Source organism: Leptosomus discolor, chromosome 17 (genome assembly GCF_034619465.1).
Source record: "Leptosomus discolor isolate bLepDis1 chromosome 17, bLepDis1.hap2, whole genome shotgun sequence".
Lineage (NCBI taxonomy): Eukaryota > Metazoa > Chordata > Aves > Leptosomiformes > Leptosomidae > Leptosomus > Leptosomus discolor.
The window spans coordinates 12,797,648-12,853,521 of record NC_141407.1 but is presented as its reverse complement, the minus strand read 5'-3'; the positions used below and the strand labels follow the sequence as shown (position 1 = coordinate 12,853,521).

At 39.3% G+C, this 55,874-nt stretch overlaps 2 protein-coding genes across 2 annotated transcripts; one reads left to right on the top strand and one right to left on the bottom strand.

Moving 5' to 3' along the window:
* Positions 1–10,741: 10,741 nt before the first annotated feature.
* Positions 10,742–25,721, bottom strand: RAB22A (RAB22A, member RAS oncogene family). Its single transcript, XM_009961952.2, has 7 exons — positions 25,686–25,721; positions 23,721–23,800; positions 18,839–18,920; positions 14,660–14,731; positions 14,433–14,539; positions 12,499–12,608; positions 10,742–11,122 (listed from the first exon to the last, which is right to left on the bottom strand). The coding sequence occupies exons 1-7, from the start codon at positions 25,719–25,721 to the stop codon at positions 11,025–11,027; spliced, it is 585 nt and encodes a 194-aa protein (XP_009960254.1). The 3' UTR covers positions 10,742–11,024.
* Positions 25,722–26,116: 395 nt separating this feature from the next.
* Positions 26,117–51,792, top strand: LOC104339984 (serine/threonine-protein phosphatase 4 regulatory subunit 1). The gene is made up of 20 exons (XM_086474639.1): positions 26,117–26,133; positions 26,258–26,302; positions 32,911–33,043; positions 33,406–33,512; positions 34,109–34,251; positions 34,758–34,904; positions 37,324–37,431; positions 38,536–38,601; positions 39,173–39,331; positions 39,845–40,038; positions 40,394–40,830; positions 44,118–44,350; positions 45,410–45,502; positions 46,006–46,191; positions 46,479–46,640; positions 47,250–47,350; positions 48,562–48,682; positions 49,400–49,534; positions 50,275–50,416; positions 51,372–51,792. The coding sequence occupies exons 1-20, from the start codon at positions 26,127–26,129 to the stop codon at positions 51,524–51,526; spliced, it is 2,874 nt and encodes a 957-aa protein (XP_086330765.1). The 5' UTR covers positions 26,117–26,126; the 3' UTR covers positions 51,527–51,792.
* Positions 51,793–55,874: the final 4,082 nt, after the last annotated feature.

Below are 55,874 nucleotides of genomic sequence, written 5' to 3'. Positions count from 1 at the left end.
GGCCCGGCCCCACCGCCCCTCGGCCGCGGCGCGGCGCGGCCCGCCCTGGCCGCCGGCAGAGGCAGGGCCGGGGGCTGAGCGGGTGGCGGCTCCTCAGCTCTGCTGGGTGCTCGTTTGGCGCCAGCTGCCTCCCTACACCTGCAACCTTACTGCGGGCGAGAGAAGCCTAATCGATAACATTAATGAAGTTTAATCATCAACGAAAATCACGATTTGCAATAAATGCGTGTCTATCTAGTAGCACTGAGGCCTCGATTCCGTAAACCGAGGCCGGCACCGCCTTAGGGCTGCCCGGAGCGGGGAAGGGCGGTCCAGTCCCGCCGTGCAGCCCGTGACTCCCCCGCCGCGACCGGCAGCCCCTGCCCCTGCCCGGACCCCTCGGCTAGAAACGGGGAAGGGACACGCACCCAGGGCGAGGGGGGTTCCTGGGGCATCAGAGAGCCCAGTGACGCCCTAGGGCAGTTACGGCAGCACTGCGGGGCTGAACAACGGAGCGTCACAGGACCAGGAACCCCTGGGAACTGCCATCAAGCGACGGGAAACGCCAACTCTTTAATAGATAAAACCAGACTTTCAGGACATCGCAGTGATTGTAAGACATCCTCCCTTCCTTAAGTAAACTGTATCCAAAGTTTTGGGTTGTTTGGTTGCGGGTTTTTTTTGTTTGTTTCAGGGTGCCTTTTGCCCTTGTTTGGTTTGGGTTTTGGTTGGTTGGTGGGTTTTTTGTTGTGGGTTTTTTTTTGTTTGTTTGTTTGTTTTTTTTAACTCCAAATAGCAGGATTTAAAATATTTTTAAAATTTACAGGTTGATCTAATATAAAGTTTATCAGTACCCTTAGGCCACTGTGTAGTTACAACAGCAGTACATTTTTCTTTCTACCCTCCTCATGTTGTTTTAAACATTCTAAAAGTTCTTAGGAATTTATAAAGCATTTCTGTATACCTGTCCCATTCAGCAGGGGGTAACAATGAAGCGGGGAGTTTGGGACACCCATGTTACCAGCAGAAACATGCTGGACTTAAAACCTGGTAATTTATATACACCAAGATGTATTCACTAGGCAACTCTACTCTAGGTGTACAGGACTTGGGGAGGAGATGCCATTTGCAGACATAAAAAGCAAATGTATCGACATCAATCAACTTCCAAAGAATAGCAACTCAAAGCATGCAGTTAACCTATCAAGTCCTCTTCAGGGCTGATAAGCCAACAGGTAAGAAGTGAATGAAAATATGGTAAAACAATGTGAAAATTCATTTTAGCACATCCATGTCATACAGTGTACCTCACCCTCACACGAGTTCTTTGTATCATGAATGTTGTTTTACTTCATAATTACCAAAACCATGTAAGGTTGCTAAAAAGATCTGGAATTGGCAAGCACAGGGCTCTCATTTCTGGCAGAAAACGCAATGGCAAATGACTGACGTGCATGTTAATTTTAACACTAGATGGGATGATGACATCCAATGCTCTAAGCACATCTGCGGTATTTATACCACATCTCGACACTTCAGATGCTCTTGTCCATGATAATCCCTGTTTTTCAGCACATCTGCTTAACCACCTCCAATCTTGTTTTCATCTTTTGTTTCTGTTCTGAGAGGTCTTTCATTCCATGCCAAAACAAACCAAACCCATGCATGTGTTCAGTACAACTCTCGGCTTTGCCTAACTCACTCCTCCTAGCCGATACATCAGGGCTAATTTTAGAAGCATTGGCAATCTATGGCAACACGCTCAAAGAATGGACTGCTGTTCTTCCTTAAGTTCCTTTTCTGTTAGAGAAAAGATAGTCACATAATGTCATAAAGGGGGGCTTTTTTTTTTTTCCCCCAGGTGCCTGCTGTTCTGCTAAATCTAATCTAAATTAGATTTAGAGCCTAGGATGTTCTTGGATTATTATTTTTTCTACTTGTGGGGGTTTAATTTACAGCATCAACTACAGATTATGTCATAACATTTTACTAGATCTCAAATCAGAAGAGAACTGAGTTCACTTACGCTTTGGAGTAGAGCTTTCTTTGGCTAATATTCTGGAAAGGTTATTTTCACGTATTCTCTTAGGTTTTATTTTTATGAACAGATTCTCTCACTGAGCTAGGTGTTCTCAGTCCAGGCATTAGTAGAAAAGACAAGCTTTACACATATCTGTAAGTTAATTGGACACTAACAGTCAGGAATAAGACAGAGGAAACTTTATACAACATATAGTCATACATAACAAAAAACCCTAAAAGAACCAACTTCTCAGTGTTGCTGCCCAGACCTTTCAAAGTTCTACTTTTCCTGAAAGAAGTACAAACACCCTTAAGCATCTGATGATCCACTTCTTAAAGGGTTTGCCGAGTCATATCATTATACTGCAACTGGCAGGCCTGAACTTACCTGCTCGGATTTGAAGGGCTTGCCCACACTGTCATCCAGGCTGAGGTTTTATAAAGCATAGCATTAAGCTGAAAATTTATGGAGTGTAATGAACACAGGTTGTCAGGTTTTTGTGGTATGTAAGTAACGTGTGTACACTGTCAGATTCATTGAAACGGGCACCTGCAACACTACGTCCTTATCAACTACACCAAACAACCCTCACTTTGTTAACAATTCAGCCATGACAAGGCTAGAAGGCAACTTGTTGCCCAGGTGTGTTTTTCATTAACAGGAAGAAATAAGGATGAGCACCGCAGGGGAACTCTGAAAAGCACTGAAAGCTTTGTATGGGAAGAATTTTAAAGAACAGTTTCATCTGTTGCAAAACTTTTACCTGAAAAGCTATGGAAGACTTGATCCAAGTAAAACATTCGCTCATATTGTGCGTGCGCAAATTAGGCGGTTTGCGTTTAGTTATACAGATTCCCTATGCAAATCCACGTAAATGTGCTTTTCTCTATCCTAACACATTTCTTGTGTTTACCCTTCTTACGCTCTCTCTGATGCATGTTCATACCTCCTCATATAAACGTCTGTGACACTCTTCAAAAGCAGTTTACACACATCTAAGAGGACAAAAGTAGCAGGTACTGAATGACAAGTTGAGTTATGCCAGGTCTCTGCTAAAGAGATGACAGCACGTGCTTCCTGCAGGGGAACTGCAGCCAGCTGCTTTGTAGGAACTCATATCCGATGTTTTCAGGTGAAATAGCGGTATCAGAAACAGGACTTTTTTGTTTATGCTTTTGAAGGCTTCTATTAACTGAACATGCTAGACTTGCATCACACCTTGAAACAAGAAAACAACATCTTTTAAGCATCGCATAAGACAAGCGAGGTAACTGCAGCCAACTGTATTTGTGTTCTACATAAAACTCCTGCTGTGGTGGTTAAAACAAGCAAGCTACCAACCAGCTGGCTGTACTAACAAATAAGGATCCTTTCCCCGCCTGACGGGCCCCCACAACACTATGCAGATATTAAAAGCACTTTACAGTTCTGATTGACACAAACCTGGCCTAAGCAGTCAAGAATTTTACATTTCGTGCAGTCTAAGCTAAAAGCAATGTATTAAATAACTTGACCCTGGTAGAATGTGTCAGGCCTTGCACTGGTTGACAAGGCTGTGTGTGGCCTGCAGTTTCTCAGACATTATGCTGCAAAGAAAGGAAGCGTTACACAAAAGCTGCATTCTCTGCGCTGTTTTTCCCCATCCCTTCTTCGCACAAGTTCATCTTCTGCCTTTGTCTGTGTATACATAAACCAGGGAAAAGCTCCAGTTTCTGAACGATCAGTAGACAGCACTTTTAGAAAACAGCTATTTGAATAATCACTTAGATTCACGCCTGCCCTGGTATTGCTTACATTCCTCTTCTATAATTCCACTGCTAGAGAGACTACTCTTCAAAGATGTTGAGAATTTTGGAAGCACTTATAAACAAAGCCAGCACATTTATAAACAAAGCTTTTTATTAATAAAATGTTTACACCTTTTATTTTTTTGCACAATACATCAGACTGGTAGCGATTTAGCATGTTATTACACTATAAAAGTTTATTATGAATGCTTAGGCTGAAAAGGCTGTTTACATTACGCCAAATCAACATGTCTTTATTTGCATTCTTCGCGCTATATGGGAATGTAACAGTTCAAACAAGAAGGAGAGAACAAAAGCCTGGTTTTCCTCATTAGCATCTACAAACCAACAATACAGACAAACCTGTACACACTCTCAGGACCAGCCCAAGAGAAGACTAAAAAAGTCTCAAAACATTCATAAGCTTGGGAATTCATCACTACACTATTTCATCACTAGTAATCTGACTACATTTCATGCAGTGAAGCAATGGTTGTAAATTTGTGCAGTTTACAGTGCTGCAAATGCTCTGTAACTTTGAGCGGCTTAAGTCTGTTTTAATAAGAGATACTACAATAAGAAGGCACAGACCTTTCAACCTTTGTAACAGGTTAACCCAGTCCTATAATGAAAAGGTAGAACGTTCTTAAGAGGGACAAGAATTGTTGATACAAAGGTTAACCTTCACGCTGAATTTTACAGGCAAACATTTATTATACTGCAAGACCTATATGCATATATCAGGTTATTTTTGTGTCCCGAATACACAAATGCAAAGGTTTTTTTGTTTAGAAGAAACCTTCAGAATGATTTCTTTTTTTCTTCATTGTACTGGGGGAGGGGGTACAAGCAGGAAGATTGCCAGGAACTCTTAACTGTCTTACAGCTACAGAAATGCGATCCATTTCTGTGTCTCGGATCAATTCACTGTGCCACAATTTCAGTGTTGGATGCACCAACAGAAACAGGAAGTACAAAAAAAAAAAAGAAGTTAAAATATAGAAGAGTTTACATTGTGTCACTAGAGCCTTACAGTAATTTGCTCCCCCAGGTGAATGTGCTTTGAGCCCTCGTTATGTGGTGTGATACAGCAGTGGCACATGTCTCAGCTGCTATGTTTTTGTAACAGTTTCATAAGGCTGTACTAATGAATTAACATTTTGTTTACAAGTATTTGCCACTGTGACAGATACTCCTAGAACCTTGAGAAGAAAGAGACGCTTGCCACCTATTCTTAGCTAAATCCCATAAGGAAACAAAGAACAAATTGTCAAGAAAACATTATGGATTTAATAGAAATACATACTGTAACACGAGTAAAGTGAGGCAAGATAGTAGCAGTGACTATAGCTAGGTGTCAGTTACAGCATATCCAAGTGCAACAACTGGATGGAGTATCACACTCACACAGATGAAGAGCATGACAGAGTGGTCTGTATCCTTCAACATTTGAAAAAGAAGTAGCAGTCGATTTGTTCAATGATCCATATGTGGAAACATTAATAGAAACAATGCAAAGGAAAACCCAACCTTCTTAAAAGAAGAGTATCTTTACAAAGGTAATTATCTCCTTGAATAAAATTTGTTGTTAGTGTTTATACGTAAAAATTGAAGAACTTCAACTTGCAGGATAATACAATGGGAAAAGCAAAATTGTTTCTTCTACGAAGTCTTTATTCTCTCTAGAATGAGAGCAGTTTCAGCAAATGCTGTCCCAATTTTCAGGGGGACAAACCATCCTACCGCCTTGATTTTCCATGCAAAATAGGAAGCACCAAATAACTCTAAGCCACTAGAACTTTTCTAAGTATTTCTCAATAGCTGTTTATAGCACGCACACTCTGACAACACTATGTTAAAAATTCAGGGTTGGGTGGCGTGGGGCGAAATGGGAGGGGGAAGGAGGAAAAAGCTGACCCTAGGATCATTTTGACTTGTCAGAGACTAAGCCCATCAGTACTCTTCGGTTTCAGGAGTGTCTCATAACCCTTGAAAGATTTGTTATCTGTGGCTTTGTGGATAAAGTTTGGTAATGCTTGTTTAGTTTTTCCAAGTCACACATTTTTGATTCTAGCTGACCAAGAGAGGGTTTGCGTTCAAACTGCTGAGACCCCTCAAATATCAGAAGGGATTTTTCAGAAACAAACATTGGTGTCAGAAGGCCTAATAATTTCAGAGAAATACGTTTTGGCACCTGAATTCTTGTATGAGAAACAAAGACGTGGTTTCAAGCATATTTCTTTTGACAAGCTGGAGCCATATGAATCTGAAAAGGACAGCTGACATGCCTTTTCTTATACTAGAACCTGTACTTCTATCTTAGATTGGTAATTCACAACATCTTATTTCTACAAGTCTTCTGTCACCTACCATTACTAGAGCTGTGATCTATTCCGAGAATGTGATCTGAACGTAAAATTTTAACAGGTTTTAGAGAAATCTGTGCGGATTTTTTAAGAGTTTAATTCCAAGCACACCATTCTCCTGCTTCAAGTGACTGACTTCTGGCATACAGTCTCAGGTCACCTATAAAATGACTTCCTGCTAAAAGAAGTTAAGAAAGTTTGTCCTGCTCTCTTGTCCATGAATGGAAAAGCCTCTTTTTTTAGAGGTTTAAAGTGTTTAAGAGAGATACATGAAGCTTCTTATAAAATGAATAGGCAGTGTAGAAGTTTAAGTCAGTGAATTATTCAGGTTCTCCTCATGTCTGAGACTATTTTTTCTACTTCTACGTAGCTATTGGTGCTCATAGTGAGGCTTGCTACAGGGTGACTAGCTACACAGTTCAGACAGCTTCTGTCCTGTAGATCATCAATTCCCAAGATAGTCTTTGCAGACTGCTGACATAGCACACCACAAATAGACTACACCATGCTTAATAAACACTAAAGACTGTTTCACAAGAAAGTCATTCAAACATCACTGCTAAAGCTTCCTTTTTGAACTAATACTCGATATGTTATTCTGGAAGTTAACACTAACGTTAACAAATAATTTAGGATTAACATTGTAACAAAAATCTTGCTGAGGCCAACTTTTAAACGAGTCATGATTTTCAGCCTGAATTATTTTTTGATAATTAAAATGAAGCTTTAACCATGAATGTAGACAGTTCCCAACAAATCCCACATCTCTCAACCAGGTTAAAGGATTAGACCTCCAAACAAGTAAGTAGGCATTGTCTCTTCTCCTCTCACTCTCTCCCCAAGCATGTAAATAATCTTTCTCAGGCAGGCTGGTAGCATTAAATTGCTATTATGTACTCCAACACATCAAAGACTCAAGTCTGCATAAAACACCCCTCTAAACTATTAACTGTCTGATCCTGTAGCACTTAAAGGGTCTTCACAGACGTCAGTGGGATTTGAAGTGCAATGATTTGGTTTGTTTCAACATGGATCTAGTAACATAAACAAAGCCTTTACCTTCTTGGCAACAGCAAAAGTTGTTAGAATTGTTTCAGAACTTTTCAAAGCACCTGTTAACAATATTCAGTAGTTTGACCACTAGATGCTTCTGTTATTAAACATAAGGTTCCAGATTTCACCTACTTAAGGCATTTAGCATGCCAGTTTTCAGCATGTATATACAATACACTACAAAACTACCTACAGCACAGATCAAGAGCCTGGCAAGTCAGTTAAGTTGTAATTTAGAGGGTCGGATGAAGACAACCTCCAAAATTTGGGAGCACATTTAAGTTCCTCCAAAGCTTAAGAATTAAACATTTATCAAATTATATTTTTGTAGAAACCTCTAACTTCTGTGGGAAATAATTGGTGTTGTTTAAGAGTTGAAATAGTCATATTTTGTCAGTTAAAAAATGCTCTGGATCAATGATACGATGTGCACCTTGTTACATTTTTACATTCATGACGCTTTACCCTTCCAAACTTGTTTTGCAGCAATTCTCTTTGACAGTATCTGAAAGTCTAGTCTCTATGATGAGCTCCATTCATTAAACAGAAGGCATAGTGGAATAAAACTTTAGCCATGAGCTTTTTCAACAACTTCTTAACAGAAAAAAAAAGTGATTAAAAATTTAGCTGGAATGGTTGATAATAAGCACTCCAAACACTCAAAGGCTAATGGATCTCCAAATAGAGAAGCTATGTCAGAACAAAATATAATCAATTTCAGCAAGCCTAGCGCAAGATGAAAGCAGATGGCCTAACAAATTATTAATACAGAGAAACCATTTTTCTCCAACAAAAATGAAACAATGAACATGTGCATCTCATCCAGGGAAGACTGCATTCCAGCTTTCAGCTAGGGCCAACTGATCAATAAACAGTTATCTTGGCTCAAAAGAACTTCCATCAACAGTCTGTCATTTTAAATAGGCATGTGTTAAACAGCAGCCTCACTTCAGTGTTTGTAGTTTGGACCATCTGAAACACTGGCTATTTCCATGTTTTCATTAACTGCAGTAATTCAAGATCAGAACTGCAAAAAGGATATGAAATATGCCATATTCCAGTCAGATTGGTAACAAAACAAAAGAAGCCCGAGGCATTAAGACTTAGCTACATTTGAGAAGGGCCAGATTGTGGCTGCTGCTTTGGTGCTTTGGGGTGGTGGGGTTTTATTTGTTGGTTTGTTTTTAAAGTCTAGTTTTGGTGTCTAGGAAATAAGTGAGGATAGATCAGAAAGGAGTTCATAAAGATTTGCTAAGACATATGGATCTCTCCCCTCACTGGAGAGAACTACAATAATCTCAATACTACCCCAGCTCTCAGTCTTGCCTAGAATCCAGTATTTTCTTCTCAAGTCAATGTATCTTGGATAAATACTATTAAACCATTTTTATTATCTCACTGAAAACCAGATTTAAACTCCATTTTTACCACATGCTAACAAATAACAGCAACAATTTAGAAAGTCTGAAATTCCTTTTTCAACTAATCTACATGAAAGATGTTCCCAATATCTGAGACTTTCCTTTTCCTACCATCTTTCCAAGCTCAAGAATTTCCAGATTTATTACCAACTTTAATAAAAGCAGTATTTTCTGTTCCACAGTTAAGATACCAAAGCACCTGCTACCTTGGTACAGAACAGACTTCTGAAGCACCGTGAACACAAAATGTTTTAAACCTCCAGCTGAATTAGATAACCACATAATTTATTTTTTAAAAAATTGCTGGAAGTAAGAATTGAGATATTTCAAAAGAAATTAGGAATTTCCATGACTGCCACTGTGAAAGTTCTACATTTAATTGCTAACCTGCTTTTTTGTAATTAAAAATATGCCCAAGAGCAAGCTTATTCTGTTTGTTATTTACTAATTATATTTCCATCAAGCATTTTGCAGTACTGAAGTTTTTCCGTTCGTAATTTACTTGCTTTGAGTGGCATAAAAATGTATCGTACATCAGGCTGAACAAACGAATCCTTTGGTCTTTGCTAAGAACCAACGCTTCAAAGGGGCCTCAAACAGCCTTTGTTGGATGAAATATACTTCTTGGGCTCTCTGTAAGCATGTAGCCTGTACAGCTGTGGCAAAGAAGGCATAATTGACAATGCACTGTAAGTAAAAGGTGTGAAAAAATGTAGATACCAAATTGCATTAAAAACTTACTGACACATCCAAAATCTCACTGTAATAGTTCACCTGTTTTACTCCAGAATAGCTCTACAAGAATTTTCACCAATACAAACTAATCTGAAGTACAAGTCCTTTTATTTCCTACAAATTTTTCCCTGTTTCCTTCAAATACTTGAGATGATAGAAAGCCAGATTACAAACAAAGAATAAGCATCATCAACATGACCTCATTTTGATACTAAAGCCAAACAGCGTATTTTAGTATACGCTCAAGCCTATTAAGCTCTTTTTCTTCAGAAGTATAACGTTTCTCACTAGTGCTAGTAGGAAACAAAAAGTAAAAATAAATAAAATAGCACAAATGGGTATAAGTCAACCTATAGTTTAATTGAAAGCACACTAAAACTAATACAGAATAAGCTAAACACTGATTTGCTAAAAACCCTCACAGATGAAAAAGCCCAGGAACCAAGAGGTAACGATCTACATTACCACATCTTAAGGTAACTTCCTATTTGTATTTTTGTGCCCAAAACAGGAAAGACTGGGTGCACCACAGATGAAAACTTGTTCAACAGACAGACCTCATGCTGCACCAACAGCGTTCCCTATTGGCCCTTTCAGAAGTGATTGAAAGAGAAAGAATTTCAGTCTGCCTCTGGATGAACTCACAGTGACAATAGCTACAATGCAGGAAAAGAAACCTGATCGAGATTCCCCAGGAGTTTATCCATAGGTGTGGAATGGAATGAGTGTATAACATTGCGTTATTTTCTACTGGTTTTACATAATTTATAATACTTTAAACACTGGTCTCATAAATACAGTATGAACACTTTACACATGCCAAGCAATTAAAAGCTTTCTCCCAAAACTCTTACGTCTTACCAGAACCACTGGCAGCATCTGTTTACAGCATCTGGTTTTAGTCAGTAACCACTTAATTTAGTCAGAACAGTTTTCTTCAACCAACATCTTCGTATTAAAAAACTTGTAGGAACAAAAAGATGTGTATAAGTGTATCAGTTTGCCTTAAAGTGATTAAAGTCAGCATGAAAAGAAGATTGTCTGTGGTTTAAGATCCGCTGCTTGTGTCCCCAGCCCCGGCGCATATCATCTTTAAATAAAAAGTGCAAATGGGATTTGGGGACTGGATGGATTGATTTGCTTATTACTTGTCTTCAGTTGCTTATTCAGTAGCCACCTCACATCAACTGTCCCATCATACTTTGGATTAGCTACAATTAAATTTAAAATAAGGCTCACTGAAGAAAAGGAAGAAATGACATCTAACTTCCAGTCTCCTCTCACCCCTAAGTCCCGCAAAAGTGCTCATTTCCCTTTTTTTACAAAAAAACCCCTAAAATCTTGATTACAAAACTATTAAACATTTCAGTTCTACCATCCATATAGTCACCTTCCTTTCAAGCAAGGCCAAAAAAGTGATGATGGATTCCCTTTGAATGCAAGAGATACTACACTTTTTGTAAGTAAACAGGCTGACATTATGATTGCAGTCTTTTCTGCGAGTGTACAGATGTCAGATGAACTGGTCCATTTTTGTGGGACCTCGGGTGTATGAACACCAGCAGATAAAGATCTAAGACTGATAATATAAACCCAATGTGAACTATTAACTTCCAAGACCACCTACTGTATAAACAAGTCTGATTTTCTAAGGGATCAGTCAACAGCAGCTGCGCTTTGTCACTGATGGCTGTCTTCTAAGTTTGAAGCCCTTACCACTAGACGGAGGGTTGGTGTCAGTTGATGGAATTCTGCGACCTACAAGAAGGCAGAAAAAAAAAAGTTAGAACAAACATTATACTTGAAACTAATTGTAAGCATTCAGTGTATGCTTTACACACACAAAAATGTCTTCAGTCAGTATATGTCATTAGTGATGACATTCCTGCATAACAGAAGGATGGCAGTTAACAGTCTACACTGTAGGAGGTATGGTTCCACAGCAGAAGAGTGGAGCCAGTTTCCAGCTAATTTTGCAGCTTTTACACTGCAGGCTAATCTAGACTTGGAGAGGTAAGCTATAAAAGCACCCAGAGAATATACTCTGCAGGATGCAGTATCATCTGGAATATCTGCAGTGAGAACTACCATCTTGACCTGTATTTCCACAGTAGATCGCCTGCATCAGGCTTAGCACAGAAATGCTTGTAAAGATAGCTGCTTTACTCAACCAGGAACAGTCAACTCTAAAGACTGAGTAGATGACTATTCTTTTCTGAGGAGGATTTATGATTTGTTTTTCCATAGTTTATTCAAGATTAATTTTAGAGAGCAACTACTAAGTCAGTAAATAAGCAAGCTAAGCTACAGCACATTTTACATCAGCTTCAACATATTAAACTCCTTATAAGGACCCTGTCTATTTTCCTCAGTCTAACGTTTCTGTAGTTATTCAAAGCTGAACTGCTGTGCACACACACACAATGGATTGCTGTTTGTCTTCTTTTCACAAACAGGCTGACATACATGCACATTGGTGCTGCTGCCTGAAACATACGCTGCAAGTAACACTGCATGGAATTCACTTTGGAAGACTGTCTGCTTTTCATTCACACAAACCCCATTGTCATTGTTACCTCCACCATGAATGAAACAAAAAATATTTGCAATTTAATTAAAAAAATCCCAAAGTATCACAAAAATACTTGTTGAAAATCTACACACAATAGTTGCTATTTCTCATGCACTAATCTGGCACTTAGGAATTCTCGTATTTTTGAAAATGCACTGGTTTAGACTAAGTACAAACACTAAGAATGAAAACTTAATTCCTTTTCTCAGCTGTATACAGTTTGGATCTTCCTCATGCCATTTCCTTTCCCTTCCAGAACCTTGGATGTACTAATTGAAACATTCGTTAACGGATACAGTAAGGTATCACTGACTTCTGACACAGATGCCCTGCTTGCTATTTATCCGGCAGCATCACAGTAGGCTTAAAATCTCTAGAAGGAATATTTAGAGGTCGTTAGATGACCAAATATTTATACAGCTCATTTTGCAGTTTGTATTCATGTCTGACTGTAACAAACTCAAGTCAGTATACTCTCACCTAAATAGCAGAAAAATACATTAATCAAATTTCTACTTGAACTTCTTTCAGAAGAAAGTACATTAACTGTTTAAATACTTACTAATTTCTATAAAGAGTTCATTAATGTTTATTGCATTTTTCGCACTTGTCTCTACAAATATTGCATGAATGGAATCTGCATAGTCTTTAGCATCTTTTTCCATGACTTCTCTGGAAAAACAAAGCAAAGAAAAAAAACTTGTGAATGCAAACCCCCCCATTATTCAAAATCTTAAGGGATAGATTAAGCTTTTAAGATTCTCATTAAATGAGTATTTCGTATTTTACCTGTTTGGCATCACAGTGCTCCCTTGCCCTGAAGCTGAGGCTCATTCTTTACTCTATGCTGTCTCCCTGCCTTGAGGTACGAGCATCACTGAAGCACAGTCATAAACTAAACAAGGCCTTAATCCATCTGACAACATTACAGTGGAGTTTCTTAAGTGCTCAAAATGTAGGTCTGCAATCAATCATTAGGGAGTACTTTATTCTTCACACACACAACAGTTTTAGATGTACTGAAAAGATCCTAAAGCATTAGTTCCAGTAATCCAGTGGACTTCCTACAGGTGTTTACAAAACCAAGCATCTCAACACTGCACAGATCACTAGTATAGCATTTACTTTACGTGAAGCATGAAGACGTAGCTATAAACAGGAACACATTTAGAGTGAGCTAATAACAACAGAGACAAGAAGTGAAAAAGTTTTTCTGCACCTCTAAGTAGGCAAGTTGATAATGAAGTGTTTCCTTAAAGAAACCAAACCCCAATAGGTGGAGAGAGGACTGGACTATATGTTGTATCACTTCACATACGATTTCTAGAAAACATAGGCTACTTTCAGCAACGAACTTAGGATATCAAAACCACAGACTTTGGATCAGTGACTCAAATACTGCCTCTAACTGAAGTACAAGGAATCTTGCTCATTAGTTTGAACAGCAATGTTTACACGATTTATGATGCCACCTAAGCACCAAGAAATAAGTGTGTGAGACTTAACATCACATGCCTTGTATTTGTCTTCCAAGTAATTTTATGCCGTGTTTCCTTTAAGAGACATGCTACTTCTAGCAACAGTTACTGGAGATCACTAGATAACTGCTATATATTACCAATTTGTAAAACTATACTGAGAACCAACTTTGCAGAGGTTCTTTAAACACACATGACCATCTGCCTCCTTCGGGACACCAGCTGTGGTACCTTTTCCAATGAAATCTAAACCCAAGAAGTTTGCACACACCTCCTTTCTGAATTTTGGCTTATTTAAACAGGACATCAATAAAAAGGGGCTTCTTTTGTTTTTAGTACATGCCTTCTTGATAGTTTAGCTGTTCATAAAGTTTCTCAAGAACTTTTCCCACTCCTTGCAACTATTTCAGCCACAGCCAATTCCACCCCGGTATTTAAGGAGGGAAGAAAGGCACCTGAACAAGCAAGTCGGAAAAACCTACACAATGCTTTCCAACAGGCTTGATGTTTTTCCTAACAAAATGAGGTGCTACAGACTGACAGGGGTACTTCTTATAAAGTGAGGTAAACAGCTTGTATTACACTGTAGTTTCACAGGCAGTTTAGGCTTGTGTAACTTGGCACTGCCACCAGAAAAGGTAATCCTGTCTCCCTGTAAACCGCTCATTCCTAACCCTGCTACCCCACCTCTGTTATGCCAGCTAGTCTCATGATGTGAGACAGATAAATACACTTGCATGAGTTTTCCTTTTTCTAAATGGTTAATTTTAATCTGGATCCATTTACTGCCCAATCACACACATATGCACACCAACACAGGGGAGGAATTGGGCAAGGCTGTCCAAGAGCAGACTAACCAAACCTTCTGACAGAAGAAACAGCTCAAACCCCTTGTGAAACTATAATGCTAGTGCAAAGCAGCTTAAATTGCTCTATACCTTTCACCTGCTCTGAAATCTTAAAATATTTAGCACTATGAGCTTAAGTGAAAACCTGCAAACTGTCAACGGTTATTTACCTTACGTCATTAAGATCACACTTATTTCCTGCAATAGCTACAACAATGTTTGGAGGTCCGTGCTGTCGAAGCTCTTTAACCCAGTTCTTTAATGTTGAGAAAGTTTCCTGATGTGGAAGGAAAAAAAAAGAAACAACAACAAGAAGAGAAGGAATTCAGTTAGAACTGGCCCATGACACAAAAAAACCCCAAAAGTTATAATGCTGGGTCAAGATCAAATTTCTTACCTCTTTTGTGATGTCATACACTATAATGGCTGCTGCTGACCCTCTGTAATACATTGGGGCTAAAGCACGAAACTGAAAGAAAAACACCGTTCGTTACGAATCTGATTTTTCACTGACCTTCATCATTTCCTTACTATTACTGAAGAAAGTGAAACTAGCTTTGAAGTTCACATTACTGGAAAACTTCTCTTTACAATTACAGAGAGGCTGTGCAGTAGAGTACATAAACTTCCATGAAAGTATTGTTTCACAAAGGCCAACCAATAAATAGTTCAGGGATCAGCAGCACCTACTGAAAAAGCATGAAGCCAAAGCTGACCTTATTTTGACTTGATTAGAATCTCTCATTTAAAAGACTGTAGATTATACACAGACACAAACCCACAGGATATATGCTCACCTTTAAACACTGAGCAAGGGGGAAACAGTCAAAATTGAACTCACTTCTTCCTCTAAGACACTCACACTTTTGGACAAACAGTAATTTCAAGAAAACTAGCACATATTACCACTGATCGGAAATGTTCAGAAGTTGGCGTCTACCTCTGCCCCACGGATCAGTCACAGCACTCTTAAATACTGTAATGTTGGTTTCTTCATAATCTAACTCACAGCATCAGGGATTTCACTTAAGTTTTTCCTCAAAAGTTAGAGCCACACTTAAAACTAAAACCTGCAAAAGCCACAACTATGTGACCTCTCGCAAACAGGGCTTTAAGGGACACGCTAGACAGTAAATGGCTACAGTAATTTTATTGTCATTTCCAGAATTAAATCTACAGCAGGCATATTTGGTTGGTAGTACTTTTGCAGGGTATAAACCAGGCCTGTACTTCTCCATGGGCAGAGTGTTAGGAATCCAGGACTGAAAAACGTGATAGAGCACACAATTAACTTGCATCAAAAATATCAAGCATTCTTAAAAACAGTGTGCAGTTCCGCCAATTCAAAAAGAACCACGCAACTAATCTAACAACCAAAACACTCAGTCAAAGCACAGAGCAAACTGCATGTACTGCTTTGATGTAAGCATGTGTGATTTATAGCTTTTGTGCATCTTATTACTCTGGGTGAACATCATGAACAGAATACAGCTTTTCACAAAGGCTTATTTTGTTCTAATAAAATATCAATTTCCTTTAGCTTAGTACAGTTCAACTGAGAGCAGTATTATAAATCATAAAAATCTTGCTATAAAGCAGAATTCCAGACCATTTACATTTGGCTCTCAAATTCTATTTTGAAAACAGGATTTTGAACACAAAGTTCAGAATATAAAAATATTTAATAGTGGGGAAAGGGAAACATGGGCAGACATTCAGTTCATTTTGGGACATAATCCCTCTCTTCCTCCTAAATACTAAAATGTAAAGGGAAACATATTTGGTAAACCACCACTTGGACTGGTTGCAACCTGGCTTTTTGATTATTTGACTATTTACACTGGGAATAAACCAATTTTCACTTGATGATTTTGTATTACTCTCATTTCCTCCCTGCTAACACTTAGACACTTTTTTCCACCTAAGAGTAGTCGGCAGATAAAATACATTAACAAAACAGATGTTACCAGAAACACTGAATTTTCCTTTTGCTATTTTTCCAAAGACTTCAGCTTGCCCTCCAGCCTCCAGTTTTGACGTTACTATTAAGATGGTACAACATACTTATCCAGAGAAACTGTCAACATTGTTAGGTAAGAAGGCAAAAATCCTAACTGCTGTAAGTAATCCCCTACCAACTTTACTCAGTGTAGAAGAAATGAGAGAAGAAATAAGGCCTATGTGTAGGGAGGAAAGCTGTGTGAAGTGAATTAGTGCACGTTTCCACCTCTGGAGTGAAGCTAGCCAGCCACTCCCTGAAGCCATTTAGAACACGGGGTTGCCCAGTGTAGCGTAGAGCTATTTGCTGCAGGGCTTTTGAAGTGGAAGATAGTAAATGCTCCTCAAGAAGCCAGGACTATGAATTCTGCACATTACACATCATAGCTCAGCAGAGATGTTTTAGTTCCAACAATAGCATGGATATTTGTGGTATTCCAGATTGCCATGGGGGAGATCCTTTCCCTAATTCATTGTCAGACGTGTTGCACCACCAGAAAACTGTGCTACAGGTTTCAGGGCAAAGTAGGTATATAGACCATTTTTGACTAGCAGTAAGTGACAGTGCTGTTCTGTTTTGGAGAAAGAAACATCTAGGAAGATACTAGCATCATTTCCAAGTAAATATCCTTGCTCCCATTTCAGTGGTCTCCTTGGGTGTGTTGAGGCCTCACAGTGACTTCTCTCAGGTGTGGAACATAAGCTTCACAGATATCACAGCTCTTGGCTCAGAGCCCAGGTAAGACATCTTTCCCTTTTTTATTTCAATAAAGATACCATGCAACTTACATGGAAGAAAATTAAAGAGGTATAACTCAGTCTAAAACCAGAAAGACAAGGACCATGCTAGTCATGTACAGAGATGCTTCTTCAAATTGTAGTGTGCTGAATCCAAATTACAGCGTTCTCCCATTGCTTGTAAACACAGTTCATGTGAACAGGATGGAATGCTAATATGTAATGGATGTTTCCTGCCAAGTTGTGGCAGGCATGTTTATAAAGCTTTCCATTTAAGAATACCAGCCTCTCAAAATTCATACTCTACCCCCCACAGAAGACTCGCATTCCAGCATTAACATTTCAGCATGGGCTAGGATGTTCACTTAAGACAAACTATTTACAGCAAATGCTGACTGCTAGTAATGGAAGGAATCTGATATTTCTGATAACATGAATACTATTGGACATATCCCTAGGACACATCCCCGACAACATAAGTTTGCTTTATATGGTGCTGCTGGAAGGAAATAAATTGTCATTCAAAATCTAGAGCATTGAAATGCAATACAAAGATAGTTGAGTTGCTTTCTAGCCATCAAGTCTGTTACCAAGCTAAAAAGCTAACCACCAGGACTCCAAAAGGTTAAGTGACTCTGGACACGGATCCCTGAGCCTTTACAAGGTTTGGTGGTTGTTTTGGTTTTGGGTTTTGTTTGTTTTGCTTTTTTCATTTTGGTGGCGATGCTGTGGCATGTGTGTTCTGTTTGTTTGTTTTTGCTTGGGCTCTCTGTTTCTTGAGCCAATCTTGAAAAATAGTACAGCTACATTTAGCCAGTTGTTATCGTAAAGCAGTAACCCAGCCTGATCTAACTGACTCTTACTGGGGACAGCCCCAGTGTCCACCTTTGTTACAATTAGCTCACATCCTAAATAAACTCATGAGTAATTGTCAGTTGCCAGCCGTTAACAGTCAAGAAACTGCAAGAATAAGCACTGTTAATACAGCTACTGTAATTTCTACCACTGTTACTAGTACTCCATAAACAAGCAAGTTAACTAGCTAAGTCTTCCTTTTAAATTCCAAGTAAAAATCATGCGAATTAACTAAACACGATTTCATTTGACTAGCCATTTTCTTGAAGGCTTTTGCTGCCTCCCCTCAGAACTATGCACGCTGCAGAGATCGACAATCCAAACCACCAAATGAAAATTTAAATTTCAAAGTAGATTTCTCAACATAGCTTCTAACACTTAACAGATTTGAGAAGCAAAACTTTACAAAATAATAAAAGATCCATTATCACCCATAACATGGCCTGAAACACTGCTTTTGAAAGCCTAACCTCACATCTCACGTTAATAACCCTAACACTGAAGCCAACAGAATGTGTTAGCAGTTGTTTGTTTTTCCAGAATCGGGGCCTTACTTGTACTACGAAACATGATCATCTATTTCACTTTGATTCTCATGTTGCCCGTTGCACTGGCTGCAAATACTGCAGTTGAACCTTTAAAACTCCACTAGAAACAGTACTAGAGACAGCTGCTGGCTTCTCCCCAACACTCCCCAGCCTTGTTTTCTTTTGAAACGGCACTGCCTTTCAGTGAATCTAAATCCAGTCTTTTGTTTTATAAGTTACTCTTCTTAGGCAATCATCCTTTACTTTGTATTCTAACCACGGTAACAATGAAAAATAAAAACATTTACAGCACCCATATCTTGACAGAAACCTGCAGAGAAACAAATGTTGTAATACATGTTCATAAAACCAGATCACGCTGTGACTTTCAGGGACAGGGCTGAAAAGCAACCCAAACTCTAGCCAGAACTATCACCACAGATATTGATTCTACTTACCCGCTCCTGTCCAGCTGTATCCCAAATTAGGAATTTATGCAGCTCATTTTGATACTGTACAGTCTTGGTCATAAATGAGGCTCTGGAAAAAAAGTTGCAGCTAATGCTTTTCAGAAGATAGATACATTCTTAAAACATTACCACCATGAACTTTTTAAAAGGTTTACATTCCAATAAAAGTGCTTTCCCCCCCCAAACTCCTGAAGATTTTATACATAAAGGCTGAAATTAATGAGGCAAAGGGCCTCAGAGGATGAAATTACACTAACAAAACAGAAGGAACATAATGAAAATTATAAACTTTTATTGTTCGTAAGCTTTTGATAAAAATAAAGGATGTATGTCCAAAAACTCAGAAAGGTCAGCCTTTTTAACAACGTTCTTCCTAAATAGAGGCATCCTCACATCAAATCACCCAGGTGTAAACCAGAAACTTCCAGAGGGAGAGATCAAATCCTTCCCCTTTGGATCAGCTTTATCTCTGTACTAACATTCAGATAAATGCTGCTAAGTCCATACTCAGGAATAAAATACAGCAGATTCGTATCACTGTTAGTAGGTGTTAAGAGGACAGAGAAATCAGTAACAAGTACCTTTCTTGTTGTCTGCACTCTGTACAGCTCAAATCCTGTCTGTCACTATATACTTCAGTCTGCAAAGGCTCTTGCACTTTCAGAATCCAAACAAAAAAATCTCTTCCTATGCTCCAGCTGCCCCGCCACCTCAACTTCTAGGTGTTTTATGGTAAAATATTGCAAGATATTGTCAAGTACTTCTGTGCTTTACACAAATCAATGTGTTTCCCACAAGAACAGGAATTCAGAGACTAATCTTTTACAAGAGGGAGTCCTTTGCTATACCTATTACCTGTAGGTACATTTTTTACTAGAAAAACCACACACTGAATTCAAACCCCTGTAGAATAGGAACTATAGATGCTGTAATTATTTTAAGCATATGAGATCCTACTTCTACACCTTTCGTATGCTTAATTCCTGTCACTTGACGATACCGCAGACTTCCAAACTTGTTCTACTGCCAGTTTTGGACAGGATGGAGGACAGGATCCTGGAAGCGGCCTGTACTGGAGCTTCTTACAGTACACCAAGCTTGCTGTAGATTCAGAGTCAGAAAGCAAGAGTCTTTCAGCATGATCAACAGCATTAATACCTGAGTCCAAGACTCTGAACTTCAGTTTATCTTGGATCTTAAGTACCACCACGGCATAGATTTTTAATGATGTCCATGACACTTTTGTAGTTAACAAAACTGGAGTCTTTGGACATGTTTCAGTGTTATTGGAGGACAAAACAGCTATCTACATTTAAAAAAGGGAAAGGGAGAAATTACGCAATGCTTTCAACTTAAGAGGTAACCTTCTACTCACTCCTTAAGCTCAGATGGTTTGACAATTAACACATCCATCTCCAAAGCTGGTTACCCTCTTGAGAAGCCAAATGCAAGGTTGCAGCATCCCTAGAAAGAAAGGGTCTAACTGCAATGCATTTCAACATAGTTCACTAAATGACATATTTTAGCAATGAGCAACGGAAAATAAAGTGATAGGAGTATCTGTTGTAAAGCCCAGCAAAGACTTCCATTTCTTTAAGACTGCTGCAAATTAAGCATTAATTCCAAATTCTCTGGCCAATATGGAAAAAAATTACTAAATTGTAAATTCTCACCAAAAATTTATCTTACTTGGTTCTATAAACCAAAACATTCCTGTACAGTCAATTTGACCTGAACAACTGTGGTGCCCTAATCCACATCACAACTAAACATCCCAAATGGTAGCTGACAATAGAGGTTAAATGTTTCTTGAAGTTCTTTGACAAGTGAAAGCTTTCATTGTGACAGATGTCAATTAATAAAAAAAAAAAAAAACCAACAAAGAGCTCAAAGACAAACCTCTTTTGGGTCAACAAAAGCCTCCAAGCTAGAGCTATGCACCACAACTTCTAGTAAGAAAACAGGCATGATCCCTACTACATTTCCTATCCGTTTCTCCCTGCCAAGCAAGCACTGTAACTACGTGAACAAGACGCACCTGCAAGTAGTTTTATACTCATTTGTAATTCCTTTTCAATGCTATAATAGAAGACTAGATATTCTGCAGTACCTAGAGATATATGCTGGTCAGGCAAAGCAGAATGTGTCCTCAGCATCCCAAAAGGTCAAAAGCTGCAGAATTCTGACAGGGTTTCTACAGCTGCCCATATTTGTACCCGAATGATGAACATTCATGACAACAAAGTGTGATTGCTCAGACAATTCTAAGAGGAATGGAAACAGGACAGGAAACATAAGATTGTATCTCATGAACTCAAAAACTCAGGAGCAAACATAGAAATGTTCTCAGCATTAGTTTTGTAAGATGCTCAAAACTCCTCTAATCCTTACTTTGTTCTATCCACCTCTTAGTCTCAATTAGGAAATAAAAACAAGGTCTAGAAAAAGTTTCAAAATCAATTTGCTCAAAACTTTGGGACTGTATCTTATTGGAGCTTCGCACAATTCCCGCATCTGGGCGAATTTTGATTCATTTATACTACTATAGCAAACTACCAAGATACCAAGTCCTCAGACCAATGAAGGATTTTGCTAAGACTGCTAGAAAGCAGATTTTGAGCCTACCACTTCAAGAAAGTATAGTAATCCCAGTGCTGTCACTAAACCTGTCATGAACACAAACGCTATTCTACCATTAGCCTCATTACCACAATGGCTAGCATCTTCTAACAGCACCTTAAGTTACTACATAGTGTCTGTTACAGACATCCCCCTGGGAAGACATGTGAGGGTGATCCCTTTGCATTCCTGCCTTCAGACAGATAGGTGCTACATTGGAGGGAAGAGAAAAAAAGAAAAAAAAATCGACCCACACACCACGCAGTCAGAAAACTACCAGACAAAAAGAAATTGACTTTGGAGTGAAGACAACAAGATTTAAGGAAGTTCGTTCCAGTTTCGGGCCTTCCCTGGGAGGAAAGAAAAAAGGAAAAAGCCTCTCCTGAGTTTTCTCTAGCTTACAGAAAATTCTCCTTTGCCAGGACAGAGGCATCACAGATCGCGACCTTTGCTCTGCAGCTTCAGAGAGTCTTGCAGACAGGCAGAGCCTAAATCCATCAAGCACAGTATTTTAGAATTTAGATCCGAAAGCAGACTTGCAGTTCACATGTAACTGGAGACATAATGTAAATTCCATGCTGGGTTTACTCAAACGTTTAACCCATGTAGTCTAGATATGCGGTGACATATGTCTAACCACAGAACAGAGCATCCCAGCACCTCTCATGTTTGCAAAACCTAAGTCTGTGTTACCATACCGGGTCACTTGCTAGTTAAGCAAATTTTATTCTCCCACTCCCCTCCCCAGGGACTACATGCACGAACACAATAGCTAAATTTGGGCCACTGTGGATACCACCCATACTAGACAACTATTTGACAGACTGTTTTTAAAAGTCTGTGGATGATTAGGAATGAAGATGGATAACCGATTTCTCAAACATCTCAGACAATAAGAAAAACAACTGGATCTTTCAATAGTGTCCACCTGAAGAAGTTGTTTTGCCTGCAGTTGGAATCACTACGGGCAGTAGGTCTGAACTTCCTACACAACCTGAACTCAAATGGCAGAGACAGCCTGCTCCCGTACTCAAGCCAACAGCAATATGACTACTATGCACATATTAGTTTCATGGTCCTCCAACAAAGAACCTCTACTGTAGCTAATTTGACAGTAACTAAGAACATTCAGCCCTTGAAGATCTAAAAAAAACTACTTAGCAATCTATCTCAAAGGCTACCTTCATTAACAGGGAAATTTAAACAAAAGCATAGTTCCTACAGAATTATCTTGCAATTCCAGACCAGTATTTACAGCAAAAAAAAAAAAAAAAGAGGTAGGGGTTTAGAGGAGAAGGGAAAAAGACATCATAGGAAGCATATTTGCTTTTTTTAGAAGGACAGGATGAGACACAGCTGATCTTTATCAGCAGGATCTTTTCTGGTCAAAGCTGTCATACAGCCTGTGTGACACCTGAGACAGGAAGCTGCATTGACATCATCACCCCTCCCATCCCAACACACACTTCTCAGCATCAAGTGAAGTTGTGTCCTCCTGTAAATAAAGAATTGCTTCTGAGCAAAGCAGCCCAGAAGACGCTTCCAAAGCAGAAATGACAGTGAAAGGAATAAAAAGATCCAACCGCTCCAAGAATTCCCGATGCTCACCCTTCCTTCTATCCATTTGAAGATTCAAGCACAGTAATATTATTACTTTGAGGCTCAACATTCAAATACCCTTACCTGTGAGACCAATTGCATTAACAGTTTCACCAGTTACTTATGTGTGTGTATTGCATATAGATGCATAACATTAGAATAATTAATGAAGAGAACTACAACTGAATTAGTATGCTAACTACCTTCAAAAATGTAGGAGACTCGTTATTGTACTTGACTTTTAAAAAAAGCCCAAACTTTAAAAAAATAATCATGTAGTTGCATAACAATTAGACTTTGAAATGCAAGGGTAATGCATGAGAAAACCATGTCGTTCCTTCAACAGAAGCTTCTATACTACAATTTATTTATAACCCAAGACTCCTAGCAGGATTTTGTTAGTTTAAGATTAACAATACAAAATGGGTCCAGATCTTACATGTGAAAACGGAAGCTGCAGGAGTGCCGAATACACTCCTACATTTTCTAAAGTAGCTCATGAGCTAATTAAGGCTGAAGTCATGTTTATTACCACATTTAGCTGCCACACATGGAGAATCCTCAAGTGATCTACTCAGGAGGTACAAATATGTATTAATGCAATTTGGTTTTATTCTTAAATAGGTCACATTTACTTTATTTAGTTTCTTACCCTATTGTTGGGTTGATGTTGGGATCAAAGCTATCTTCTACAAACCTCCACACGATACTTGATTTGCCCACACCAGTGTCCTAAAACAAACAAACAAATGCCATAAACAGTTGAAAGAGACATTATTCATTACAGATGATTCTTTTTGTCCTCAAATCTTGCAATATACTGTGCATGAGTAACATGTTCCTTCAGAGACTCTCAGGGAAGTTAAGATTCTTAAATACTTCAGGTATTATATTAATTTAATAGAAAAATGAATGGTCTCTGACAAGTTACAATTTTGTAAACAAAACTGTTAAGATGTTTTTATGAGGGACTACGAAAGTTTACATTCATGCTAATTACAAGTTATGCAAACTTTTCTTTTTTTCACAGCTATACACAAATTGCATCTGAACAGGAGTAGGAAGAGACCTTCTACCACTTCTAGTAAAATATACAGCAACTGAGTATGGCACTCCATCTCTGCAAGCCAACGGAGTACGTGAAATTATACAAGTGTGACACACGCATTTCAACCTCTGACTAATGCTGTCCCACCCTGCTTAATGAAAGACTTGAAATTTCTGCTGTGACACACCTGAAACATGTTTTAATGAAACTCTACAGAACTATAAATGGTAAAAGAGGAAACGTAACATGAAAATTCTGGGTCGTGCATGTATTTACACCACCCAATCCACAGTTAAAAAAAAAAATATATAGAATGCATATTTAGGAGTGAAATAACAAACTATTAGCAGTAAAATTGTTCTCAATAGTAGCTGGACTTTTTAAGTGGTCATTTAATTAAGAAAGGTGCAGATAAACTTTTTGCTTTACATCTCCAGAGCCATTACAACATTAACGAAAAAACCTGAGAAACTACTTCATTCAAAACGAAATTTTATGCCATTCATTTTCTTAAATCTTCTGAATACTGTAGTAAATTTGGGTCCAGCATGTAAGTTTTTGTTTATCTTTTCAAGCTGTTTTCCTCTCAAGCATATTACCTCAGCTCTGTATTTTATAATGTTTGCAGTCTCAATAAGCAGAGCAAATCTTAAAAAAAAGAAACATAGACATAGTCCTCGTTCAGAGAGTTCAAGGACCAGTTTTCCTGGGTGCGTATTCTCCTCTTCTTACACGAGGAAAGGTTTCTCAGGTTGGGTGAACGCGAACAGTAGCTAGTAGTTACCCCAAATGCCTTCATAACACAAAGGGCACAGAAACACATAATTTTTTCCCTCTGAAGGGCAATGTGGCCATTTAGAAGCAGAAAACAATTCTGCCAGTCATACTCTGTACAACAGAGGAATTGGATACAGGTGGAGACAACTCCACCTATTCAACCTGAGGCTCACCAGCAAAGCCCTCAGACCAAACCAAGCCAACGCACAACTTTATAGCATTGATTTTTCTAAGCTTCTATTTCAGTTTGCTTGATGTCTCCTTCTTCCACCACCTGCAACACTTCGAGCACTTTCAAAGCCTACATACGTTGTTAAAACCCCAGGAGTTCAGGCCCCTCCCCCCCGAGCTTGATTTCAGGTGCTTTTATTTATTTATTTTGTGAACTCCAAGCCCGATACAGCTTACGAGGAAACCGTCTTCCAGCATACACTGGATTTTCGTGTTTCCTCGCTTTTATTTTTTAAGAGAAAATATCGAGAGAAAAACCCAAACAGCGACATTTACCCCTAGAAAAGCCTCCCTCCACTGAGGGGAAGGCCTTTCGGGCCGCCCGGTCTCCTCAGGGGGGACGGGGCCGGGCAGCCGGGGCGCGCCGGCAGCTCTGGCGGTGGCAAGGCCCACCCTTCACCCAGGGAAAAGCCCCCCAGGCTCGGAGCCCCTCCGGGACTCACACACAGGCTCTCCGCCACTAGAGCGAGCCTTTCAAGCCAGTCCCTCAGAGGCTCCCTCCCTCCCACCGCCCCCGGCCCGCACCGGGGCCCCGCGAAGAGCCGGCCACGGAGCACTTACCCCCAGAAGGCAAACTTTCAGCTCCCTCAGAGCCATGGCCGGGCAGGCTGCGCCTTTACCGAGCGCCTGAGACGCAGCCCAGCACGATCATAGCCCTTCCTGAGGCACGCGTATACCCGAGGCCTGCGGGGGCAGCCCCCCGCCTCCCCCACGCCGTGGTTACCAGTAAACCTTCCTCCTCAGGCTCCGCGGACGCGACGCCATCTTGGGCGGCCCGCTGGAGTCACCTGACTACACCCCCCGCCCGCCGCCGCCGCGGTTTTCTTCCCTCTCAGAAGACGACGGTGGGTGCTGAGGGGCAACTTGTCCCCCGGCAGCGGCTGTTTATTAAACCGGCCGTATTTCGGCTGTGCGGGGGCCGACCCGGGGGCAGGAAGTGCCGGCGGCTCCTCCCTTTGCCCTCCCGCTCCCCTCCTCCTCCTCGCCCATGTCCATTCCAAGATGGCCGGTAAGTGGGGCTGGCGGGCGGGCCGGAGGGGGGCTCTGGGGCGGCTCACTCGGGGCTGCCGCCGTCTTCGCCGTAGCCCTCCGAAACCAACCCCCCGGTGTCTCTCTTTTGTTTTTGTTTGTAGGGATCCCTTTGTATTTTGTGGATTTGCAGGATGACTTAGATGATTGTGAGTAACTGTTTTTTATTTTTCTGCTCCCTATTTAGGCCCTCCCCCGTTCTCCTACCCTGGGGTCCTTCTGTCGCCCTCTTTCCCTCTCTGCGTTTTTATCCAGGCTAGGGTGAGGGCAGGATTTTGAGGCTGTTCGTTCTGGTAGGTGAAGGCTTATAGGGCTCACGAGTTACGAGCGTATTTGTGTGTCCGCAGGAGCGCGGCGCTGACAGGGGGAGCGGGCTCGCTCCCTCCCTCAGCTGCGGGCCCTTGGCTCACCTGGTGTCTTTTCACAAGCCTTTGAGTGCTGGCTGACGGGTCGAGCCGCCGCGGGACGGGCAGCCTCTCGAAGCGGTGTTTTGGGGGCAGCCGCCGTCCCGCCGGGGCAGGAGGACCCGCGGATGGGAGGCAGGCCTGGGGCGGCGTCTGGAAACCGGCCTTCGAGGGACCGTCCTCTCTGTTCCCGGTGGCCGCTGACCTGCGGGATTCCGTGTAAACAGCACCTCTAACAATGGCCCACCATGAATCTCTAGGAAAGGAAAACGGGTCTGGCCGGCGGTGGTGTAGGGGATTAGCCCCGCTGTTGTCGGTGGAAAGCAGCCCAGAGCGGCCGAGGGATGTCCGAGCCGCGGTAGCTCAAGCGGGTGAGACTTTCTGGTGCCGTAGGGGCTGCTCAGGACGCCGCGTTTTGCTGTTGCGCGTCCCTGCGGCACCGGCGCTCCGCGGGACGCTGCCGCGGTGGCTGCGGGCGCACCTGGGAAGCGGCAATAAAAGAGAGCCCGCTGTTGTGCGCGCTCCGGATGGCTGGCACAAGCCGGGGGTTTTGGGTTAAGGACCGTGTCGTAGGTCCTAGCCCAGGCAACAGCTCCACCTCAAGCTGGTATAGTCTGGAGTTGTGTTATAGGAGCGGGGTGACCACCTATCGGACACCTTGGTGAGAGCTGGTGCTTAAGGACGTAAATCTTTGACTAATAATTACACGAACTTGTATTATTTTAGAAAGGAGCTGTATATGTGGGGTGGTTCCATTGGCACTTTGAATGCTGGATTGACTTTTTCTATTAAAAAGAATGAAAACTGATGCTTGAGTTTGTTTCTTGTGAGAGACTGTATTTGTTTACCACAAGACTATTATTGCTTAATAGTACTTGAAAATGTGTAACAGATGGATTCCTGCCCCGCCCCCCATTCCAGCATGAATAAGCTGATAGAGGAAGAAGGTGGTCTTCAGGAACACCAGGGGAAATGTTAGAATACAAGCGAGATCTCAAGTATTCTATTGGAAAGACATGGAGGGACATTGTCTCTGTGGTTAGGAGGTCGCTCTGTGGGATTTTGTTAGTTGTTGCTTTCAGTCTTTGCAGTTTATGCATTTCACTAAAGGCAGCAGAAAAAGGGATGTGTTGTTTGTATTTTGATGAAGTTTTGGAAGGAAAAGTTTGGGATCATCTGGGATGTAAGTGATGTATAAATGATGAGATTATTTGTGTACATAAGAGTTCTTGGTTCACTTTCTGTTTGTATTTCTGTGTATTTGAAAATATTTTTAATGTTTTGCTTATACAGATAAATTGTAGCTCTATGAGTCTTAATGAATTTAAAACTAATTAAAAAGCATCCTCCTTTAAGTTATCTGTTTGAAAAGCTAAAAATCTAAAAAAAGTGTAGAAAATAGTACTTGAAATACGCATCTTTAATATATAGGGATTTAAAATTTTGATAACACTGAGAAGTTGCTTAAAAGAGGTACTAAAGGTTATTGCTTGCAGCAGTAAGTAAATATTTGTAAGAAGTCATCACCTTAGATACCAAAAAGGCACGTATCTGTTGAACAGAACTTAAGTGAGAAGGACATTAGCTGATGCGTTTCAGTGTGCTTATGGTGATTTAAAGGCTTCTGCAGTGAGTTCCTCTAGCAGAAGAGCTGCAAGAGTTGTTGTAGTACCTTAATTAAGGGTTGAAAATGTATCTCTGCCCTAATTTAAAAAGCAAAACAAAAAAACCCAACAAAAAAACAGACGAAACCATTGATAGTGCTAATGAATGCTTAGCTATTTAAATTGGTTGGGTCCTTTTGAATTGCTCCCAGTTCCTTTTCCAATTTTCTTCTTTCTGCAGTAAGAAAAAAACAAACCACCCAACCAAAACTAGCATGTCATTTGAGTTCTGTTTGCTGAGTGTGTGAAGTGTAAGCAGTGCAAGTAAATGCAGACTTGCTGTAGCGTTCTGTTATGGGTCTTGGCTGTGAACAGGGGTGACTCACTAGGAGTTAAGTGTTCATTCGTCATTACTGTTCTGTCTTTAGCTGTTCTGTTGACAGTGAGTAACAGATTTGCCTGGTACATCAATTAAGAAGTTTAATGCTAGTTGGCAAAACTCTAGTTTGAGTTGTGAGGCTAAAAACATTCAGATAAAGACAGTTTTGCCGTAAGCAGTAGTAAATAAGCTTTTTATATGGGTCACTTAAAATTTGTGTAAAAGAAATGATCTGTTTCAGGATGAGCATGTAAATAAATGTGCATTTTAGAGTATTATTGAAATCTCATTTTATGATTTGGAAATACTCTTTAAGTTCATTAATTTGGCAAGGCAGTTAGCATTGTGGCATTAAAAGCTGTCTCCTGTTTGTGTTACAGCAGAGTTCTGATGTCCCATCTTACTGAGATACTGTTGTGCTAATCCAGTGGCTAGTCTGGCAAAGAGTTCATGATGCATTTTAGGAAAACCTCAGTGAACTAAATCACTGGAACTAGGTTTTTACTTTCTTACCTAAATTGGTGAAATACTGTTATGGACGTTGCAGATCAATTCCATTGAAACAAGCAGAGTCTGGGGGATTCCTCTGAATATGGAGAAAAGCTGTAGTAAAATCTACCTAAATTCATCAAGTATGTTTGAAACTTGTTTTTTGTTAGGTGAGGTACTGGATCATCTGGGAAAGTAATTAGCTTGATAATGCCCTTTTGTACAATAAAGAAATTGTATTTTAAAAATTGTTTTTCCTTCTAAAAACAGCAGGAGAGAAAATGACCTCCTTGAGCTCATGAAATCACTGCACTGCACTAGTATTTACTGTTTTGTATTGAAAAGACTGGATGGTGGTACTCGCTAATGATGGGGAATTGCAGAGTTAAATCCTGTAACTCTGTAGGTGTTTCTTGCAGGCTCTTAAGCAGCTTTTGTGTCTAGATCAAACTAAGGCATGGTGAGCTCAAGTTCAGCTGTGAATACTTTGACATTTATTCTTGTTTATAGGCAGACAGATTTCAAGCTTGCTTGTTTGATATTAGAGGGGGAAAAGTACTGAATATTTGATTCACCTGTGAAAGAACATTAGATAAGAAATACTAGTTCATTATTTTTCTGTAATTTATATTGTAGTACTCTGGTGTATTCTGAAACTTGTAAGTACCTATGTTGTCTTGTTTTATGGAAAAAGAAAATTAAAATTCTCGAGAGAAGACAAAGTGGATTCTGCCATGATTCTTCCTTACTTGTGTGTACTGAGAGTGTGTGGAAAAAATTTCAGGTATTTAACTCTCTTAATCCTGAGCATAAGTAGTTTGCTCTGTTTTACCTCTGGTCCTAGAAGCACAGGTGTGTACTTAGCTAATTTAAATGAATAATAGAACTACTCCAAGTAGTAACATTAGGCATGTTCATCATGTTTACAAAATTAGTTCCAGGTGTAGATGAACTTAGTTGTGATTTACTTCACTGTCACTGGACTTGGTAGGAATTCTGAAATACTTGAAGTGAACTGATAAGAGCCTTCATTTTTAAACTATTTCTTAATTCAGCGACAGGTGGGCACTACATTAAGTTAATGGCAAGTGCATTGACATTTTTTAAGCTTTAATAAATCTTTCTTTGGATAACAGGTGGCTAGCCTCAGAAGTTAGCTGGTGAAAGAGTGTTCAATCTGGATTTTAAAAATATATATATACGTATATAGTAATTGCATAGATGTAAGGATGGTCAGAGTTGGGTTTGGATATGGGGAGTTTGCAGCCTCAGAAAGGAAATCCACAGTCCTACATACGGTGTATAACTACCTGTGAGCTTTCAGTGATGCAGTAGGTTTCTTTTGAAGCAGCAAATACTGGATGCTACCTCCTCAGATACTGTGCTTGGTGGGAAAGTCTAGCCCTGGAGCATGTGGGCGGATCAATCCCAGACAGATCTATGCAATGTAGATCATATAGGCTTGTACAGATGAATGTTTTGAACCTGACAGAATTTAAAAATGTATAAAGAGCAGCCACTAGAAATAATAATGACTGGTTGAATGGAAATAAGGGTGTCAGTACAATATGTAGTAATTAAAAAAGTCGTGAATAATTAGCATATGTTTGTGATCATCTAGCTGTGGGTTCACTTGTAGTATCTGTTTATACGTTCGAGATGTGAACATTTATTCTAATTCCACAGTTTGTTCTGTTTGAATTGTTGAACTTATTGGTCAGAGCATATTGTCTGCAAGAACAGCAGAATTCAGAATTGCTCTAGTCTTTTAATTCAGCTGGGTTCCTCAGAGACTGTGTGCTTACTTAAACCTCCTTTTTACTTCTTTCCCTGAAGACCCAGGTATACCATTTTGTGCCAAGTATGTTCAGATTATTTCTTCTTTAAATGAGCTGTATTTCTGAGAATGTTTTGGCTAATGTTAAATAATTGGAAAGCAGAGTTTTATATGTGAAATAGGAATTTTTCTTTAGGAAGAAAGCTGAGGCTTGTACCTCTTGGCAATAGAGGATTTTTTTTAATATAAAATGTTACTTATAATGGGTATTAATATAGTTTAGAGCCAAAGTTCATTATGCCAGGTCGCAGATGTAAGGGATTCTTTAGGGAAGAGTGTTTGTAATACAAAACTGGTAAAGTAAGAGTGAGGGTAGAGCTGAAGCTTGATTATCACGATGAAAGTACAGCCATTTCAAGCCTGAAGAAATTGTTATATCAGAGATTGTGGAATTACATATACACACAATTTAGCCCACTGGCAGTTTCAGACTGCATTATGAAATAAAGCTTTGTACTGATTGGGGTGACATATTGGGAAGGACTGTAATTTTATTTTTTATTAAACCAGACACTGAAGATAGTGATTGTATAGTACTTCACATACACATTTCTTAATCTTCAAAGTGTGTCAGTGGGAGAGGGTATTCCTGTCCTTCCCATTTTACAAATAGAGGAAACCGGTGCTGTAAATGAAACTAGCCCTGGTTTGCTTTTAGTTATTTAGCCAAAGCTTTGCTGTTTTTTAGCATGGAGGTACCATGTAGGTTCCACTGCCTGAAGACAGGAGGCCTCTGCCTGTAAAGGCATGACCTAGAGTGCCTAGATTATGGTCTCATAGGCATAGTTTCAAATACAACTTATTTGACTTGTCATTGTGCTTTCAAGTTATTACCACTTTTGTGCTTTCTTTGCTGATTTAAATAGCTAATATTGTGTCCTGCCAATTCAGAAACTGGCTTGTCTTCAGTGGTTGTCACTCTCAGCACATATGCTGTTGGAGAGACTACTTCTTGCATATGAGAAGTCCTATTGGCACCATTTGCATCTACTTAAGTATGATCACAGTTGCTATATTATTTATGTGGTTGAAGTGTGCATAATTCTAAGTAGTGCTTCATTGGGAAAGTTGTAAACCCAGAGCAGGAATATCAGCAACTCATTCTGTAGATTTGGTTGCTGTATGTATTCCTGTATCCATTGCTGAAATGAGAGAATTTGTGTGAAAGATTTATGTGTTGCAGGCATGTTGTTTCACTGTCTTTGTTTAAGGAGGAAGGATTTAAAAAAAAAAAAATTGGCAGCAAAGTTAATCCTATTCCCTCTCCTCTTCACTCTTCTCTTTATCTGTAATCAAGTGCATGTTACTGGATTAGGTGACTGTAAGACTTGGTGAGGCAAATTTTAACAGTTGGCATGGTAATATTTGGTTAATTGCAGTCTGAAGCTGCAAATATAAAAAAAAATTTAGAAAAGAGCAGGTTTACATGGGGAAGTCTGTAGTTGATAGGTCTGCAGTACAGAGCTCTCAGTATATTCACAACTAAGGTGAAGTTGAAGTTTTTCCCAAAGCTACCAGTCTGCTTTAGATGTATGGGACCCAGTAACTACAGTGAGAAAAATAGACCTTGGTAACTTTGAAACAGACCCAAGAACTTGCTGGGTTTAAAGAAATACAGTTTGGAATTGTCATTGTTAACACTTCGGTTTCTTTTAATGAGACTATTTTTGTTTTGAATGTGTTGGTCAGTTTGTGGCATGCAATTTTGTCAGCAGAGCTGTCTTAACTCAGTGCATTAGTCCACTCAAATTGTGAGATAAAATGTGTTAAAAGCCAAGGATTTTATGACAGTTGAAATGAATTAAATTTCGAAGCTTGAATTTACAGGTCTAAATGCAAGTGTTGTTCTTGACTCCATTAGGTATAACTTCAGATTTTTCTTTTGTAAGCCATTTCCAGTGGTATACAGCTACTTTTCCTTTGAAGAATAGCTCTAAAAAGAAATAGTTATTGATATAGTGAATTTGACACTGTAACATCTCTTGCTGAGTCTTGGATTTTTACTTATTTATTTATTTTTGGGTTACTCTTCTTGTCTTTCAAGTTGGATTTGAAGATTATGGACCAGACTGTGATAGCATGAGGATAACAGCTTTCTTGGATATTCCTGGGCAGGATAACTTAACTCCTCTGGCTCGTCTAGAAAAATATGCCTTCAGTGATAACATATTTAACAGGTAAGGGTACAACAGCTGCACTTGATAACTGATCTGATAGCATTGTGGATGTTAAGGTGTCACTACTTCTGTTGTTATTCTCCTAAGAGCATGCCTAAAATTATTTTTGTTTGAATAACTTCTGTATAACACTTCCATAAAAAAAGACATTTTCATTCTTAGTTATCTGAGTAAGATCTCTTGACTCCATCTCTTGTTTTGTTGGGATGTGGAGAAACTGTGTAACTGGTGTATCTTAATGTTCAGAGAAGAGCTTGGTCTCTTTTTAAGGTGCTCATTTACATTTGATAAGTTCCCCGTGCATCCCATCTACGTGTCGTTGGCAGGGTATTAAGGCAATTGATATGTTGTTCACTCCACAGACAAATTATTGCCAGAGGTCTTCTGGATGTCTTTCGAGATTTCAGTAATAATGAGGAAGACTTCCTGACTGTAATGGAAATAATGGTCAGGCTCTCTGAAGATGCAGGTTTGAAAGTTTGTTTGTGCTTGGTTTGGGTGGGTTGTTTGGTTGATTTTTGTTTTTGTTTTTAATTTTTGTAACTTATTTTACGTAGCTGCAATAACTTTTGGTTTTGAGAAGGCAACGAGTGAACTAAAACTACATAATCTAACAGCAATATCTGCCAGTGAAAATGAGATGATTTTTTTCCTGGTTTTAAAACAGTTTGTATGATAGGTGTATAAATGAAAGGCTTTTACTTAGTACAGTGCCCAAAGTAGTATTTTTCAAGGATTTCATTACATCTGAAGTGTGACGGAACAGTTGTGCATTTTAATACCTCATGTGCATATATTCATGGTGAAGCTAGTGCTCATTTTATCTGGTTTATTTGGGACCTGTTTATTTAGGAGCTGATCCCAAGTCACTGGACTGTGATGATATATGTTGGGCTGTTCTGTTTTATTTAGCTTTCCTTTAAGAACAGACAGTCTCAGTGGTGATATTTGAGTATTTTAATTTTCCTCTGTTATGAAAACATTAAAGAAAAAAAAATGCTGCTCTTAAGGTACTTCATCTTAATTTCATATTTACTGATGTAGTTTTGACTTCCTTTTTATTAGAACCAACTGTACGTACAGAGCTGATGGAACAAATACCTCCTATTGCCATTTTTCTGCAAGAAAGTCGACCAAAATTCCCAACAGCATTTTTTGAATACCTTATGCCCATAGTGGTGAGATACCTCACAGACGTTAACAATCAGGTAGGAAAAACAGACAACATGAGTTGAATTGTTGGAAAATTCTGTATGGTTCAGTGAATTGAAAGCATGAGGAAGAGATAATAGGAAAATTCATGTTGATTGATACCTAGCTTTTACGTAGTGCCTTGTGTTTATTGGTTTCAGCCCACTTTGCTAGGGAGGTCTGCATTTTGGTTTTTATACTTTCCTTAGCAGATAATGGGAAACTTACAGGATTTACCTAGCAGTGTATTGACGCAGGCTGTTACAGGAGTCATGCCTTACAAGTCCTGTCTTCTACTTTGTCTTTTGGCTGCACAGAATAGGATGAAATGTCGTCTAACAATTATATTAAACTTCAGTATTTACTACTAATTCCTTACGATGTTAAAACTGAGAGTTTTTTCTGTTGTTTTTTTAACTTACACCTGTGTGTTCATTGAAAATGTGCCTTTTGTGGTTCTCACGTCAGTAAATGTTGTTTTTATAGTGACGTACTTCTTTTGTTTTGTTTGTTCTGTTAATAGGTTAGAAAGGCAGGTCAAGAAGCACTGCTTATACTGCTAGAACAAGATCTTGTTGCTCAGAGTGACATTGAAAATAAGGTGTGTCCAATTCTGTTGGATCTCTCCGCTCCTGACAGTGACGATGAGTACAAGGTGGAAGCTGTGAATGTAGGTGAATTTGGAAGAAATCTTATCTCTTCACTTTTTTTAATCGCTTTTGTTTTCTGTCTTTAGTGCTACTATAAAGCTCTTTTAGAATATAACAACTTTGTGTGAGATTTTCATAAGCACAAAACCCAGAAAATAAAAATTGTACTTGTGTTCTTAGTGTCCTGAGAGCTCAACGTTAATCATTGAACTTAAACTTTCTATACCATTACTATTTCACTTTGTGTTATTCCTTCTGTATTTGTTAGTAGCCCTGTTGGAAGTTGAGAACCAGCTGTTGTGACGGAGTTGAAGCTTAGGTGTGCTGACCTGTTAAGCCTTGAGTCTGTAGGTTTCTTAGATGTTTGTAGTGTTGAGCACCATTGAAACAATGTGAATTCTCGAAGAATTTGAACTTTTGGGATTCGGGACTTGATGCACTATACTGAGAGGTTAAAAATTATCTTAACTGAATTCAAGAAGAAAGCAAGGTCGTCCTCAGTACTATTGTACTGAGCACTATTTACTAATGCCTTTGGCTAAGCGTAGAGGTGCTTTGGGTAACCTTTCTCTAGGTCATACCTTTTGTGTGATGAGGAAATCTGGGCTTCTGTGTCAATGAAGTGCTTGAGGAACCTTTTTGAAATGATGCTTCTTGAGAATTGAGCTATACAGTACAGTAATTTGGAATAAGAATGTTATTGTTTGCTTAAAAATGTAAAGTATCAAATCTCCAAACTCAGTAAAGTTTTTCCCAAAATGATGAGGGGCTTTTTCCTATAGATGATTGATGTGTTGATTACTTGAATTGAATATTAACAACTACCATTCCTTTTCATTTATAACAGTAATTAAGATGAGGTCCAGGAATAGTGCTGACATTAAATAAGCAATCAAACCTTTTGTGTTTATTCATTAACATATTTGAATTTTTAGTTTATCACAACAGATCTTTAATTTTTATTCTGAAGTTTTGGAAAGATCAGGTTTAAAGAGACCATCTTTGTACTTCAGGATGCTAAAGGATTGTCAAAATGGTAGCCAAATAACTTTTAAAATGCAGTTGATTCTTGGCAGCCTTGTTTTAGTTCTTAAGATCGTTCAGTTCTCCAGCAAATTCTTTACATTTGCTCTACCAGGTTTCAAAGTAATGTTGTAAATGTATAAATGATGACCTGATCTTAATTCTTAAGCATTTTGGAAAAAACATTGCCTGTTCACTTTCAAGAAATCACTTGACTCAACAGAAAAGTGCTGGTGTGTAATTACAATTCAGCATGGATATCTGACACTTGACCTGTAAAATAGTTTTACCAGCTAGATTTTCCTCTTCCTTGTTTGGGAGTTGGGTATTGTTTGGGCAGTTTTCCAGGGTGACATCTGAGTACCAGATGCTTTTTAGGAGTTTGAAAATTTGTAGGAAAGACCTTAAATGGTGTCTTCCTTTGTAATAGAATGCTAAATAAGAACTAAGGCGAATGTTTCTACAAGTAAAGCTTATTTTTCATGGAGGTAGAAAGCTTCAATAATTTTTGAAAATTAAAAATAGCAGGATGAGTACTGTTACTGACAACACTTGTGTAAGAATTCAACTCCTGGTGCTGCAGGCAGGACAGTTAAGTAGGAAGGAGCATGGGAGCCTATTCCTTTTTACTGTTGCAAATAGAAGAATGATAGCAAGTTATCCCAGAAAGTGGGAGCTGAAAGGAAGCAGATGATCCAAAGCACCTGGTTTTCACAGCAGAAAAGTGGTTTGCAATGGTGGTTGAAATTAACAGTTCCTCAGAGAAAGCTACATTAATGAGCATGTTACTACTTTCTTTAATTATGCTGCAATGTTAACTCCTAAGATTTCTGAGGATGATTCCTGTAAAGGATGCATTAGCTCACTTATATAACTGGTTTGTCTTACTCTCCCTTTTCTCTTCTGTTGTACGGCAAACTTTTATCATGTTGTCTGAGCCTATAAAGAGCTGGAACTGTGTTTGTTTTTAAGTATCTGAACAGTCCTGTTCAAGCCAAGGGGCTTACTTGCATACTTAAGCTTGAGATACTTCTAATATGCTTAAAGACTGTGACTTTGTATGCTGGCTAGTGTAGTGGAGCTTTTGTCTTCTCCATACAAAATGCCAGTGTATGCTACACTGTAAAACACCTTGAAAATACATTTGTTAATAAAAGTCTATTTAGCTGGATAGAAAAGACAATTAATTATGTGCAGAAATGTTATGTTCAGGCATAGAATTATTTTAAGTAAAAACTATAGTTCTGCTTTGCATGAAACAGGTGTATGAAGAGACAAGTGATGTGTAGCAGTTAAATCTATTTGATGATAGGGGCTCTCTTGCTCTCAGAAATAATTTTTAGGAGGAATATTTGGCTGTGCTTACAAGTTTTATTATTTTCTTTTCCTTACACATATCCCCTTCTTGATCTTCAGATAATCTGTAAAATGGCTTCTATGTTGAGCAGAACTACAGTTGAGCACATGCTCCTTCCTCGTTTCTGTGAACTGTGCAGTGATGGGAAATTGTTCCAAGTCCGAAAGGTTGGTGTGTTTCAACCCTGAACCACTTAAAAATGAATTTGCATGTTGCTGTTCAAATGCTTTCATGAATAACTTAGTCATAAATTTAGCTGATGGACTTTGAAAGAGTATGGAAGAGCAGTTGTAATTTATTGACATGGTTATAGCTTCTGTAGTTCAGCAAATGGATAACAGTCCTTAGTGAATAGCTTTGGTGTAGCAGTTAGACTTACCTTGCACATTTAATAGTTTTGCACAACCTTTTTTTTTAAGCCACCTCGCTTGGTTATAGGATGTGAACAAGTTACCTGATCTCTGCCATCTTATTTCAAAAGTAGAAGTTCAAAAGCAATAGATATGAGACATCCTTCCTTAAAAAATAATAATAAAAAAATTTAAAAAATATATCCTGAAACTTAATTTAATTCATGTTTTAGTACCAAAGGAAACTTATACCATAAGAAGTCTTAAAATATTTGAGTAGACTTGAGTGTTGTGCAGAACTTTAGCTTTGTCCTTAATATAAGCTGCACTTGCTGGAATTTGAGCTGCATTATAGCCTTTTAAACAAGCATATAGAATGAGTAAGTCTTATGTTAACATGGCCCTACCTTAATTTATTTCAGATTTTGGCAACATCTTTTTCCAACATGAGGGAATGTCCCTTTTACCTTAAATACAGCATTTGTAACGTACTGTACATGGCACTAACTTGAGACCTTGATTCAACTTTGCTTCACCGAAGATAGCTCTGGCAGTACACCTAAGTCCTGACCCTAGTATCATATTTTAGTTTACTTCAGTTTTGACAGCTGCTGTTCAAAGTAATTTAAGTGTTCAAGTAGGCTTATTAATCCCTTTTAATGATTACTGAAGTAAATGATGCTTTTCATGCAGAAACCTTATATTACTATTGATTTCAAAGGCATGTGGCTTATGGAAGCTTGCTCTAATGAGTCTTTGTTCGGGATGAGTTAATATTACAGGATATTGTTACAGGGCTGAAATTTGAATAGTCAAACATGCAGTTGTTACATGGGATAAATAATGCATGGTGAAGTTGATAGTAAAACTAATGCACTTGAAAGAGTGGAGAATGACATTCGTGACTTTTTTATTTCTTAGATTTGTGCAGCTAATTTTGGTGACATTTGTAATGCAGTTGGGCAAGAAGCCACGGAAAGACTGCTGGTATGTAAAAATCAAAATCCATTCACAAGACTTGTATTGATCAGTTCAAAAGGTTTAATAATGAGTTGTTTTATTGTCATCTGTGTAAATTAATCAGTGTGCATGTGCTTTTAATTGATTTGGCTACAGCTTTGGTTGCAATTATATAGCAAAACTGGGAATGAATAGGAACGGAAAGTTTTTATTTTGCAAAACATTTTTTAAAATGTAACTGACAGTGCATCTATGTATGTACACAGACACTTTAGAATTACTGACTCTTTCTTTTTTTCCCCTGAACTAGATCATAAATCAAGTTACAATTTCAGGAAAAATAGGCCATTAATAAGTCTTTCTTTTTTTTTTTCTTAGTGCATATAGTTATACATAAAATACTAATGAAGTAAATGGCAGACAGATAGTTTTTCCAATTTCTTCAGTTAATATGTTTTTTAACATGTCTCTTTCTTTATTCTTCACTCATTCTCTCTTGAGTTATCATTGTCTCCAGTTTCCGAACAAATACCTTGATAGTAAATTGCTGCAGTCTTTTTAGTCTTTAATTGGTCTTGTTTTTGCTTATTTTTGTCAGATTCCCAAGTTCTTTGAACTCTGTTCTGATAGCGTTTGGGGAATGAGGAAAGCTTGTGCTGAGTGCTTTATGGCAGTGTCTTACACTACATCCCCAGAAGTTCGCAGAAGCAAACTATCCCCGCTGTTTATCAGTCTCATTAGTGACACTTGCAGATGGGTAAGAACTTGCTCTGTAACTGATGCGTCTTCCCAGGCAGATCACACACAAATAATGGGCAAGTCAGAAGTGTGCTGTAAAAGTTCTCTAAATTTGCTGGGATTAGAGTCTAATCTACTAAAATCTGATCTCCTCTGAGAAGATGGTATCTTAATTTTCCCTCTGTACTACTTGGAATTTGTATCAACAATTTTTTTTGAGTGTAAACACTCTTCTGAGAATAGGTTGCTTGTGTTAAAGGTACTAGTTGAAGTAGATAGTGACATCCTTTAAATTTACAACTTTTAAAAGATTTCCTTACTGTGATTGTAGGTACGTGCTTAATATTCTAACACCCTTTGCTTAGGTGTCACTTATTTGCTGATTGATAATCTGTTATATTTGCTATTAAATGAAGCTGTTATAGTAAGAATCAGTTGGTTCTTACTAAAAAATTGAACCCATTTTTTATCTTTCAGTGTTAACTCTGTGGGAGTTGCATGAATCTTGACTGTTGTCTTTATACTACCACAGGTTCGTCAGGCTGCTTTTCAGTCTCTTGGCCCATTTATTTCTACCTTTGCAAACCCTTCAAGTGCTGGTCTTTACATTCGAGAAGATGGGACACTGAGTATCCGACCATCAATGCAAGATGTGAATTCCAATTCCTGTCAGCCAAGCAACAATATAACTGTGATGTCCTCTAGTACAAATGATACCTTGTCCAGGTAAAATCATGGGAAAGGTGTGGTGTAGTGAAAGGGGGAAGAAGGAAGAGAATTCTTTTCATTACTGTTCAGGGATAAAAATCTTGACTTGAGAATATAGTTCTAGAAAAGATCTGAAGAGTGAGGTCACGCATGTGTCTGAGTTTAGCCACATTATTGAAAAATTCACTTTGATGGCTTCACAGGAGAGTAAATGGAAAACTGGTGGAGGAAAGCATAATAGTAACGTAAATTCTGTCTGTTTGCAGAGAAAATAAGCTTCTGCAGTTAATTCTGTCTTTTATGAAGTATTTCACTGAAAAGTATTGTTACAGAGTTAAGTTTCATTTGGATAACCGTGTGTGTCTGTTACCAGTTTGGAACAACCAATGGAAATCAAACCAGAATCATCGAGTGAGGAGACTTCAGCTGAAGTTAATACAAAGCTCTCCATGGAGAACCTAAGTAAAGATACGCGGGAAGAAAGTTCAGCTTATTGTACCAATCCTGGAGAAGATGTGTCTCAGTTGTCTCAGGGTGACAAAGCTGCTGCTGGTGTCATAGAAGTCACTAAGGACAGCAGTTTTCCTGGAATGAACTCAAGGCTGCAGTCTGCTGAGGATGTATTTAATACTTTTCTATACTGGCGCCCTCCTCTGCCTGATATAAGTCAGGATCTGGAGTTGCTTCAATTCAAGACTGAAAAGCACAAAGATAGTTGCTCTGTGCCATGTAATAACTGTGTTGCTAGTAGTGAAATAAAAAAAGTTCTGGAAAGCTTACAGGAGCACATAGATGATCCGGATGTTCAAGGTGAGACTCTGTAGCAGTAAAATCATATTTTCTCTGAGCAGGCTTTCTCTTGGCCTTTAGAAAACCCTTGACTGCATTTTAATTAGCTTGGTATTCATGATGTGATGAGACTTCCTTGAGTAGTAAATTATAGTAAAAGTTACTCAATAGCCTTTCTCACAAGACCTGACTTATTTCTAGAACACCTGGGGAAGTGTTCTAGCTCCTGTTTGCATGAGAAGTAAGTTGGCTCTAACTGCTAAAGGGGAAAGAGCTCGTGGAAATTTGTTACAACCGTTTTTAATTTAAAGTACTGTTAGTACTGTGGCTTTAGGGACAGAGCTACCTATTGTTACCTCAGCGCAAGACAGACATGGACCTGTTGGAGTAAGTCCAGAGGAGGGCCATGAAAATGATCAAAGGGCTGGAGCACCTCTCCTGTGAAGAACGGCTGAGAGAGTTGGGGTTGTTCTGTCTGGAGAAGAGAAGGCTCTGAGGAGACTTTATTGTGGCCTTTCATACTTAAAGGGGGCCTATAAGAAAGATGGGGGCAATCTTCTTTGCAGTGCCTGTTGCAGCAGGACAAGGAGTAATGGTTTTAAACTAAAAGAGGGCAGATTTAGACTAGATAGAAGGAAGAGGGTGGTGAAACACTGGCACAGGCTGCCCAGAGAGGTAGTAAAAGCCACATCCCTGGAAACATTCAAGGTGAGGTTGGACGGGGCTCTGAGCAACCCGATCTAGCTAAAGATCGTAGAATCTTTTAGGTAGGAAAAGACCTATAAGATCATCAGGTCCAACCATTAACCTTACACTGCCAAATCCACCACTAAACCGTGTCACTAAGCACCTCATCTACATGTCTTTTAAATACCTCCAGGGACGGTCACTCCACCACTTCCCTGGGCAGCCTGATCCAATGCTTGACAACCCTTTCGGTGAAGAAATTTTTTCTAATGTCCAGTCTAAACATCCCTTGGTGCAACTTGAGGATGTTTGATCTCATCATTTGATACTTGGGAGGAGAGTCCAACACCTGCTTCACTACACCCTCCTTTCAGGTAGTTGTAGAAAGCAGTAAGATCTCCCCTTGGCCTCCTCTTCTCCAGGCTAAACAACCCTGGTTCCATCATCTGTCCTTTCTAAGACTTGTGCTCTAGACCCCTTACCAGCTTTGTTGCCAGTTCTTTGGACTGAATCCAGTGCCTCGATGTCTTTCTTGCAGTGAGGGGCCCAAAACTGCACAGAGTGTTCAAGGTGTGACCTCACCACTGCCAAGTACAGGGGCACGATCACTTCCCTACTCCTGCTGGCCACACTATCTCTGATACAGGCCAGGATGCTGTTGGCCTTCTTGGCCGCCTGGGCACACTGCTGGCTCATGTTCACCCGGCTGTCGACCAGCACCCCCAGGCCCTTTCCCGCCTGGCATCTTTCCAGCCACTCATCCCCAGCCTGTACTGCTGCGTGGGGTTGTTGTGATCCAAATGCAGGACCCGGCACTTGGCCTTGTCGAACCTCATACAGTTGGCCCCGGCCCATTGATCCAGCCTGTCCAGATCTCTCTGCAGAGCCTCTGCAGATCCCTCAAGCAGATCAGCATTCCAGCCCAACTTGGTGTTGTCTGCAAACTTACTGAGGGTGCATGTGATCCCCTCATCCAGGGCGTTGATAAAGGTATTAAATAGAACTGTCCCTGCTCGCTGCAGGGGAGTTGGACCAGGTGACCTTTAAAGGTCCCTCCCAACCCAGACTATTCTATGATTCTGTGATTATCAGCTGAGTTCACTTAATATTTAATTCAGTGAGAGTGACCCTAATTTCAAGTCCTCAGCCTCCCCATACAAGCCTGTTGATAAACATACTGAAGTGATGATGGCCTGATAGCGGGATGCAGATGTGTTTCCTGGGCCAAATCCCTCTTGACAAGCCTGTCATCCACAGTCAAACTCAGTTTCTTGTTCCACTAAGTCTCTTGAGTACTCTAGTGAGCTAAGCTTTTGTCTGCCCATTTATTCATCCCATCTTTGAATGCGAAGTCATACCTGCAGAAACTACAGCATCATTTGGATTTCTTGCTGTAGTAGTGGTGAGTAGTAAGCCGATTGGCAGTGTGATGTATTTAGGTGGCTCCCCATGGAAGGGAAAATAAAAAATTCTGCACATGTGAGGCAAAGGATCAGAAAGAAAGGGGAAGATTTAAAACAGGAAGAGGTGAAAAAATTAAAATTTAAAGCAGTAAAGGAAAAAGTGGAAATTCAAATGAGTGAATGAAAGTGTAAATGAGTTTTGGAAACAAAAGACAGAGTAAAAGCAAAAGGAAAAGAGCTAAAAACACCATTATGTAGAACTAAGACAAATGCTGAGATGTTAGCCTGACAGCTATACAGCGAGAACTGAGGGGTTTGGAGAGGCATGGGAGAAAACAGTGGAGAAGACTTCTGCCCTGCCCCCCATGGCTTTAGCAGAATGGTCTGGCTTCCTTTCTCAGAATAAGGAGATGTGGGTGTTAGTTTCTGTTTTCCTCCTGCTCTAACTGCTAAAAAACTCATAAATACACCTGTAATCCATCCTTCTGCCTTTTAAAGTTGTCTGTTCCCCTTATTTCTGAAGTATTCTGGTATTCTTCACCTTTAAAATATGCTCTAATGTTTTGTCTTGAGACTGTGCTTGCAGTAGGCTTGTGCAGATGTAGCTAACTCAGAGTGTCTGCATTCTCAGCTCTTAGTAACTTCATGTTCCTAGCAGCAATGTAGCATAACGTGCAAATACCTTTTGTCCTAACTTTCTCGGTGGTATAGTGGTAAAACTGACCTTTTGTTTTCTATCTACTTCTGCAAAACGGTTCAGAGATGGTTTGACTAATTCCTTCCTCTAGATAAAGTTTTTCTCAGAAATGTTTTAAATGCACACTGATGCCTTTTCCAAGCAGTTGAATCAATTAAAGAATATGACAAAAAGAATTTGTTTGAAAATGTTTGACTGTATGAAGAATGGGAGGTGAACCAGTATGCTGTGATACCTTGTTACAGGGGATTATTAGAAATATCTTTCAGTAGTAGAAATTGGTAGAATGCTCCTGCTGACAATGTTGATACATCCAAATTGTTGCTCTTAACTTGTGATGGTTTTGTGGAAGAGTAATGGGTCTTTCCTTTCTAAGAGCGACTGTTTGCTAATGTACCATTTCTGTGCAGCTCAGAAGAAAACAGCTCTGGGCTTCTCTATCTTTTCAGATTAACTAATTACAAGTTTAATGCTTTTAAGTGCAGAAGGGAGGCTGAATAGTCTTCTTTTGCTTCATGCAGCTCAGGTCCAAGTCTTGTCTGCTGCTCTCAGAGCTGCTCAGTTTGATTCTGTTGGTGACTGTGAGACCAAAAAAATGGAAGAAAGCAGCAGCAAAATTCAGAACAAAACTATTTCGGGCGGAATGGCTGTTTCAGATGCTACCTGCAACCAGGTGGAGGAAGACAGTCTTTCATCCCCTGCCTCCCTGGGTAACATCAGTGAGCAGCCTATCTCCAGTACACTGAAATGCACAGTAAGTATGCATTGTGCTCTGTGTCCGAAATGAATCCTTACCAGCTGGAGAACTGTGTGGGTTCATGGAGTCCCTGGCATAATTGACCCACTTCTGATCGAAAGCCTTTGAATGTTACTGCACTGTAACTGTCGTACGCTGCTTATTTTAATTAAAAAAGAAAAAGAAAAGCTATTGAGGGTATTATTTGTTTTTGCACATGAATTATGAGAGTTAGTTTTGCAGTAGTCTTGTAGGGCTTTCTTTTTTCAGATGGTATGTACCACGTACAGTCTCAGCTTTTCCTGTAGTGAAACTAAAATTAGTCTTATCTCCAGACAGGAGGTTGAATCAGGTGCTGACACAGTTCCTGGTTACTATTTCTTGTTTATACTGTAAAGATAGGAATAAAAAGAATTGTTTGCACAATATTTAATGTTGCTGGAGCTAATCATGAAATGTAAAGAAAAGTTTTCCTTGTCTGTGAACAAAAACTGCCCATAAAATCTGCACAAACAAAAATACTGTGTGCACTTTCAAACTTGGTGTGTTTTTGATCTTTTAAACTTTTTATTTCTTTTGAAGTTTTTTGTTAATATGTGGAGAGAGGTGTATGCTTCATAATTTGGTAGGCTTGGGAGTTCCCAGCTGTTTGTTCTAAAATAAGTAGAGCTTTTATTATGGTATTGACTGACTTGGAGCAACCACTAAGCTGTTTCATTTAATATAATCTAAATTCATGCCAAGAAGAAAAACTATTTAAGAGTATAGTAAAAGTAGACATCCAAAATCTGTATGAATGTTGGGTTTATTGTGTTAAATCAGATTGTTTTTTCTAGAAGTAAGTCTAACTGCTGTTCCCCTTGTTGCTGCTAAAGTCTTGGTAGTGTTTGTCTTAGTGTACAACTCTGTCTTTTCATACTTGTAGAAACCCTCTGAATAAGGCTTTGCCTGTAGGAGACTTTGTCTGTAAAAGGCTGCTCTGTGTCTGAGTTGCGTTGTTCTGTAGTGCGATGCTTTGAATTGCCCCAACCAGCAGTAAGTCTAATTCATTTCACTAGCTAGTACGTCCTTTTACAGGCCTCAGAGGAACAACATGGAGGAACCAGTGTGTTATTAAAGAAAGAGCAAGAAAATAATCCACCATTTGAAGATGACAAGTCGAAATTACAGGTGATTAAAATCACATCTAACTGCTTTAGTGGAGTATTGGATATGGTTCATCTCCTTAATGCAGTGATAGCTTTTGCCATTGATCAGTTGCAGGATGTGAAGAACTGCTATGGGCACGTGAGGGGAGCCCTGTTTTAAATTGGAAAGCTAGAAAAATTCTCTTGCCTTTTTGGTGCCTTGGGGGCAATCTGCAACCAAGGTAGGCACTGACAATATTGCTTTGTCACTAGATTTACTGCTTGTCTTCAGCAAAGAAGAAATTTCAGTTTGTTTTGATAAAGTAATAATTACTGTTCATTGCTGACTGCTCTATCCTAATGAGAGGACAGATAACCATAGGGGTCACTGACACTTTGTAAAGGTAGCCCACAAAAGGGACATTGTGCTACTGTTTGTGTTTAGCTGCCACATGGTTAGTAGCAAGTGAATACTGTAGCCCAACAGGTGTATTTTCTTAAAATAAAAGAACATGTGTGTTGCTGATGTACTGCCTCTGTCTACAGGATATCATACCTCAACCTTTATTAGACCAATACCTGTCAATGACTGACCCAGCTCGAGCCCAGACCGTTGACACTGAAATAGCCAAGCACTGTGCATATAGCCTTCCCGGGGTGGCCTTAACACTGGGCAGGCAGAACTGGCACTGCCTGAAAGACACATACGAGACGCTGGCCTCAGATGTACAGGTAAAAAGAAAAAAAAGTGTTTTAATGATAAATCAGAGTTTTGAGTAGCTTTTTTGTTCAGTTTGTTGCACTGAAGTTATAACATTATGTACTTTATTATAAGGGATTAAATGTGCGCTAAAAATAGAAAATTCAAGATTTAAATCAGACTTCATGAATAAGATTGACACTTTGTACTGCTGTGTAACTAGCCCTGTTGCTTCTGCTCTCTCAGTCCTCACACAGGCGTAGTTCAAAAGCTTCTTTTAGTTATGGTGCTTAATGTAGTTCACTTAAACTTTTTGCAGTGGAAGGTACGTCGCACACTGGCTTTCTCCATACATGAACTAGCAGTTATTCTGGGGGATCAGCTAACAGCCGCTGATCTGGTGCCAATTTTCAATGGATTCTTGAAAGATCTGGATGAAGTGCGTATTGGTGTCCTTAAACATCTGTATGACTTTCTGAAGGTAGGAAAGTGTAATTTAATTTCTCAAGATAAAATTTCTTCTCCAGTATTAGAGAGTTTTTTAATGAGATGTGCAATATCTAATTACACATTTAGTTCTGTGCAGTACTGCCATTTTGTATGTGCCATTTAAGATCCCTCGCTTCTGTCCCATATCCCAACAAAATATCAAAACTCTAAACCCTTTGTAAGTGTGTTTGTAAATGCTCCTAGTTGTTGTAAAGGAGTTAGTATTTTGTGCAGTCCAGCTGGAGAGTTGGACCATGAACAATTTGTGTTTGGGGCTGGGAAAGAAGAGAGCAAGCAGATCCTGGTGGGCTGCTACATAATGAAGACCACAAATCCTTAGTTTTTGGCTGCACAGTCTTATGCCCAGAGATGGTGCTTTGATGGATATCCTTGCAGAAGTGATGACTTAATGTACTTTTTTGGGTGTCAGCTGTGTGTGTCCAGGCACTCAGCTGATCGTGCACAATTTCTAGTAAGCATCTCATGAATGATCACTTGCTTTCAAGTAGGAAAATGCACATGGGTGCAAATAGACTAATACACCAGAGAACTGCAAGTATTGAATTTTATCAGGTTTATACTAGTAATGTTTTTCCTTTAGTTACTTCATGCAGACAAAAGGCGAGAGTATCTTTACCAACTTCAAGAATTTGTGGTGACTGATAACAGCAGGAACTGGAGGTTTCGTTACGAGCTGGCAGAGTATGTAATTTTGTTAACTTCTGATTTTTAGTCCATATTACTGATTTGGAAACAGTATTTACATTCAGAAGTTAGCACACCCTAATTAGAAGCTAAAAAATGACAAACATCTTTATTAAGGAACTGAACTTAAAAGGCACTGGCTGTTGGGGTTTTGTTTGGTTTTGGTTTTTCAGGTTTTTGTTTTGTTTTGTGGGGTTTTTTGATTGTTTTGGTTTTGGTTTTTTGGCAAGTTTTGTTGTAGTCAAGCGTAACTGAAACTTAAGTCTCTGATTATACTGAAATGGAGATCTGGTTCGCTTGCAGCTTATGAAGTAGGACTGTCTGATAAATACTGTTCAGTGGGGTTTCAGATTTTATCCTGTTCTAGACTGCTTTGCAAAAATCTGTTAAATGTATGTACAAACCCATTTTTCTAATGGGTATGAAAAGAAAAAACAGTTCTTGAAAAAAAACAGTTTATTCATTTGTTATTTCCGTGTGACTGGGTGTATAATGGAGATAGGGTAACGTCCCACAATTCTCCTTCTACAAGCCCTGTTGATATTTGAAGCACCCAAAGAATGTTCGTAGGCATAGTTTGCAGCTAAAATCTGACCTTCGTCTTTATCTTGTTGCTTTGTTTGGGCTACTGAGGATTTACTCCTCCTTAGTAGTTTGGCACAACAAATTGAATCTCACTGCGGTGCAAGAACGTTGTACAGCAGTTCCCTGACACCTAGTGGAGAGCTGTCACTTTGTGGCTGGTTCGTGCATGGCTGATGGTAACACGCTGGCAGCAGTGTGGTGGAGTGAGTTCTGTGCAGTTCCAAGATGTAAACTATTTTCTGAAGTGTAAATTTCTACACAGAAGTGAATCTTCTGGTTTTTTACTTTGCAAGAAAGTACGGGATGTTGGTCTGAAGTTGCAAAGAAACTTCTCGTACTTCTGTTTGTAGCTTTTGTTACTGTTTGGGACAATTTTTGGTTCATTGGTACGTCTAGTTTGCATCAAAGCTTCTCTTGCATTCCTTGATGGATTAAAGCATGTACTTCTTTAATACATGTGTGGACCATTATAAAGTAAAGAGAAGAACAAACTGTTCAAGTGCTTTGTAATATCCATGGTATTTTCGAGGCTCCAAATGATCCTTCCCTGTGTTTACAGATGATATAATTAGAGCAGGTTAGTGTTGCACTTGCTGAAGTTAATCACTTTCTTTGTGTTTCAGGCAGCTGATCCTGATACTGGAACTCTACAATCCCAACGATGTCTATGACTACTTAAGACATATTGCACTAACTCTCTGCTCCGATAAAGTTTCAGAAGTTCGGTGGATCTCCTTCAAACTGGTAGGGGATTTAGTTCACTTCCTGGCAGGAGAGGAGGAAAATGATCCTTGAGAGGGACACCTGAAATCACTCTGTTTTCTTTCAGACAAGTAGGGTGAATACCTACTTGTATTGGTAAACAGTATGGAAAAAAGTGAAATTAAAACTTTATAAAATGTTTTGAGTTGTCAGACCTCCATAGATACTAAAATCTTTCTCTGTTGGTTGTATGTGAATGATAAATATATTTTCAACTGGATGAAAACAAGGATGTAGAAGATTTGGGAGACCTTCCCCCAGTTCTGGGAGGAAAAAATAAAATCACTGGTCTTTCCTCGAAGTTGACTTAATTTGTTATGAACTGCATGATAAAGCGATCGTCCCATAGGTTTACTGAATGAGTAGAAAGACTTCTTAATTCTCTTCTTTTTCTTCATGGTGCCTGGCAAGAGGTGTTATTTTAATGGTGGTCTTAATTTATTTTAGTGTGTTTTGTTTCCTCTGACCAAGCAGCTTTTTTAAAGCTTACACTTTCTTTTCTCCAGAATAAGCAAAGTGATTTATTAAATCCTGTGAGCATAGCTGATTACACTGAACACAGTTTTTGGTGTCCCTTTGTAAGATCCAAATGAAATGATGGATTTTTTTAACTTTCTAAGGGCTACAACCTACTCATATCTCCTGGGTTTTTTGCCCCTCCTTTTCCCCTTCCCCCTTCCCCCTTCCTTTGCTTCACAGGTTGTAGCGATACTACAGAAGTTCTACGCAAACAACGCAAATGCACTGGGATTAAATTTCATTAACGAACTTGTAGTGCGGTTTCGTCACTGCTCCAAGTGGGTTGGAAGACAAGCTTTTGCCTTCATTTGTCAGGTTAGAATGTTCTCTCTCTGTGTTTCTATGTGTACCTTTAATTTGGGGCTCTTCAGCAATGTGATCAAAACTGAAATTTGTACTCTGTTTTGTTGTCATCCTTTGGGCATTACGATTCTGTGAGTTGACCAAAGACAGTGGCAGAGTCGGTCTGGTCTTAGTACTGGCATATGGCTGTCCAGTTTTGAAGCTGTGCTCCTTGTTTTGTCTCCATCTGAAATAGCTGGTCCTTGTATTTTCTGGCATCCCGGTAGCAAAGTCAGGAATGAAGTCCTAAATGGAGATGACGTACTTTGACATGATAGGACAGAGGTTCACAAGAGCTCTTCAGACTACCACTGGGTGATGGATGCCAGGAGCTCTTTCCCTCTTTATTTCTACTTACCCACCCCCCTCCAAAACAAGAATGCTTATCTCGGTAGCAATGAGGAGCAAGGGTTGAATGTTGAAAGGCAAAAGGGTGATGACAGGCAAGAGAAAAATATTTCGTAAAATACAGTTGAAAGAAAGTGATTGGCTCTTGTTGGGTCATCTTCAGATGAACTTTAGAGTGGCAAGAGATGTTTTCATAACGGTGTTTGAAAGGCTGTACTTAATTCACCAACATAGGGTGTATTTGTTCAGACTTAAACACTGACTTTTTTCAATAGACAGGCCAAATTAAGGACAAGATGGAAAGGAATGGCAAGTATATTTTTAACATAAATCCTGCTTTCTTGTGTTCTGTGTTTATCCTGTAGGCCGTAGTAGAAGAAGAATGTATGCCTGTCGACCAATTTGTGGAACACTTACTCCCCAGTCTTTTAAGTCTTGCTTCAGATCCTGTGCCAAACGTCAGGGTTCTGCTCGCCAAGGCGCTAAGGCAGACGTTATTGGAGAAAGGTGTGGTCATCCATTTCCTTTGAAAGAACTCGCCTCTCACGAACGCTGTCTGCCCTCTGCCAGCGCGGTTCTCTGTAAATTGGCTCAACTGGTAAAAGGCTGAGTGGTTCTGTTTCTACCGAAAACAGAATTATACATTGCAGTCTGGGATACTGCATTCAAATTCAGATTTGGGAATGTAGATTCAGGAATGTATACTGCAGTGGCTTTTCTGTCTTAGAGTATTCGATCGTTGTCCCTAAAGGGCCTGAAACTGGTGTCAATAATGTGGCACTTGCCGTGTTTCATCCGCTGGAGGGCAGTGACGTCCTTCTTCAGAGCAAGAAGTACTGCAGTGGCTGGGTCTTGCTGCAGGTGGTTATTTTTGGTATCTGTGATGTGTATGGCAAATACATTTTTCTTAAACATCACAATAGATTATTTTGATATATTTCAGACTTTTATGTTAATGAAGTAGTTGTCCTTGGGGTCCTTCAGGTGAAGTGTTCTGCTTTTTTTCTGAAATTGTTTGCTTTGTCATTTTAGTCTTAAGCTAACAGTTGTACTAGGAAAGAATGTAATTTTGTGCTGCTACAATTTCCTGCGTTAAATTCCTTAAACAAAAAAACGAGCTGATCTCTGATTATTCAAAGGAAGGTGCACATAAATCTATCTTTTTTTCAGAATAAATTATGGAGAACGTTTTGTAAAGCATTGTGCAATGGCAGCTTCCTAAGCTTGCTTTACTTGTTGCTATATTGCTGTTTAGGTCTCAGCAAAAAGAGTTTCTCTCAGCAGTACTGAAGTATCTAATAAGATGAGTACAAACTAGCATATTTCTGTCGGCTTCCTTGGCTATATGTTGGATGAGCTTCCCCTGATGGTTTTGGCATCCTCTGTATTTCTGCACTACTTATGCCCCAGAGTTTATTCTTTTGGCTTTGATTAAAATTCTCTATTTCTCCCCTTATTCTAGCTTATTTTAAAAGTGTCGGCAATCCTCATCTAGAAGCTGCAGAAGAGACCATTCTAGCCCTGCAGTCTGACAGAGATCAAGATGTGTCCTTCTTTGCCACCATAAAACTAAAACAGAGTAACATGGACAGTACTACCATTGAAAAACAGAACTAACAGGTTACTCTGCAGTGAAACGCTGAACGTCAGAATGGTTATTACCTTATGTTTGTGGTTAGTATCAGTAATGTGGACAAATGAGAAGGTTTTTGTTGCCTACTTGAGCTGGAAAGGGTCTATCTAGAAATGTTATGATCTTCATTTCCTGACCATGTTTCCTCTGATACGCATGAGTAATTCCTTTTGGTTTTTTCTTTATAAATGTGGGTGATAACTCTGTTCTCTCCTGCAGTTAAGTATTGTACATAAAGTCTTACACCATACTCAGTGTTTCAGTGTAACTGAAATTCATGTTTCATTTTTTAAGAAAACATTTCCAGTAGTAGGCAGTCTGCTATAAGCTTAAAATGGTTTTTAAGTCTTAAAACCTGATTATAGCAAACTTCCATGAAGATACTCTTTTCTCACTTCTATTGTAGTTTTTTTATTGTTTCAAGTATTGTTTTTTAACTGAAAAAAGTGTGAGTACTTTTGACTTTTTACAAAAAAAGATGACGAACTTAATTCTGTATCAGTGGGGGGAAAAAGCTCAAAAATCATTTCATTTTATAAAGTAGTTAGTCTGCTAGAATTAAGGCATGGTTCATTTTTACTTAATATAATGTGATATTTTTCAAAGCACAGAGAGCTCGAGATTCTTGTATATTGTGACTTTTCTATTAATTTGTTGTTTCTGAGCTATACGCTTACAGATGTTAACGTGTGTTTTTGTTACTGCTGGCTCTCATAGTCTAGGCAGCCTGTAAATTTTCCAAACTGAAAATGCCTCGCTCTGCCCCAGCAAAGTTCACTTCATTTAAGGGATTCAGCTCCTGCAACGTGCTGTATCTGTAGAAGGATATTACAGAATTTTACAGACTTAAGTTCTGTTCTGTTTTCATAGACACACCTCATTTAAAAAACACCTTTTAACTGGTCTAATGTTCAGATTGCGGACAGCCTTCTAAAGGACCTCTAAATTCTGAAAAACCCCAAATAACAAATGTTCAGGGGAAAGGTGGTGATGCAGTTTGCTCTATGACTTCAGTTGATTGTATGGTGAGGTTTGGGGCAAACAACAAATGAAGGTTATTGAGATCCTGAAGCTTAAGTAGGACGTCTTCTGTATATTTAAACAGGTGTTGCGGAAGAAAGAAAGAATATACTGGTAGAACAGAGTTCTTTTAATAAAATCGGATAGCTTCTGACCAGTTTGAAAATCTGCAGGTAATGTGGGGCTTGGAGAAAAAAATAGTCTTACTTTTTTAGATTGTGGATTGGAACTTTGTCCTGCTCAAAACCTAATGCTTAAATACTAAAGAACTGGTTTCATGTAATAACAGTTACTTTCCCTCTGTGGACACAATACTTTATCATAAACAGACCTATGTAAATATTACCCTGTGTTTCACTCCTATACTAGTAAGTAGTTCACATGGGTGAAGGTTTTTACAAAAAAAATTTTTCTTTTTTGTTTTGTTTAAAATCTGGCTTGTCTGCAATACGACAAATGGCTTCCCCAGCTGGGTTCTGTATTTTTGGAGGGCTCAGTTTTGTATAAGTTCGTTTAACTAGTCTTGTATTATAATATGTACAGTATTTGTAACAAATTGTTTTGTTGTGTGATCACAAAAAGCTTTTGGGAAGTTGCAGGCAGAAATATACCACTGCTAACACTGCTATTGCAGCAAACAGTATAAGCTCTGTAAATTCTGCAACATTCTACATTTAATTTTTTACGATTTTTTTATAATTTAAAACAAATGCTTCTTCAGTACAGACTTTTTATGATTGCAATTTCTTAACAAAAAGACCCCTCAAGTTAATTTTTTTCTAGTTCTAATGTCTTTTTCTAATGCTGGCATTATACTGGTATTTTCTAACAGGTCAAATTTTCTAAGGCCTTTCTGACAAGATTTTACTTCTGGTTTTTATTATCAGTTCGTTAAATTTCTCAGCACTGAACAAATTTTTTTAAGTGTGTGTATATGTAAGTATGTTTGAAATATACTGTATATAAATTAAATACTTTGAACATTAACCCAACCCAGGTTTTTGTTTGTCAGATAATCGTAAATAGTTACCTTTACTTGCAATAATCCACTGGAAAACACAAGCTTCCATATGTTTTAGCACGTTTGGTTAGTGTTCACTAAGAGTTTTTAATTAGAGTATGTGTAAACAGTAAGCCACCAGCTATAAAAGTTCACTAAAAGGCTAAACAAAGTTGTGTGGTTTTAACAATATTTTGGTACCTCTCTGGCTCCAGAAATCACGTCTGTTTTAAATGATACGATTTCAGTAGAGCCCTTAAAACCTTTTGTTAAAACTCTACAGTTGCATGCACTGATAGGGGACACCGTAGTTTTGGGGTGGGTTTTTTTGTAGACAGTGTGCGGGTCTATCGAACGGATTTACCCTCTACAAAGTTTGTCTTTTTGGTTTAGTTTTAACTACAGGTTATTTCAGCATGACTAAAGACCGCACTTTACGTCTTGTACTGGACAAATGTATGCAATGATGAGTAAAGCGGTATGTTCACGTGCAGTTGTCTGGGTTGTTTAAATTATGCAAAAATATGTATTTTAAAAGCCAGATGGAGTGAAGTTAGGTAGTTGATCCACTTCCACAGTAGCACTAAGAATATCACTTTAAACATTTCTAGCTAAGGAACATGAAAATAATATTAGTGGGTGCAATATTGCTTGGATGCTATAGGACAGGCACTTGTAATCCAAAGCATAGTGGTCGTGTTGCTGAGGATTCGGACTCGCTGGTATCTCACGTACGATCCACGCTTGGCATCGGTCAGGTTGCTGCCCTAGTGGCGGTTGTCTGTACAGTGTTGTTTAGAACAATTAAGTGGGGACACTCTGGAAGTGTCATTCGTTTGTCAGAATAGAGAATCTGTGCAACTTTCTATTTGTATTTATCTCAATAAATCCTGTGACTGTTTTATAAACCAACTTGTGGTGGCTGACTTTTGTCATAGGTGGGATGTGAGTGATTTCTTTTGGTTCCTGAAACATCTCCCTAGTGTAAACCCTGTCATCTGTCAAACCAGGACTGGGTGTGCAGTTCATCATATCGTGCAGTAAAAAATGTGTTAATGTCCTGAGATTTGAGCAGCTCTGCCTGCACTTTTCCTTGACATGAGCTGCTAAAAGTGCTTCCACACAGTGTTCTGTCAGAACTGAAACTTGTAACAAGATGGATTTTAAATGAAGAGAACTTGTATTGGCTGGGTGAGACTGACATTCAGATCTTTATCTTAAATCCTTCCCTCCAGACTGCAGCCTGGAAGGACAATCTGGACTGGTTTTTTTCAGTGTGGTGTTGCTCCCAGACATCCTGTGTTACTGAACTCTGTAGTTGTTAGGCTTTGGAGTGTGGGGGGAAATGGACACCTGGCTGGCTCGTTTTGCTTCTAATTTAAAGAGTCTTCTCTGTCTTCTACTGCTGCAATCACCCTTTTGGCCATTTCATGCACTGGCTGCTCCATCCTGTGCTCTAGAACTTCTGCCAACTACTGCAGAAGAATATCTGACCTCTCTCTCTCCTCTGCAGGGTTTTAGCTGATGTAGTGAGGAGAATAAACACTCCCCACACCCCCTGGTAAAGCCTACCTACATGCTTTAATTTAGGGCACAAGACCCCTGTGTAGCAAACTGGGAACACAAATTTAACAGCCATATCATCTTTTCGTTACAGATTAGACTAAATGAGTAGATTGAGATGGAGACTTGAACAGAGAAAACAGGCACATAAAATAGAGGCAACTTTGGATATTTACCCGAGTTACTACTTTGTTTCTCTGCTGCTTGTCTTCCAAGTAAGTGTGTCATCCTAGTGAAAATCAAAGGGTGGGCAGGAACAAAAAATCTTCCTGTAATCGCTCTGGTGCATTACTTTCTGTGGCGGTCTCTGGTAAGTTCATCACACGTGCAGAGTGTACCTCTGTGATGACAGTTATGCTGCTTGGGTACTGTGATGTGCTTCTGATACACAGGGGGAGCTACACTTGGAGGGCTTTGACACAAGGGCAGTGTCTAGGGGAGGGAGGAATCACTACCAGATCTAGGCCCCTGTCCTTAAAAGATTCCAAGCTTTTTTGAAGCAGAAAGTCTCACGAACTTTTCCTGGTCAGGAACCGCTTCATCACCATGCTTTCCCTGCCCCTGCAGACCTTTAGTGTCCAGCTCTGTCTGGCTGTAACTAATGAGATCTTTTCCCTGCCCCGATGCCAAAATGACTTGACTGTGAAGAAGCTTAAGTCCCATTTAGAATCGTTGACTGGGATCCTCCTTCACTTCCAGCAGCTTCAATACCTGGATGAAGGTGAGAACCTGTAACCTCTGGGATTCTT

Bases quoted from the DNA above. Each gene is read 5' to 3' on its own strand.
- RAB22A (XM_009961952.2), bottom strand. From the start codon at position 25,721: ATGGCTCTGAGGGAGCTGAAAGTTTGCCTTCTGGGG. The intron at 23,801-25,685 runs GTAAGTGCTCCG...TGTTTGTTTTAG, and splicing joins TGAAAGTTTGCCTTCTGGGG to GACACTGGTGTGGGCAAATC. The intron at 12,609-14,432 runs GTAAATAACCGT...TTGTTTTTCCAG, and splicing joins TGTGATCTTAATGACGTAAG to AGAAGTCATGGAAAAAGATG.
- LOC104339984 (XM_086474639.1), top strand. The intron at 45,503-46,005 runs GTGATTAAAATC...CTCTGTCTACAG, and splicing joins ATGACAAGTCGAAATTACAG to GATATCATACCTCAACCTTT. The intron at 49,535-50,274 runs GTTAGAATGTTC...TTTATCCTGTAG, and splicing joins CTTTTGCCTTCATTTGTCAG to GCCGTAGTAGAAGAAGAATG.